The sequence below is a fragment of the Myotis yumanensis genome, unplaced genomic scaffold, assembly GCF_028538775.1.
Source record: "Myotis yumanensis isolate MYYU_CA2020_CCGP unplaced genomic scaffold, mMyoYum1.0.hap1 SCAF_11, whole genome shotgun sequence".
Taxonomy (NCBI): Eukaryota; Metazoa; Chordata; class Mammalia; order Chiroptera; family Vespertilionidae; genus Myotis; species Myotis yumanensis.
This window is the reverse complement of record NW_027223762.1, coordinates 59,297,139-59,368,676: the sequence shown is the minus strand read 5'-3', so window position 1 is coordinate 59,368,676 and position 71,538 is coordinate 59,297,139. Positions and strand designations below refer to the sequence as shown.

General features: G+C 48.5%; 1 protein-coding gene across 1 annotated transcript; it reads left to right on the top strand.

The window, feature by feature from the left end:
• The first annotated feature begins 45,227 nt into the window (after positions 1-45,227).
• Positions 45,228-69,450, top strand: LOC139020104 (tubulin--tyrosine ligase). The gene is made up of 7 exons (XM_070429704.1): positions 45,228-45,477; positions 48,033-48,111; positions 55,273-55,505; positions 57,745-57,880; positions 59,000-59,269; positions 63,461-63,604; positions 65,651-69,450. Exons 1-7 carry the CDS (start codon positions 45,321-45,323, stop codon positions 65,763-65,765), a joined length of 1,134 nt encoding a protein of 377 aa, XP_070285805.1. The 5' UTR covers positions 45,228-45,320; the 3' UTR covers positions 65,766-69,450.
• Positions 69,451-71,538: the final 2,088 nt, after the last annotated feature.

Genomic DNA, 71,538 nt, shown 5'->3' with positions numbered 1-71,538 from the left:
CATGAGGCCGCAGCGGACCAGTCAGGACTCCGCATCGCTTCCTCATGGACGAAACGAGGACTCATCCCTGATTTCAGAGCCGGTGTTTGAGTGCTCATCTGTGCCAGTGGGTGCTGAGTACTGAGATGGGAAAGACGGGCTGCTTCCCAATGACACTGCAAAGTGAGTCTGAAGTCTCCCTGCTTTGTGGTGAATGTCAAATGATGAAGCACACAGGCTACATTTTAGAAGCCATAAGGAACAAATGGTGCATAGTGTGACTTAAGCATTCCTCTCTCACCGTGTGCCTCGCCAACACCCTCACATGGAGGTGGTTCTGCCCTGGACCACCCTCTGCAATGGCACGTCCCTGCCCCAGCATCCTAACTAATAATAGACAAACATGGTAATTAACCATACCTCCGCTACGCTTCCCATTGGCTAATCAGGGCGATATGCAAATTAACTGCCAACCAAGATGGCGGCCAGCAGCCATGCAGCTGAAGCGAACAGGAGGCTTGGTTGCCCTGGCGATGGAGGAAGCCATGGTTCCCCGCCTGAGCTGCACTCTAAGCAACAATGTTGCAATTATAGAAGCAAAACAAACCCAGAAACCTGCTTTCAGCAAGCTGGCCTTGGAGCTGGAGCTGCAACAAAGTTTCAATTACAGAAGGTAAATAAATCCAAGAATAAAAAAAGAAAAAAGAAAAAAAGGAGAGGCTGGGAGCTTCAGTTGTAGGCTTGGCCCGCCTGAAAACAGCCCTCAGCCCCTCATGCAGGCTGGCCAGGCACTCCAGTGGGGACCCCCACCCTGAAGGGGGTGCGGACAGCCTGAAAACAGCCCTCAGCCCCTCACCCAGGCTGGCCAGGCACCCAAGCAGGACCCCCAACCTGATCCGAGACACCATTCAGGGCAAACCAGCCGGCCCCCACCCGTGCACCAGGCCTCTATCCTATATAGTAAAAGGGTAATATGCAAACTGACCCTAACAGCAGAAAGACTGGGAATGACTGGTCACTATGACACACACTGACCACCAGGGGACAGACGCTCAATGCAGGAGCTACCCTCTCGTGGTCAGTGCACCCCCACATGGGGGAGCTCTGCTCAGCCACAAGCCAGACTGATGGCTGCCAGTACAGCGGTGGTGGTGGGAGCCTCTCCTGCCTCCTCAGCAGCACTAAGTATGTCCAACTGCAGCTTAGGTCTGCTCCCCGCTGGCAAGTGGACATCCCCCAAGGGCTGCCGGGCTACTGGGCTGCCAGAGGAATGTCTGATTGCCAGCTTCGGCCCAATCCCCTGGGGAGCAGGCCTCAGCCAGCAGATGGTCATCCCCCGAGGGGTCCCAGACTGTGAGAGGGCACAGGCTGGGCTGAGGGACGCCCCCCCCCCCGCCCCCCCCCCCGCCAAGTGCACAAATTTTTGTGCACTGGGCTTCTAGTTTATGATAATGACAGTAATCCTCCACACTGGTCGGGTGATGGCGGTGAGCTGGGGAGCTACATGCATCACCTCACAGCCCACTAGTGAGCACGTGAGTTCATTGACCTTATAGGCGTGCAGCACGGCAGGTCTCTGAGGGCCCCTGAGTGTCCTTAATTATCCCTGGAACCACTTCTTCCAAAAGTGAGGGAAGGAAGCCGCTTGACCTCCCTGAGGCTCATCCCCTTCCTCAAAGTAGCATCAGAAAGAGGCATTAAAGGGGTGCTATTTTGAAGGTTACTAATGGACTTTCTCTTTTGTCTTTCCAAGTTTGCAAACCATTGCCTCGTTGGCTGTGACATCCATCTACCTGGGACATTACAGAGGAGAGAAAGAGACTCTTGCAGTTTGTTACAGGGACACTAAGAGAATGAAGGTAATATTCAGCTTTGACGCTCAAAGAAGAGACTTTGCAGCAGTGCCATAACCTCATTTGAAATGATGTCTGAGTCTCTCTATTCTTCCTCCAACGTATCAGTGAGCAGTGCCCAAAGGAGGGCCAAGCAGAAGACAGCCGGGGTGAGGGGTGGAGGGGGGAAGGAGGCCCTTTTCTCTCCTCCCTGGGAATCCCAAACAGAAGGCGGAGAGCAGGTGGATCAGATGTGTGTGGACTGTTTCCGTGCGCGCAGTGGACGATGAGCTCGCTGGTGCCTTGGCTGAGGTTCTGGGAGGAGACCGGTGCAGCGGTCCTGTCACTGGTGAGTGTATTTCCTGTGTCCTGATTGTCCTGGGCTCTCAGTGTCTGTGTGGCATGAATGCCCTCTGACAACATGAGGTGCCCACCCATCAGAAGCCAGAAAGGGCCCCCACGGTCTTGAGCCATAAGAACTGAGGAGGGCAAAGTCCTGAGGGAGGTTGGTTGGTGCTCCCTGGGAGCATTTCTCAACCAAAAGCCCCCGGGGCACCCAGGTACACCCAGCGGGAGAGGCCAGAGGGTTATTGTCCGTGATTGGAATGACGGATATCAGCCAGTGGTCACCCCAGGGCCAGCACAGTGCTACAGAGCTCCCTGCCCTCCCCCAGTGCATAGAGGTAAGAACTCAATCCTTTCCACGTCTGCGGTGTGGGAGCTAACCTCTGCAGCCCTGCGGATACTTGCCGAAGAGTAGCCTCCGTCCCATCTAGCAGTGGGGTTTTCGGAGCCCAGCGCTCACTGCAGCCCACTGGGCAGTTTGCTCCAAGGCCTTGGCTACTGTTTCATTTGATCACTGGCTCAGAGAGTCCCCAGATCCCCACGGGCGTGCAGCCCACACCCAGAGCCAGGGTGCATTGAGGAGATACCTCGTGAGATGTTCCAGGAGGCGGGCATGGCTATCCACTTGCAGGAGGCAGACACTGACAATGTGGTGACGCATCGCTCAAAGGTCTCCAATACTTAGAGAGGAATCTGGGCACCAGCGAGGCTGAGCAAATGTGGCTGTGAGACAGGTTAGACAGAAAATTAATTCCAGCCAGCACCCACCCAACGCACTGTCACCGCCTGTCCCCACAGGCTGGTTCCCATGGCGACCAGAGCCTCAGGGCCAGAGTCAGCACCACCAGAGCCTGGGAGACGTTTCTCAGCTTTCGTAATGCTCCGGCGCCAGGGCTGCGAGCGTCGGGGGAGCTCTCATGCTGGCTTTCCGCAGGCCCAGCTCATCGCAGTCCCGGTCGCAGGTCTCCTGAAGCCGGTGCTGCAGCAGTTTCTGTCTCCACTGCATGCAGAAGGCAGCAACTTCCAGCTCCTCCGCATCTGAGGACAGGGGTCTCAAACCCTGGCGGAGAGAGAGACAGGTGAGCCCCGGGGACACTCTGCACACTCTCCCAGTGTCTGCTGACTCGAGCTCTCGGGGATTCCTGAGAGGCTGGGCTGGCTTCCTGATGGTCTAGCTTTGCTTTCACAGAGACCAAGGAACAGTGTTCGGAGAGTTCCTCTGGGTGGGCACCCACTCATTCTGAAATGAGAAGCGCAACAGCGCAAAGGGACTTACATTCGTCAACATAAGATGTTCTGAGAATGTAATTTTTAAAACTCTCTCTTTCCCCTAAATTCTGCCTGCTTTGGATTGCGCCTTATTCATTTTACTTTATGCAGATGCTCCAAGGGTCTGGCCATCGGCCTGAGCAGAGCCAGGACACAGGTGTATGCTCGGCTTCACTGTCAGGTTCACTTACACTCAGATTGGGCCATGTGGCCTGGCTGGCCTAGGCTGGTGCAGGACCAGCAGGAGGCTGTGGGCGTGCCTGCAGGACCAGCGGGAGGCCATGGGCGTGGTTGTGCTGAAGGGAGGGACACTATTCCTTAATGGCCAGGCCTGAGCTTCTCTCTCAACCTCCTTTATATTCAAAAGACTCTGAAACTTGTAGCTAAAATATGCACATTTTTCAAATGCTTTTCACTGAATGCATCTCAAAATGAAAATTCTCCCTCTACATACTTAGCACCTCCAGGCACTAGCCCACTAGTCCCAGTCTGTGACTTCATGGAGTTTACATCCTAATAAAAGAGCCAGACAAATACATAAATACAAGGGGGGGGGGGGCAAACAAACATGTAACTACAAATTGGGATAAGTGCTACAAGGAATTATATAAGGTATTAAAACAGAGGCAACTGGGTGTGAAATAGTTTGAGTATGGGAGGGTGTTTCATCTCCCGAGGGGGTGGAATTTAAGCTTGGGCCTAAAGGATAGGAGCCAGACATGGGAAATTTGGCAGAAGTTAAGGGGTAGGGGCACATCTCCCAGAATAATTCCTGTGAAAGCATGTGTCAAGGCCCTGGACAGGTGTTCTGCTAGGCATTCAAGTATTTCCCATTTCCAGCCTCCACTTGGACACAGAAAGCTGGAGAGAGGGTTGCTTCCCCTCCCCTCCCCCCCAGCCCAACAATAAGAAAGTCAGATGATTCATAAAATCATAACCTTTCTTCAATATCATTTTTTTAATCCTCACCCAAGGGTATTGTCCATTGATTTTTAGAGAGAGGGAAAGACAGAGAGAAATATCGATGTGAGAGAAACATTGATTGGTTGCCTCCTATACTTGCCCTGGAGCCTGCAACTGAGGTACATGCCCTTGACCAGAATCGAACCCAGGACCCTTCGGTCTGCAGGCTGACGCTCTATCCACTGAGCCAGCAGCCGTGGGCAAACTACGGCCTGTTTGAAATGAATAAAACTTTAAAAAAAAGACCGTACCCTTTTATGTAATGATGTTTACTTTGAATTTATATTAGTTCACACAAACACTCCATCCATGCTTTTGTTCCGGCCCTCTGGTCCAGTTTAAGAACCCATTGTGGCCCTTGAGTCAAAAAGTTTGCCCACCCCTGGACTAGGGCCATAACCTTTCTTGAACCCATTAGGGAGCAGAGGTTGAAGGACATCAACTAGCCTGAAATCTAAGAAAAGACTGTCACTTTCACACAGTGACAGGCACATCACTGGCTTCTTTAGGACAGAGCTGGTAGTGCGTCAGGGTGACTATCACTATAGCAGCCACACTCAGCTCAAATCCTGACTCACCCCCACACGGAGGGCTAGGGGAAGCGGTGTGCCATTTTCAAGCACACATACTACTCAGTTCATCTATGTCTACACATGGAGTCAAGTTTTCAGTGGGAAATTATGAGACATGCAAAAAAGAAAAGAAAACTATTCACTTTCAAGAGATAAGGAATCAAACAACCCATACTCAGATATAAGCCACTTGTTGAAACTATCCAATAGGAAGTTAAAAATTACTATGGGTAATGTATTAATTACTTTAGTGGAAAAAAGTAGATTAAATGCATGAACAGATGGAGAATTTTTTAGCAGGGAACAAAAAATTATTAGAAATAATTGAATGAAAATGCTAAAAATAAAAAAATAAATAAAAACATGGTAAATGATGAAAGATGCTTTGACAGACTCAGCTGCAGACTGAACACAGCTGAAGAAAGAATCAGTGAAACTGAAGGTCGGTTCATAGAAATTAACCAAAGTGAAACACACAGGAACCCAAGTGGCAGGTTTGGGATACAATCAAGTTGAATTTTTTTTTTTTTAAGAGAGAGAAGCATTGATCTGTTGTTCCACTTATTTATGCATTCATTGGTTGATGTTTGCATGTGCCCTGACTGGGGATCGAACCTGCAACCTTGGGGTACTGGGATGACACTCTAACCAAATGATCTACCTGGCCAGGTTGAATTTAACAACTAAGAAGAAGGTAGCGTTTCCTCATGCATGTATGCAGTACATCATGTCCCTGTCGGGCTGTGACCCAACTCACAGCCCCGCACACTGTGCTTCACTGTGCCAGCACCTGCTCTGGGATTAGCACTTACCCTGAGACTCGCAGCCTCTGCGGCCCTCACGGTCTTGGAGACAGCCCGGAGGAGCTGCTGTGCATTTCCCAGCAGGAGCTCCTCAGAGGACTTGCTTCTGGCTAGGGAGGCCTTGACACTGGGGGTTACAGGAGGAAAGCAGCTGACGTCACACTGGGTGGGAGGCGAATCTCAGATAGCCCGATGCCAGAACGTTCGCAATGTGAGCCTTTGTGGGCATGGCTCAGAGAAAGAATGTCCTAATGATCTAATTTGTTATTTTAAAATAAAAATGTACATTTGGATACGAAGAAAGTATGACTCATATAGTATCTATAAATTAACAAGAAGTGTTTTTAATGAAAATAACTGAAGAGATGTACTTAAGTAATGAACTTTGGTAAAATCTCAGACCTGAGAGCTTGACAAATCCACCTTATGAATCAGGCCTTATCTTTGTGGTCTGAGCACTGACATCTTAGGGCCCTGCTCACCTTGGAAAGGCTGCCCCTCCCAAGGGTAGCCAATTCCTGGAGGTAGTGAATGATAACCTGCAAGTGCATCTTCCGTATGCAAACTAACCAACCCAAACCCCGCCCACCTCCTCCCCATGGAGCTCTCCACTCCAGGCCACTGTTCCCTGCACAGATCACACTAGGGCCGGGCACCAGACAAGGAGGGGCAGCCTCTGTACTGCAGAGCCCAAGGAAATTAGTCAAACCAGCCGATCCTAAACCCCTGTAACTCCCTCACCCGCTCTTGCCTATTCCTTCCCATGACAACCATAGTAAGTCTCTGGCCTGTTTCCCCCTCTCACTCCTGCTTCTGACGGACCCTGGCTGGCCCCGCGTGGCCCCATGTAGCTCTGCTCCTAGGCTCTGTGAGGGTCTTCTTCCTCTCTGACAGTCATTTCCCTGTGAGTGCGTCCTGCCATACTTGATTTAAACAAACCCCGAGCACCCTTACAATACCTGGATTTGAAGTGCTAATTCATTGCAGTTCCTGTAGTTTAAGTAGAGAAATTTGAGTAGCTAATCTTGAGATGATTATGTGTCTGAAATATTTCCTAGACTGGTGATTTTCCACCTTTTTCATGCCATAGCACACAGAAACTAAAATTCTGCTGCACACCAAGAAAAACCCAAAAAATTTGTTTTTGTTGATCTAACAAAAAAAAAATGGGTATAATTTTGATTCATTCACACTGGATGGCTAATGTTGTATTGGCTGTTGTCATTATTTTATTTGACAATCTAAGGGAAAAGAGTCAGTGCCCCTGACTCTTGTAACACAACTAGTTGAAAATCACTGTCCTAGATAAAAGTAACCAGGTTTTATTTTTATACAATTTATATACCCTGATTTTGGCAATATTTTTTTTGTAACTCACAATAATTGATACCAGTTTTAACTAGCAGCTTTCCATGACTTCAGAATATTACAAACTAGAGGCCTGGTGCACAAATTCGTGCACAGGTGGGATTCCCTCAGCCTGGCCAGCAATTGGGCCAATTGGGACCGCAGGAGGTTGGCCGGGGGGAGGAGCCCAGGGAGGTAGGCTGTGGGAGTGCACTGACCACCAGGGGGCAGCTCCTGCATTAAGCATCTGCTCCCTGGTGGTCAGTGAGCATCATAGCCAGTCATTCGGTCGTTCGGTCATTTGGTTGCTAAGGCTTTTATATGTACAGACATGTATCTGTTACTGATGAATGTGCAGTGCAGCTTTAAGGCACTTGGGTTGAAATGAAACTGGTCCATACTTATGACATTGTATATTATCAACACGAAAGCTGTGGTAAGGAACAGCATGGCTCAGTGGTTGAGTTCAACCTGTGAACCAGGAGGTCACTGTTTGATTCCCAGTCAGGGCACATGCCTGGGTTGCAGGCTCGATCCACAGTGTGAGGCATGCAGGAGACAGCCAATCAATGATTCTCTTTCATCATTGATTTTACTATCTCTCTTTCCCTCTCCCTTCCTCTCTGAAATCAATAAAAATATATTTTAAAAACAAAAATCAAAAAAATCCTGCTCACCTCCAGAGTTCAGGCACATTAAATTAATTCATCTTAACATAAGTTATGTGCTAGCATAGTCTTTCCTGTGCAGGTAACTCTAAAAATACTTCCACTTTGCAATTATTTTTAGAAATAACTGGCTTTTTTGGTTATATTATTAGTATAAAAACAAAGAGATAACTAATGGTAAAATGTTAAACATAATTATAAAGCACAGACTTGTTTTGCAGATGGAGCCAGATGTGCAAACACCAGCATGCGTGTGTGATGTTGCAAAGGGAGGTGGGAAGCGTCAATGCCTGTGTATTTGATTCCTGAAAATCCTTATGGTTACTCTATGTTCACACCTACTCAGGAACAGGTTCTTTATGTTAAGTCTTATTTTTCTTTCTTACGTATATCATCCGATATATTTGTGATAAAATGAGAAACAAGAGTGGCTTAAATGCATTTCTGGTCCTCTATATTAATTTGAAATTCCCGGAATTAATGTGGGCTCTTGGAGGATGAAACGTTAGAAGGAGTATAAAAAAAAAAAGGAGTTTCCTCCCCACCCAGCCCTCCGGAGCCTGAGACAGCAGAGCACACTGACCCCCCACCCCCACCCCCACCCCCGAGCCAGTCCCACCACACGCTTCTACCTGGAGATGATGCGGAGCTGGTTGCTCATGGTCTGGATCTGCTCCACGACACACAGGAGCTCCTGCGAACACCTGGGGTCTATGCAGTTCTTAGCAATGATGCGGATAAGCCTGGCGAAGTTTTGTCCAGAAGTCGAAACTTTCCTGGCAGAGGCAATGAGCTGCTCTTTGGTCTATATCCAAAGAAATGACAAAGAAGTGGGTGAGCAATGCTGTCGCCGTTGCCTCTAAGAAATCAGTGGCAAAGTGCCTGGCACAACCTATCAGCCCCAGAGTGAACACAGTTGAACGTGGTCTCCAGTTTGAAGGAGAGGGGCTCAACTGAGGAGGTCAAGCTGAATATCCATAACCTTCGAGTTATGGAAGGTCATAACCCAGGACTCGAAGGTGCCAGAGAAAACTGAGACCACAAGAGAGTAGTCTGGTGTAGATCTCTGCCAAGAAAAGAGGTTTTGCCCTGGCCAGGTGGCTCGGTTGGAGCGACATCCTGTACACCAAAAGGTTGCGGGTTCTATTCCTGGTCAGGGCACTTACCTAGGTTGTGGGTTTGATCCTCAGTCAAAGAGAGTGAGGGAGGCAACCAGTGTCTCTGTCTCTGTCTCTCTCTCTCTCTCTCTCTCGCTCCCTTCCCCTCCTCCCTTCTGCTCTCCCTAAAAATCAATGAACATATCCTCAGGTGAGGACTAAAATAAAAAAGGAGACCCTTCAATCTCCTGCCGTCCTCCAGCTGCACCCAGCCTCAGCGCTGGAGAAGTCTAATGCCCTTCCCCAGGGTCACAGACTCTCCCAGCTCCTGTCAGGACCCTGGGTCCCCCACCCTGTGTGGCCTGTGGCCCTCTCACCACCATTTCAAACTCTTCCTTTTTACTCCAGAGCACCAAGCACTTCGGTGCTTGAAATCGGGTTGGTAAGAAGATGGGAATTGGAGAATTGGAGGAGAATTCTTCATGTTCATCCATCTTACCAGGCATGAGCCTCACTATTAAAATTATCCTCTGAGCCCAGCCCGTGTGGACCAGTTGGTGAGCATCGTCCCATGCACCAGGAAGTCGCTGGTTCAATTCCCAGTCGGCAGGCTCGAGCCCCGCTTGGGTGGGGGGGGGGGGGGGGGCCATACAGGAGGCAGGCAGTCTATGTTTCTCTCTCATGAATGTTTCTATTTCTCTTTCCCTCTCCCTTCCTCTCTCTAAAACCAATAAAAACATTTTTTTCTTTTTTTAATATATTTTTTTTATTGATCTCAGAGAGGAAAGGAAAGGGAGAGAGAGAAACATCAATGATAAGAGAGAATCATTGATCGGCTGCCCCCTGCACGCCCCCCACTGGGTATCGAGCCCGCAACCTGGACATATGCCCTTGACCAGAGTCAAACCCGGGACCCTTCAGTCCGAAGGCCGACACTCTATCCACCGAGCCAAACCAGCTAGGGCAAAACATAGTTTTAAACAATGTATCCTTTGGTTTTTCTTTAGGTGCCATTTCCCAGGGAACCCCATGGGGCGCAGGATTTGCATATTCCTGGCTCCCTGGACCACACACCACGGCCACTACCCAAGTCTATATGAATTAGGATATCAGAGATGTTTGGAAAGGGAATGGGCGTCAGCATAAAGAGGTAACCACTGCCAGGTCTGACCTAATGACCTTGGGGCCACAGTCCAATGAGAAACTGGCTGTTTGAAGTGGGCAGGGTTGGGAGGAGGGATGGAACAATGGCAGGTCCTACTGGAAGTGGCAGGGGGCTGCTCGGTTTGGCTTGTAGTCACCTGGTCGGGGGCACCCTGACATCCAACCTTATTACCTGGACTCCCTTTCTACCCAGAATGAGGAATGGGGCCCCACGCAGCCTGGCCATGGTTTGGGGAGCCATTTGTCTCCGGCAGACCAACACGGAAGGAGTTTTCCAAACGGCTTTGGAGCCATTCTAGCTCTCCGTTCTGGCCCCCACTCAGTAAATGAACCCTTTTACTTTCTCAGTGTTGGTAAACGTTGCTCAACTAAACTGAATCCAGAGGAGGGCTGGAGAGAGTGAGGACAGGGCCAGGGTGGGAGCGAGCAGCAGCCCCCCCTCCAGGCCGTGCTGGCCCTGAACCGGGCCCTGTTACCTCCATTTGGGGCAAATTTAGAGGATGTAAATGGCCCCTTAGCCATCCTTCTGGGATACAAATGAGTCCTTGAGTTCACTAAACTGTAGCTTCTGACAATTTATCTTTCTGGTGACTAAGACGAAACTGTGGTCATTGAGCCCAAAAGAGGAGGGGAAAGAGAGGTGACGTGACATTTATGATACAGTAGACAGAGACAGAAGGGAGCGTGCAAAAATGCTAAGTGCTGAGCAGCAGAATAGGAGTGTGGCCCAACTGTGCAGGGAGCCCCAGGCCTGGAGGGCAGCACCCGGCACCCGTTTCCTTCCCTCCACGCCCCCTGCCCAGTCCTTCCACCACCGAAGTCCCCAAAGGCCACATACCAGGAGGCGTCCTCTGCTCCGTAGACTCTGAGCCATCAGGAGCACCTCCTCGGCCATGTCCTGGGTCAGCTGGGTGATTCTGTTCCCACCGTCTGTGCTGCGGTCCTGCGGGGGCTGCTCCAGCTCTGCCCTCTGCCAGGCCAGGCCGCCAGGGGCGCAGGGGGTGCCGCTGCGGGGCTGCTGCTGTAGGAGGAAGACAAAGCCGGTGAGACACCTGCCGCTCGGACCTTCCAACCGCCAGGGGAGGTTCACGGCCGTGTCATCATGTAACCGAGGGAACCGGGAGGGCTTCTGACTGTCCACGTGCCAGCTGCCCTTAGCATCTCTCCAAACCCACAGGAAAACAGCGAGAAGAGGAAACAGCGGGTCCCTGTCCCTCGGGGCCATTCTCCAGAATTTGCATAAACTGGAATCTGGCTTTGTCCAATCCCAGGATCGTTACAATATCAGTGTCTTTCCCTCAGGGACTTTTCAGGCCTCACCTGGGAGAAGGGGGAATCTACAGATTCTTGAAGAAATTCAGGAACCCCTGAATGTTCCAACTTTGGGAACCCAAATACTGGCACATAAGGAGATGGTTCACAAAATCATAACCTTTCTTGAACCCACTAGGGAGCTGAGGTTGAAGGACATCAACTAGCCTGAAATCTAAGACAGACCTTCACAGCTCTGCTGTGAGTGGCAATGCTCCCCCCGCCCACTGCCTTGTTGTTTCCTAGTGAGGAAGCAGCGGGACACTCCTAGCTGGGCCCTGAGCGGAGCCTCCCGGGCCCTGAGCCATACAAGTTGCTCTGCACTTAGCAGTGAATCCAGTGACCTCGTTCAAGAGTGGCTCTGCCTCGCCAGCCAGGCTCAAGCTCCTCAGGGCAGGGCCTGGACCCCAGTTCGAGTGGGCAGGAGGGCAGGAGGGGAGCCATCTCCAGGCCTGCCTGCCCCCACGTCTCCCCCGAAACTCCTCCTATCACACTAAGGCCTCAGAAGGGATATGACTGAGCTGTTGGAAAAGCCTGAGGCCACAGACATGATGGTAAATTCCACCTAAACTGGGAGCTTTAAGTCCATGGTCCTATTTGGTCTGCGGCTATGAATGTAGCAGATTCTCCACCAAGAGAGGAATGGGATCACAGGGGCGCACAGGGCTGTGGACAGGCTGCGTGTGGCCACCGCATGTGGCCTGTGGTCTTCCACCCCTGTCCGGCTGGCGGGCTGTGTCCAGTGTTTGTCACGCTCCACTCACATGGGAAGGCTCTGCCGCTACCATGTGACGTCAGGAGACCAGTCACCAAGGAGGGGTGGGTGGACCGTACCCTAGAGCTGTGGGTGCAGGCGGTGTTTAAGTGAGCAGCATGTGAGTGTGGGGCGAGGAGACGGCGGAGGCTGGGATCCAGGTGAGCCACGCTGCGGTGTGGGCTCATGAGTGTGCTTGGCCCTGAACTGGCCCAGGAGCAAGCAGGCATGTGGGAAGAGCCCTGACAGCTGAGTTCAATTCAGAAGCTGTCCAGATGTCAGGGCAGCAGCCAACACGTGGGGGAGGGTCAGGATGTGCATGACCTGGCCTGACTGCAGCTGTTCTTTCCTCCCACCCAGAACACCTACTCCACCCTCCACCCACCCCCCAATCATTCTGAACCTCTCCTGCACTTCTCGGCTGTCTTTTGTATCCTAGCAAGCAATCAAAGCCACTTACTGTGCACCTGCGATGCCCAGACACTGAGCTTGGCATGAAGGATCTAAAGACGAGGAAGACGGGGTCCCTGAACTTCACCGCTGACAGTGCAGTGTTTCTAAACTAGTGCACAGGGGAAGTCACGGGCTTTGCTATCGTCTTTCTGTGTTGGTGTCTTCAATTAAATCACCCCCCCGCCTCCTGGAGCCTGTTTGCTGGCCTTGCTCCCGACAGGCCAAGGGGAAGCCTTGGAGAGGGGCCCAATGACACCGAGGACCCGCGGGACCCCGATGGGCCCGAGGACTCATCTGGGACTACGACTCAACTGCAGTGACCGAAAACAGGGAGAAAATGGCAAACACATGATTTGATGGCCCTTGAGCTAAGGGTTAGGAAAGTCGGGAATATTCTTTTCAGCTTGTGTCTCACATGCAACTGTCAGGGACACTCCACTTCCAAAGCTAGAAAGGTTCCTCCTCTGAGATGAGGGGGGCCACGTTGGAGGCCCCGTAGCTGCTCTGACTGCGCATTCAAAATAGAGAATGTCCAGGCTGTGACGTACGAGTGCCCAGACGCTGACCAACGCTTTCCCAAACCATGTTGGCCTCAGCAGGCTCTGGCAGGTACTCACGGTTGGGGGTGCTGTTCTGGGCTGTGTGGAGGGGTGTCTCTGCCCTCAGGAGCCCCAGTTAGTGGGAGAGTGGGGCAGACGCAGCATGAGGCTGGTTCCCCTCTCCCTGGCCTGGTGCCCTCACACAAGGGGCCCTGGGCAAAGCCCTGGTCCCTGTGGTTGTGGAACAGGCACCATTGTGGAGGAGGAGTGCCTGGAACAGAAACCCTGAGGTGGGACCTGTCCACTCAGAGGCCTTCAGCTGCGCAGCAGAGAGGACACCCTTTGTGAGGCGCTCCTATCTGCAGGTTCTGGTGAGAAGGGGGATGTGTCAGGTGAGCTGAGAGACACGGAATGTGCCAGTCAGTGAAGTCAGTGGCATTAAGTGTCGGGAAAACAGAAAAGGGGGAACCCACAGGCTATCTGAACTGAGGGGCCAGGAGCCATGGAGGCTGGAGAGCCTGGAAGGCGGCTGGGAGAGGGACCTGCCTGCCCGCCCAGCTACTTTGGGAACAGGGCCCCTTCTCAAGGTAATTACCTTTTATTTTAATCCTCACCCGAGGAGTGAGGATATTTTTTCCATTGATTTTTAGAGAGAGTGGAAGGAAAGGGGGATGGAAGAGAGACAGGAGAGAGAAGTATGGATGTGAGACACACTGATTGGTTGCCTCCCCCATAGGCCTTGTAGGCCCTGGCAGGGATCAAACCTACAACCCAGGTATGTGCCCTTGACCAGGAATCGAACCCGTGACCCTTTGGTGCACCTGCCGACGCTCTAACCACTGAGACACGGGCCAGGGCTCAAGGTAATTACGAGAAAAGGGAAGTACAGAGATATAGAGCAATGGGGTGAAGAAACAGGTGATCTGGTCAACTTCATCTCGTGCCAGGACGCGGGGCAGGGTTTGGAGGCTCTGGGCTTCCTAGAACAAGGTCGCAAAGGGGACAAAGCAGATTTGCTAAAATGCTGGCTGCGCCCTCTGCTAGGAGCTTCCTGGGCCCCACCAACCCCCTGTGTCCCCCACCGGCTTTGGTCACAGTTAGTCTAAGAAAATCAACTCGGCAAACGTCCTGGAGGCCAGTAATTATGGCCACTCCGCACAACACCCTCACTATGTGCAAGTGTTTCATGTGGATGCTTCATGAACCCTCTGCCCAGAAGGTATCAATGCTCCCATTCTCCAGATGAGAATCTTGAGCCCAAAATAGCTCAAAGCTTCTCTGTGGACTCAGGGCTAGGAAATGGCAGAGGCAGGCGCAGCCCAGGCCAGCTGCTTCCCGACCCTGGGCTCTCAGAGGCTGCCTGTGCTGCCTTCCAGGGGGGAGTTATCCACGTGGGCACCGGGACAGCTTTTTCTGGAACTCGGCAGCAGCTTTGGTTCCTAGAAAGTGGGCTGGGGAGGGGGAGGAGGAAAGGTGCTGCTGTCCTACCGTGTCCAGGTCCGCTGCCATGGTCCCGGTGATGGCTGGGCCGGCCGTGCAGGTCCCTGCTGAGCTCCCTGGGGTCTCTCTGGGGGCAGCACCCGGAGGATCCACACCCCCTGCTGCAGCAGCCCCTGAGGCAACCTCCTGGAGGTGGAGCTGGGGCTGGGCAGGGTCCTGTTCATCACTGGGCTTCAAGCACCTCTCCAGGAGTCTGCAGGCCTTGCTGTGACCACCTTTCCAGGCCTGGAGCTGGGCCACGGCGTGGTGGGCCTTGGCCGCCCACTCCCACTGAAGCCAGTCCAGGCTGTGCACTCCACCCGCCTCTGGGTGTTCTTGGAGCACAGGGACCCTCTCGGCCACCTCCTTGGTGAGGGCGAGAATGCTCTCCAGAGCCACTAGAAGGCCTTCCTGACAGGGCCCGGCCTCCTGGCCTCCCGCCACGATCGTCTGCACAGCTTGGATGCCAGACACCATCCTTTCCAGGGAGCTGTCTGGCCTGCACGGTCTGAGGCCCGGGGTCTGGGGGTCTTCACAGACAGACAGCCTTGGGCAGAAGGCATCTTGGAGGGCCTGTGCATAGTCCGCATTGATGCTGCTGAGATGGCCAGTCAGGGCCTTGGCTCTGAGGGTGAGCTCCAGGCAGAGAAGTTCAAAGCGTGTGGACAGGCTGGGAGACGGTCTGGGGGAGGAGGCCAAGATCTGCGCCACGTCCAGCAGAGCGTCTGTGAGCACATGAACTTCCCTGCACAGAAAGGTGACCTCGCCCTTTACCTGCTCATCCCCACACAGGAGCCTGGACAGCCTGGCAGCCTCCTGTAGCCTCTGAGAAACATCGGCTGCCTGAGCCAACCCTTCCTGCAGCCCCTGCTGGTCCCTCACCGCCTGTCGCAGGGGCAGGAGGAACAGTCCTTGTCTCCCGCTGAGCCTCTCCATGCACTGGAGCAGGTCTTGGACAGCCACTGACCACAGCAGGCACCTGTCCTCAAGGCCCTCCTCCCACAATATGGCGGCTTGGCGACCATCAGAGGCTAGAACCTTGTCCAGCAGCTGTTGAGCCTGGGCCTCCGCCTCCTCCAATCGGTCCTGCATTTGTAAAAGTGCTTCTGGATGCCCCACTGCGTCAGGGTCCTTCTTACCCAAACCCATGGGCCCACCTTTGGCCGCTAGTTGAGCCATGGAAGCTAAATTCTGCTGAAGTTCCGTGAACACTGCCCTGTTCCCCGGAAGATCAGCTGCTGGGTTGTGACGAAACAGCTGTTGACACAGAGGGTACCAGTCACCGGCCATAGCTACCAAGTCCTGCCTGCTGTCCCAGGCTCTCCGAGAGAGCTGGGGAGACGCTTCCAGAAGCCGGCTGGTTCCAGCAGCTGTGCCACGTGCTCTTTTCCCAGCCGAGTCAGTAGCCGAAGGTGCCAGCGCTGGGGTCTCTTGGAGTCCCTTCATCCTCCCTGACCCCAGTGGTCCCTCCCCAGCCAGGGGCTCTTGAGCTGCAGCCACAGCTACACCCGGCTGCTGAGGGGTGGTGCCGGCTGAGGACATGGGCTGGTGGCTACAGCTCTCGGCAGCAAGAGGGAGTTTGCTGACGGTGGGGAGTGGAGGGCCCCTACTCTGTGTACAGGTGTTGGGACTCAAAGGACTAGAAAGATGGTCCCTGGGTGGGTAGGAGGTGCCTGGGTCACTTTTCCCAAACCCTGGCCCCAGCTGGTGCCTCAGAGATGGAGCTGGGGAGTCCCAGAGGCTGGGGAGAACATGAGGCTGTCTCTTTGCCACGTCAACCCTCTGGACTTGGCCCCGAAGGGGGCTGAGGATATCGGGGTGGTTCGTGCCATCCAGCCCCTCCCAGAGGCTCTGAGCGGCACAGATGAGACGTTTTGCCAAGATCAGAAACGCATCTGTGTCCTGAGCGCTGTGCCCACCTGAACAGTGCTCAGCAGCCGCACCCAGGACCAGGGAGGATTGCTCCAGCTGCCGGATCAAGACTCTCAGGCCATTCCGGAAGATGGGGTCTCGATCTTGGTCCACGTATCTGTTCATCACCTGCACGATGTGTGTGGCGCGGCCCTGTAAGTATGCCACCAGCCTGGGAAACTCGCGGGAGTCTCCACTCCTCCAAGCCCAGGTGAAGAAGTCCAAGTGCTTGCCCATTTCCTGAATGGATACACTCAGGAACTCAGGAATACTGAGAACCTCATCAAAACATGCCAGCAGGCGCCCAGAGGCCCCGGCCCAGGCCTGGAGGAGGGCCTGCAGGGCGGAGGGGCTCCAGTCTGGGCCAGGCACCTGCGGGCCTTGTGAGAAAAGCTGCTGCACTGTGACCACAAGCCCCCAGAGGCCTGCCATGGTGGCCTCCAAGTCTCCGCCGGTTTGTTGTCGGGGGCAGCAAATCAAGGCCAAGTGGCCCACCCGCAGCATCTGCTGCGCCTGCTCCTGGAACGCGGCCAGGAGAAGCTGGAGGCTTTCGGGCCTGGCCTCGGTGCCGGGCAGGGCGCGAACCGGTGCAGTCGCCAAGGCGGCGCGGACCAGCCTTTGCAGAGGACCCTGCGTGTCGGTGAACGTGCCCAGGATCTGGCGCAGCAGCCCGGCGCGCACGCCCTGGGAGAGCGCCTCGGTGGCGGCCCGCAGCGCCGCGCGCTCCTCCGGGGGCTTCAAGCGCCGCAGCTCCAGCAGCCGGCGGCAGGGGGCCACCAGGCGCAGCCTCTCGGGCGGCGCGGCGCCGTCAGCCAGGCGCATGCAGGGCCCCAGCACCGCGGCCAGCAGTGCGTCCAGCCCGCCCCGCAGGCGCTCGGGCCCGGGCGCCGCCAGCAGGGAGCGCAGCTGCCGCAGGTGCCGGGGGAGCGCGCCACGCGCACAGGCCGGGGTCGTCTGGACGCCAGGCTCTAGCTGCTCCAGCAGCTCGCCCAGCGCCTCCCGGGCCAGAGCGAACAGGCGGCGCCGGGCGGCCAGCGGCGGGCGCGGGGGTTGGGCGCGGACGGCGGCGAGCAGCGCGGGGACCCGGCTCCTCAGCAGGCGCCCCCCGGGCCAGCGCTCACCCAGGCGGCCCAGGCTCAGCAGCGCGCCGGCCAGGTCCATCCAGGGTCCCCGGGGCGAGCCCGTGCCTGCCGCCTCCAGTGCGTCCAGGCAAGCCAAGCACCGTCCAGCAGCCCGAGCCGCGGTCCGAGCCGCCGCCGCGTCTTCCAGGAGCAGCACCTGTTGGGCAGAGGGGAGGAGAAGCGAGGTTGATCGGCCTGCAGGTTTCTGGAGCGACTGCGAGCTTCCCTGGCCCCACACTGGTTTACAAATAAGCGTCCAGACGTCCCACAGTAAAGGGAACGGAATTTCAGCCCCTCCACCCCGCCCAGAACAAGTCACCTAGGAGTGACACTTAGAGAAAACTCTTGTGTAACTGAAAGTGTAAACCTCCTGAATACGAACTACATCTCATGAGAGGTTCGGTTTGGGTTTGAGTGCCTCTTTCCAGGTTAGAGGAGGCCGTCACCCGCCCACCTGAAGGCCGACATAACCAAGGAAAGGGCATATCGGAGGGACTGGCTGCTTGGATGAGGTGATGGGGCCTGGGGAGATAGATGCCTGTCCGGGAAGCACCCTGAGACTCCCGGCCTGACCGCCCCTGCCCAGCTCTCTCCCTCCCCTTCCACACAGAAGGTTTCCAAGAGCCTGCCCCTCCTCCATTCCCCTCCCCGCACCAGGTGCCCAAGCCCTCTGTCTCTTACCTTCTCATTTCCATCTCACTTTAATGAGGTTCCGTTAAATTACAAATTCACCCCACAGTAACCCACACTACTAAAGTGTTAATGATGAACATTACTAATATTTGATCAAATTTATGGCAAACACATTCCAACAGGGAGCCTGTGCCAACCAAGAAGAGTTGTGCCAGGTAGTGGCCTGTCAGGATGCAGTGTGGGGAGCATTTGGAGGCTGAGGGGCTGTCCTAGCCCCGGGGTCCTCCCAGCTGTAGGCCAATAAGCAGAACTTGCATTTTGGAGGCTCGTTTGCCAAGCAGGTTGAGAGCTGCAGAGGTTTCTGTAGCTCCTCCACGTAGCTCCTGGCCAAGGGTAGGGTGGGAATGAAGCCCTCAGTGACACCTTTCATTAGGGGTTGTGGACAAGTGTGGGGGTGCACGGGCTGCACATAGGTTTGAGATCATAGAGCCCAGCTCAGGATGTCTACTCAGCTTCCTATGGCAGCTTCCACACTTGGCATTCATTCAATTGGTAATGAACTCTGTGCCTGTGACCTTGGCAGGAACGTGGGCAGGTCTCTCTCCTGGGAGGGTGTCCACTGTGGGAGCAGCATGCCCCATCCAGGCCTCCCAGCCATGAGCTCTCTGCCCAGGCCAGCCCGCCAGCCAGCTCTGGCATCAGCCTCACCTTCGTGGTGTCCAGCAGGACCTGCTGAGCTGTGTTCACTAGCTCCTCCCGGTGGCTCTGACATTCTGGCTGAACTCGGAGCTTCTGAGCCACCAGCATGATGTTCCTCCCAGACGTGATGAGAGAGTCGGCGGCAGGGCCCATTTCCTCCCGCAGCCACTCCTCCTCGGAGTCCCCGGCCAGCCTGCAGACACGTTCTCACTCAGCATTTACCAACGTGCAACGTGACAACAAAGAAACACACCCACCAGGAAATTACGATACATAGAAGTGACAGAGCCATGAAGCCATTAAAATGGTGATGTAGAACTAACCCTTCACCCTATGATAAGTCACAGGATATAAGGTAGAGCACAGGGAACATAGTTAATATTATCATGAAAATGTATGATGTTAAATGGCACCAGACTTATCATGGTGGTCACTTCATAAGGTATATAAACACTGGATCACTATAGTGTACACCTGAAACTAATACAATATTGTATGTCAACTATGATTTAAAATAAATTTTTAAAATTTAAATATTTATTAATTAAATTGATTGGGGTGACATTGGTCAACATGAACATATAGGTTTCAGGTGTGGGTTTCTATGTTACAAGATCTGTATATTGCACAGTGTGCTCACCATCCAAAGTCAAATCTTCTCCTGTCACCTTAGGAGCCCTATCTCCTAATAAATTAATTTTTTAAAGTGACATAGGCCTATTTTTATGATAATGGAGCCTCTCTCGGATGTAGTGTTATGTAAATAAAATCAAATTATATGCTAGCATCTATGGCAAGATCTCACTGTTTTCAATCAGATCTATGCAGATGTACGTAGAGAACCACGTGTCCAGAAGAATAAACCTCCAGCTGCAGCTCTATCTTGGTGTTTTAAAATATGCTCTGTTCCTTTTGCATTGCTCCCATCTTCTGTAATGACCACGTATAATTACTACAAAACACAAGAAGCCTCTTTTTGTCGGGAAAAAAAATGTGTAGACTCTCATTTCCATCGTGTTATCAAGAGGAGAGGTTTTATGTGACAAAAATCACATAAACCATGAACACAGATGTCCACAGCAACTGTTCTGTTCATGTGATTGCAAACATTCCTCCGCCAATAATCATCCCTCATCACACAGAACAAAACAAGAGGAGTTCCCCCCCATACCCTAGCCCGCCCGCCCTGTTCTCCGTCCTGATAGTGGTTATTCCTTGTGAACAAGGCTGAGGGCTGTGCCTTTGGAGGTGAAGGCTGGGAGGACTCGCAAGTGCCAGCTCAAGGTTACTGAACAGCTCCTCTCAGCTTGTGGTCCCTTATGAGTGACAGCCAATTTCAACGCCCCACCCCCTCCTGCCCCAGACTTCCCAGCTTCCCTCATGTGAAATATCCCCTGACTCCCGTGTGCAGTGTCACTTCAACCCAAACAGCCCAGCCTGGCAAACCGTTGAAACCTTGGGAGAGAAAAGCAGAGGGAAGGATGCATGACAGCTGTCTCTTCCCTTTATTCTACTTTGACGCCTTGTGGAGAATTTGCTCACCAGCACAGCTGACATTCAGGTCGCTCAGCCTATAAATATGACAGCACCACATCCTGACAGCTGCTCATTCACAGAGTGGGGCCTCATCCATGCAGCCTCCCTTCCTGGGTTTTCTCATTTCTCGGTGTTAAAAAGAGGAGGGAGAAACACAGCTATGAAGCATCAGGGCTCTACTGTGAAGTGGGGTTGTATTGTCCAGTGCTCAGGCCATTTAAGACTATGTCCTAGTATGACCTCGAGTACAAGGTACTTCACACAGAGCGATAACCCTCTGATGGTCCGCTGAGCTTCCCCACTCTCCTCTCCCTTCCCTCACTCCGATCGTCACTTTGAGATTTGGCTGAGCTGGTTTAATGTTTTTAACTTGAAAAGACTATTCAAGTTTCCCTTAACCTTCTCTTTCAAGGACACATTATAGTATTGTCCCTTCCAAAGTTCTTTCCTTCTTCATCTTTCCTTCTCTTGAGATCTCTGGTTTCCGCTTGTGGGTTAGAGCTGTCCATCAATATTCCTCTTGAGTTCCTTGAGTTGGGGTGCGAGGAGAGCTAGTCACCAAGTCCTTGCACATCTGCATTCATGTTCTCCCAGTGGTCCGCTGAATGATAGGCTGTCTGGATGGTGCATTCTTGGTGGTAGGCCTGTCCCCTCACAGTTCACAGATTTGATTCCAGCATCTTCTGGCCTCCAGTTACGGGTGCAAACTCTGAGGCCGGTCTATCTGATACCAGGCTAATTAAACTTCCTTTGTAAGTAGTTTGCTTTCTCTTGTCTGAAAGCACTGAGAGTTCGGGAATTTACCAATGTATGCTTTATGCATATCTTTCCTCCACAATCTCACCTAGAGCCCAGGAAGCAGTTATTATGTACAGATTTTGGGTCATTAACTGGCTTAAGAGAAATTTTCTTCTATTATTTGTTTAGTTATTGCCTCTCCTCAATGTCTTCATTTTTCTACTTCTAGAAGTCCCATTATCTGCAAATTGGATCTGTCTTCCATGTCTACCATTTTTTTTTCATGTATCATTTCTATACCTTCCTGCTTTTAATCTATGGTTTGAATGAAACTATTGGCTTGATCTTTAAAATCACTGGAATTATAGTATTAAGCAGTCTCAAATTTTTACTTCAAGCCATGAGCCTTGAAGTGAAAATTTGAGACGAAACTTTCCACCAACAGCACTTATAAAAAGACAGATAAAATGCTAAAAAAAAAAAAAAAAAATTCAGATATTTTAAGGGTCTAGAGAAAAAAACAAGGCAGTGGGATTTCATCCTGAGTAACACAGGCCAAGAGGCAGAAAAGCCATGTAAAAAGGGGCAGCTATGCTGTGACCTCAGAGGTCTCACGGTGCTAAGAAAACAAGAATTAGGGTCTGGGTCTTGTGAATGTGGACAGAACCTGATGATCACCCCAGGATTTCAGCTGAGTCCCCAAAGACTACATCTTAGGAGTGAGAACAACCTGGAAACAGGCATTCCCTTAGAACAGCAGTTCTCAACCTGTGGGTCGTGAACAATGAAAATATATCCTGCATATCAGATATTTACATTACGATTCATAACAGTAGCAAAATTACAGTTATGAAGTAGCAACGAAAATAATTTTATGGTTGGGGGTCACCACAACATGAGGAACTGTATTAAAGGGTCGCGGCATTAGGAAGGTTGAGAACCACTGGCTTAAAAAGACTGAAACTGGTCTTGAATCATCTCAAGACTTTGATTGGATAAGAATGGCCTCTCCCTAGTTTAACTGCCACCAGAATAAAATTAAATTCTCTATAGGAGACAATTCTACCTAGAAGAACTATAATTTTATATACATCCATAATGTACTGTACTCAGTGTTTTAAAATTACCCCACATGAAAAGATAAAGGTGGCATCTTGAGTTACTTGGGTAAAAAAGATAGAACTTGGAACAAATAGTGTTGGGGCAACTGAGTAGAGTAGCCATCTGGAAAAATATAAAGTGAGTTCCCTATCTCAGTCCATATACAAGTTTGAACTTCAAACGGATTAACGATTCTAAATGTAAAATCAAAACCATACAAGAAAAGACGAGTGCTTTCCTCTTTAATATTGGTATAAAGAAATCTTTGTAACTACAACTCAAAGTCCTAAGGCAATAAAAGAATTAAGTAAATAAATTTAATTCCATAAAAATTTTAAAAGTTTAAATGACCCCAAAAAATATTTAAAAAATCAGAAGACAGATGGTAAACTGGGAGAAGATATCTGCAATATATATGACAGACAATGGGCTCAAACCTTAGTGCATAATACATTTCCATACTTATAAACCTGATACTATAACTATCCATGTACACTTTGTTTTATTGTTTAATATACCTGTGTATTGGGTTAATAATATAACCCAATAAATAATACAAAGGACTAATAACTCAATACATATTTAATATATATTTTAACCCAGAAATCTCCTGACTAGGACTCTACCATCCCCAACAACTTGAAAGTACACATGCACAGCATTATTTGCTGCAGTATTGTTTATAATGTCAAATCCTGGAAACAATCTAGATGCCCATTGGTGGGAGAGTTGTTGAATAAATTGTTGTGCCTTCATACACATAATGGCATATTATGAAATTGTTTAAAAATTAAGGATATTTTTGTAAAATTATATGTGCTATTTCCAGGATATGTTGTTAAGTTAAAAAAAAAAAAAAAGTAAAAGTGCACAACAATATCTATAGTCGACTACCCTAGGGAAGAAAGAATATATCAGAAAATATATCTAGGTAGGAAGGAAACCCCAGAATGAATTATGAAAAGTAAGAAATTACTTTAGTTATGATAGATGGTAGAATTCTAAGATGGCTCCCAAGATTCCATCCCCTGGGTGCACGCCCTGTTCAATGGCCTCTCCCGGTCTGTGGGTGAGACCTGTGAATCAGATGGGATGTCACTCTTTGATTATGTTTTGTTATATGAAAAAAGGAATTTTTTCCCAAATGTAATTAAGGTCCCTAATCAGTTGTCTTGAGTTAATCAAAAGATTATCCTGGTGGGCCTGGCCAAATCAGATGAGCCCTTAACAGAGGGAGTGGATCCTTATTGAAGAGACGCTCAATTGTTGGCCTTGAAAGAGTAAATTGTCACATTGTAGAGGGGGCCACATGTCGGGGCCTCGGTTCTACAACCCCAAGGAGTTGAATTCTGCCAACAGCCAGGGAGCCTGATGGATTCCTGAGCCTCAGGTGAGATTGCAGCCCAGTTAACACTTGGGTCACCAGGTCACCCAGCCTGGTGAGCCAGCAAACCAGCTGCCCCAGACCCAGACTCCTGAACACAGACACTGTGAGATAATAAATGGGTATTGTTTTAAGTTGCTAAATTCGTGGTAATTTATGATGCAACAATACAAAATGAACACAATTACAAATGAATAACATTAAGATACTTTGGGCAAGAAAAGAACTAACCTAAGTAACTTTGGAGAACAGCATTTTTTCCAGGATAGAGTCAGGCTAAAAACAACAAGAACTGCATACAAACTGCCCTCTAGCTAGTCCATCTCTGGCTCAGGGGGTTAAGGGTGAACTCTGCGACTTCAAGTGTGTGTGAGGGTTGAACAGGTAAGTGGATCTGTTGTGGATCATGAGAGTGAGGATTTCCACTGCTGGAGAAAGAAGCTGCAAATAAGGAGAGAGTTTGAAGCTGGATTGAAATGGGATGATTATATATGGATGAATATTACATATGAATATGTGTTCAGACACAGAGAAGTAAGTATGGAGGAGTGTGCATCCATGGACTGACATACACGCATATAATCTTAGCTCTGTCTGCTGAGGCCCGAGGAGCAACGACACCTGTGGGCATGAGCACATTTAGAGCCCACATCTTGGTTTCCAAACACTATTCTTCAGTAAAGAACCCAGGGCTCTTGGGGAAGATTCCAGGGCTGGGGCTGAAAAAGTACAAGATGAGCCTGGAAAATAAGGAAGTGCTTTAAAACAATGGCGATGTCTCTGAAGAACACCGGAGCCCACCGGAGGAGCCCCCAGTGACCAAAGCAGGAATGAACTGAACGATAAAATAAATGATGAGAGTATTGGGTTAAAACCCACAAAATCAAATCAATATCCCTGAGTCTATCATGTATAATTAAATAAATAAATGTAATTGAATAAAGAATGGGAGAGAAAGGATAACCTTTCTATACAGAAGAATTTCAATTAGTACATGTGAGACATGAAGAAATTATCTCTAGACAAACATCACAGTATCAGTTTTTGCAGGCAAGATACAACGATGGGCGTGGCTCAGTGGTTGAGGGTTGACCTATGAACCAGGAGGTCAGGGTTCAATTCCCAGTCCGGAACACATGCCTGGGTTGCTGGCTTGATCCCCAGTAGGGGGCGTGCAGGAAGCAGCCAATCAAGGATTTTCTCTCATTGATGTTTCTATCTCTCTCTCCCTTCCTCTCTGAAATCAATAAAAATATGTATATATTCTTAAAAGATACAACGATGAACGCTAGAGTCAATGCATGAAGGTCTGAAGAGAAACTGCAAGATACCAGTCACAACGGGAAAACAGTGGAGTGTCTATCAGACAGCAGCTTAACCTAATGATAAAGTGTAAGACAGATTAACATCTGATGGAATGGTGACAAGAGACACAGCACCCCTTCTGTGGTGTCCTTACCACAAATGGACAATCTCAATCTAAACAACAAAAAGAAATGGCAAACCCAAATTGATAGATATTCTACAAAATAACTGACCAGTACTTATCACAGTGCCAGGGTCATGAAAGACAAAGAAAGAATAAGGAACCGTCACAGACTAGAAAAGCTTAAGGAGAGAAATTAAATGCAATCACAGTGAGAGGTGCTTTTTAAAAAATATATCTTATTGATTTTTTACAGAGAGGAAGGGAGAGGGATAGAGAGTCAGAAACATTGATCAGCTGCCTCCTGCACACCCCACACTGGGGATATGCCCGCAACCAAGGTACATGCCTTTGACTGGAATTGAACCTGGGACCCTTTGGTCTGCAGGCCAATGCTCTATCCATTGAGCCAAACCAGTCAGGGCACAGTGAAAGGTTTTTATCACACTTTTCTCAGTGAAAGAAAGAAAGTGAGAGAGAGAGAGAGAGAGAGAGAGAGAGAGAGAGAGAGAAAGGGAGGGAGGGAGGGAGGGAGGGAGGGAGGAAGGAAGGAAGGAAGGAAGGAAGGAAGGAAGAAAGAAAGAAAGAAAGAAAGAAAGAAAGAAAGAAAGAAAGAAAGAAAGAAAGAAAGAAAGAAAGAAAGAAAGGAAGAAAGAGAGAGGAAGAAAGAGGACAGAAGATCTGAACATATAAATTTGACCTAGATGACATATACACCCAGTTATAGGATACATGTCTAGTTGAGAGCACAGGTCACATTTACAAATATAGAGTAAATGTTGGGCTACACAACATGCCTCAAAAATCATACAGAGGCCTGGCCAGTGGTTTCAGTGGGTGAGCGTCAACCCACGAATCAGGAGGTCAGGGTTTGATTCCCTGGTCAGAGCACATGCCTGGGTTTCGGGCTCAATCCCCAGTAGAGGCATGTAGGAGGCAGCCAATCCATGATTATCTCTCATCATTGATGTTTCTCTCTCTCCCTCTCCCTTCCTCTCTCTGAAATCATTAAAAACATATATATATTTTTAAATCATACAAAGGATTTGCTAAACTACAGTGCAATTATTCTAGAAATAAGAACAAAAAATAACTAGAAACCCCCAACCTCAAGGTCCAGGAGAGACTGATGTTGAAGTGGGGGCAGGAGATGTGTTTAGCACCGGCTCTCCCAGAGCTTCTGCCAGGATGCTCACGCTGACTGCGCAGGGCACACCTCAAAGGCCCTGCTCAGTCCCCAGACTCTGGAGCAAATGGTACCTCTGGAAAAGGCAACCCAGGGGCCGGCCCTGTTTACCAATCAGTGTGACTGATTTTACATATCTATATCCATGCTTGCGCATATACGAGGCCCATTTACATATGCATATCCATGGATACATATGTGGATATGTGGATATGAATACACATAGGTACACAGTTCTTTATATACATTTTTTTAAAGGAAAAAGGAGGGACGGGAAGAAAAGAGGATGGGAATAGGAAGTGGGAAAGAGGGAGAGAAAGAGGAAATGTCTGGAATAAAATACACCTCAGTGTTCCTTGTGGTTATCTCTGGGATGTAGGCTTATGGGTAATTCCTTTCTTCCTCGTTCCATTCGCATTTTCTAAATATTCATCGTAGGATATATTTTGAAGCAAAAGGAAGCATACACTTGTGCTGGCCTCCCCTTGTGGGGTCTTCCCGGCGCCCTGCCTGCTGCCAGCTCTGCTCTGCTGATGTGGTGGCTTCTATCTGGCTCCTGAGAGCTGACCCGGCAGAAGCACTGGAACTCACCAGCCAATGCGTGGCCTGCTCTGAGGCCTCCACTGCCTCTCCCGCTCGGCGCCAGCAGCTGCCTGACAGCCGAGGTAGCCCAGCCCACGCCAGAATACGCATTTTTGCAGTATTGCCCCGATGGATGGGCTGGACCGTCTCCCACGGTCATGAGCACGGATAATTCTCTTTATAAATAATTCACCTGCCCATAGCAGACACTATGGAAACAGACCAAAAGGACATTTAACGTACCTTTCTTTGTGTGATTACAAAATGCATTGCATTAGAAAACTGAGAATGTACAAAAGAGTATGAAACTGGTGTACAATCACTATGTTCTCAAACTCCTAAGTAAATTAATATCTTGGCAATTATTTTCATGATTTTTTTTCATTTTACATAAACACAGAACAATCTTCAAAATCAGGAAATTTGCCCTAGCTGGTTTGGCTCAATGGATAGAGCGTCGGTCTGTGGACTGAAGGGTCCCAGGTTCGATTCTGGCCAAGGGCACATGCTGGGTTGCAGGTTCAATCCCCAGTAGGGGGCGTGCAGGAGGCAGCCAATCAATGATTCTCTCTCATCATTGATATTTCTATCTCTCTCTCCCTCTCCCTTCCTCTCTAAAATCAATAAAATATATATTTTTTTTAAAAATCAGGAAATTAAATATTCACAAAATGCATTTGGCTGTCGTGAATCATGCTGCTATAAACATGGGTGTGCAGATACCTGTTCGAGTCTCTGTTTTCACTTCTTTTAAGTATAAGCCCAAAAGTGGTGTTGTTGAACCATGTAGTGATCCTATTCTCAATTTTTTGATGACTCATACACAGTTTTGAATCCTCTTTATTTCCAAGTCACTTAACTTTTAAGCATAATTATCTTCAACAATATTTCACTTTTTATTTTTATATAATTTCAAACTTTCTAAAAAGTTGAAAAAATAATATAACAAACTCTGATATATCCTTCAGCCAGATTCACCAATCATTCTCATTTTGCCATATTTATTATTCTCTCTTTCTCTTTATGCATGTGTATGGATGTGTGTGTGCGCATGTATGGATGTATGTGCATGTGTCAGTGTGTGTGTCCACATATACATGTGTGTGTAGAAAGTCCCAGATATGATGCTTCTTTACCCCCAAATAATTCAACATGGGCTGCCTGTGGAAAGGACGTTCATTTCATAAACACAGAACAATCATCAAAATCAGGAAATTAAATACTGACACAATGCTATTATCTAACCCAAAGTCAATATTCAAATTTTGTTAATTGGCCAACCTGGTTAGAGCACCAGTCCCAAGCTCCAAAGGGTCCCAGGTTCTATTCCCAGTCAAAGGCACATACCTGAGTTGCTGGTTCAATCCCTGGCCCCAGTCAGGGCCCATGCAAGAGGCAACGAATTGATGTGTCTCTCACATTAATTGTTTCTCTCTCTCTCTCTCTCTCTCTCTCTCTCTCTCTCTTTCTCTCCCTCTCTCCTCCTCCCTTCCACTCTCTATAAAAATCAATGGGAAAACTATCCTTGGGTGAGGATTAACAATAAAAAAATTATTAATTGTCCCCAATTAACAATCTGAGAACATGCATTAAATTTGTGGGTTTTTTAATTTGTTAATCCTCACCACGGGATATTTTTTCCATTGATTTTTAGAGAGAATGGAAGGAGGGAGGGAGAAAGAGGAACATCGATGTGAGAGACACATTGATTGGGTGCCTCACGCACTCACTCTGACTGCGGCCAGGGACTGAATCTGCAACCTAGGTCTGTGCCCTTGACTGGGAATCAAACCCTTGACTCCTTGGAGCATGGGACCAATGCTCTACCCACTGAGCCTCCCAATAGGAGAAATTTAATGGTTAAGTCCTGTGGTGGACAGTTCTGAAGATGCCCCACCTCAAAATCCCCACCTCCTGGTTAGTCAACCAAATCTTAATCTGGTCCTGCTGGGAAGGGACTTTGCCAATGGAATTGGGGTGATAATTAGCTGACCTTAAAATAGAGAGATGACCCTGGACTATCCAGGTGGGTCCAATGTAATCACACGAGCCCTTGAAAGCAGAGGAGGAAGGCAGAAGCAGACGTCAGAGAGAGAGGTTTAAAGCATGAGAGAGCTTGACCTGACATCACTGGGGGGGCCGCCTGGAATGCAGGCAGCCTTGGCGAGCAAAGACCAGCCTGTAGCTCACAGCCTTAAGAAAGGAATTCCTCAGACCCATGACCACAAGGAACTGCGTTTGGCCAACCCGAAAGAACCTAGAAGAAAATTCTTCCTAGAGCCTCTGTGTAGGAGTCAGGTCTGCCAACACCTTGATTCTGGTTTGTGAGACCCAAAACAGAGATACCAGTTGGGCCCACCGACTTCTAACCTACACACCTGTGAGAGAATGAATTTATGTTGTTTCAAGTTCCTAATTTTGTGATAACGTGTTACAGCAGCGATAGGTATTTGGCTTTTCCCTGTTGATATAGTTATACTAGTGGCCCGGTGCACGAAATTCATGCACATTAAAAGGGAATTAATTAGAGGAAATATTTTAATATTGCTATTTGCCCTTTCTCTATAATAGAAGTGTCAGAGATGAAAGAAAATTAGTAGAATGTATATGAAAATCTTCCTTCTGTCAGAGTTGGGACACACCACGGGACCCAGAGTCAAGTCCCCGCCCACCCGCGTGCACCTCAAAATTGTGTGAGACCTAGACCTGGCTGGCCCCACCCCCATCAAGCCCCGCCGGGCAGGGGGGCACACAGCCTCAGGTCCCTGCTGATCACTCGTTATGGCTCGTTACAGGATCCCCACCTCCACTGTGGGCACAGCCATCTTGTGTTATGAGAACCCTGCCTCTGCTATGGGCGCAGCCATCTTGTGAGGCATGAGGGTGAATTTGCATATTACCTCTTTATTATATAACTATATGCTTTCTCCTCTGTTTGTTCCTCTGCTCCTGAGGGCAGAGACCGTGAAGGTCTTACTCTGCATTTTAGCGTCATGCATTGTGCCTGACATCTTAGCAGGTGGTCAGTGCAGGCTGCTGGATGAAAGGGGAATACTTAGGGACTCTTTCTATTTGACAGATAGATCTGAAGCAGTTGTTCATTGCTGCCACGCTCCGGGCACCATGACTTTCTCATCCCGGCTGACAGTCCTGTGAGGGAGGTTTGGTTATCACGTCTACCTTGACAGATGAGGCACAGACAGGTTTCAGAACTTAGCCAATTAGTAAGTGTTCAGGTGGGACTCAAACACAGGAAATCTAGCTGCAGCATCTACAGTACGTTTGGGGCAGTAAAAGTGTAACACTTTTGTTACAACATGTAAGTTGTAATCAACTTTCATTTATAGAGTTCAGTTTTGTTGCTATAACTGGGTCCTTTTCTATTAAACCTGGGATTGGAATTTAATATGGAAATAATTTGCATGTAGGTTTACTAAAAGAACCAGGCCCCATGCACTGAATGGTAGACATGAAAATGCTGTTTAGACAACTCTGAGAATTCTTCTCTCTATAATAAAAACAATCTGTGAAATAGGAATGAATCTAGAAACCTTATGATGGGATGTACCACTGCTTCTTAATGCAAAACCCGGCCAACTAATTCTGAAATGTTTTCATATTGAAAGTACACCCCAACTAATAACATATTAAGCAAGTTTACTTTATATTTTTTAAAATAGGTTTTTATTGATATTTTTGGAGAGAAAGAGGAAGGGAGTGGGATAGAGAGATAGAAATATCGATGTGAGAGAAACATGAATCAGCTGCCTTCTGCATGCCTCCCTGCTAGGGACTGAGCCCAAATTCAGGGCATGTGCCCCGACGGAGAATCAAACCAGTGATCTCTTGGTTCATGGGGTGGATGCTCAACCACTGAGCCACACAGGCAGGACTTCTTTATGTATTATCAATTCATTTTTCACCTGACTTGACTCAAATAAGGCTCTATTACTCTCCTTCTGCAGACATGTCAGTCTAAAGAGCTCACATTCTCTGAAATCATTACCTTTTAGCAATTTGCACGAACTCCTCACTCGCCTGAGCCAATTCCTCTGCGGTCTTCTCCAGAGAGGTGAATGCCTCGCTCTCGGCGCCGTTCCTTTCCGTGCACATGATCAGATGGCAAAGCTGAACCGTCATCGGCAAGATGAGTCTCTTGATGGCCTCGTTCGGAATCATGGAGCCGATGTCATCGAAGACAAGATACTCCATCTCTTCCTGTCTGTGAACGGAAGTGGCAGGGTCACAGCCCAGGCTGACGGGCACACAAGGGTGTTTCTCTGATGTGATGCTCATCTAATTTTTCCTCTATAATGGGAAAGAAATCTATGAAATATTTAAAGGACGAATGGGGTAATTGTCAGGACCTCACAAGTGTAGAGTAGGTAGTGGCTTAGCAGCAGGTGAAAAGCGTGATTCAGACAATGAGTTCAGCTCAGAGAAATAAAATGGAAAGCGGACCTACAAGCTGCATCAGCTTAAGAAATGGTTAATGACAGAACACGACCGAGGCCCTCGTTATTTGCACTTGTAGAACGAACATATTTTGCCCAACTTTCACTGTGTGACGCTCCTCAGAACAAGGGTGAAAGTTGCATGGCAGGAGAAGAACCTCCGGGAGCCTGAACGGGCATCTGAAGACGAAATTCTCACAGATCCTAGGAGCACTGTTGCCTGGGGGTTAGTCAACGGCCTTCCCCAGGCGGTTTGCAAAGAGGGATGACGACTCAAAGGGTGTGATACAGAAAGGTCAAGCCCTGTGTTAGTGGCAGACAGATTTCCAATGCTGAAATGCTGGGACTTGTTCAGTTTTAGGCTCTCGTTCAAAATTCCCCTCAAGTGGAGATGAAAAGAGGGACCTCAGACTTGCCCTTCTCATTAGGATAAAATAGATCACCCCAGGTCAAAGGTCCCCGTGTCAGATGTATTATACACATTCTATTCTAAAACGCAGATCACTGTGGAAGCAAGGATAGTGAGCTGGCCTGGAATTCCAGAGGGGAGGCCCTTGGAGACCTTAGTTAGTATCATGACTGTTTATCTTCTCAGGGCATTTGACAGTCTGGGCACAGGCGGAGGAATAGGGCCTGGACTAATCAGCAGTCCTGTGCTGGGGGGAACATTTCAAACACATTTTCTAATAAAACAACCCCATGCCTAGAAACACCACATAGTCCCACTGCTAAAAACTGAACACAAAGAAAAATCATAAAGCATCCAGAGAAAAAAAGGTGTGCTGTCTTTAAAGGAGCAGAATTGAGTTATCTACATATTTCTGTGTTCGTACAACCTTATGTCAAAACCTCAGGGAAATCAAAGGGCCAGAGGCTTATTCAGTCACACAAAGGTCCCTTTAAACAGTGAAGGGGTCCCTCTCGGCTCCTCTCAGTGAACCAGCAAGGCCTTGGGGAGCAGCAGAGTTCCTCTCCGCAGGAGCTCGGGGTAGTGAAGGCTTATCTCTGAAGGACCACGGCTCTAGCATCTGGCCCTGCACTGGTCATGTCTGTGGACGCAGCTGCGAGAGAAGATCTCCCTGTTATGCAGGAGGCCCGGACCCTTACCCTTGGCTGTAATTGGGATTTGATTGCTCTGAGACAGTCATGTTCTCTCTTCAAATAATCAAAGATACTCAATAGCATCAAACAAGTCTACTGCCCCTTAGTTACTACTAGAGGCCTGGTGCATGAAATTCATGCACGGGGCGGGGGGCGGAGGGGAGTCCCTCAGCCCAGCCTACACCTTCTCCAATCCTGGACCCCTCAGGGGATGTCCAACTGCCTCTCACAATCCAGGATTGCTGGATCCTAACTGCTTGCCTGCCTGCCTGATCGCCCCTAACCCCTTTGCCTCGCCCCACACCTGGTACCCAGGATTCCCTCCTCTGGCTGGCTACAGGCACTCAGCGTCTGCTTCCCAAGACCTTTCCCAGGATGACTTTCTCAGGCTAGACTCCCTGAAACAGGTGTGTCATAATACAGGGGTCTGGGTGGCACGAGTCACTGAAGGAGTGAAGCAGGATAGTGCTGTAGTCTGCACGGTGCATCCCCCAAAATTCACATGCTGAAACCTAACCCCCATGTAATAATAAAGGTGGGACATTTGGGGAGTGATTAGGTCATGGGGGTTAGAGCCCTAGTGTGTGGGATTTGTGTCCTTATTTCAGACCCAGAGAGCTCTCTTGCCCCTTCCACCCTGTGAGGACACCAGGACAAAACAGCCTCCTACGATGCAACCTACGATCCAGGAATCAGGCCCTCACCAGATACTAGATCTGCCAGTGCTTGATCTTGGACGTCCAACTTCCACAACAGTGAGAAATAAAGTTCTGTTGTTCATAAGCCACCCAGTCTGTTGTATTCTGATAGAGCAGCCAGAAGAGACTAAGTCAATAGGGAATGGGACAGAGACAAGCAGTGTCTTGGCCTGATATGTGGGGGGAGCTCTAGAGCATAAACCATACTGCAGAGTTGCTCCCTTTAAGGCAGTGGTTCTCAACCTTTTGGCCCTTTGAATACAGTTCCTCATGTTGTGACCCCCAATCATAAAATTATTTTCATTGCTACTTCATAACTGTAATTTTGCTACTGTTATGAATCGTAATATAAATATCTGTTATGCAGGATGTATTTTCATTGTTACAAATTGAACATAATTAAAGCATAGTGACTAATCACAAAAACAATATGTAATTATATATGTGTTTTCTGATGGTCTTAGGCAACCCCTGTGAAAGGGTCATTTGACCCCCAAAGGGGTCACACCCACAGGTTGAGAACCGCTGCTTTAAGGCAAGGGGCCAGCATTTGGTACCCCATGTCTTAGTTCAGCTGCTATAGTAAAATACCATCTCCTGGGAACTTAAATAAGAAACACTTAATTCTTACAGTTCTAGAGGCTGGAAGTCTGAGATCAAGGTGCCAGCAGATTCAGTGTCTGGTGAGGACTCTCTTCCTGGTTTGCAGATGGCAGCCTTCTTGTTGTATCCTCACATGGTAGAGACAGATATCATGTCTGCTCCTGTTTTTAGCAGGTACTAACTAACCCCATCATGAGGGTCCCACTTTCATGACCTAATCTAACCCAAATTGCCTCCCAAAGTCCCTACCTCCAAATACCATCACACTGGGGCTTCAACATACAAATTTGGTGGGGGACACAAACGTTATCCACATCATTCACTTGTTAGTGTGGACGGCCTCCCAGATCCCCTTCCCATGGCCAGGCACAGTGTAGAGGGAACATCTACACTGTGAATCAGGTGAGGTGGTTCCTGAGCTGAGGGAAATTCTTTAGAGAAGGGATGGACCGTGGATCAGCAGCCGGAGGTGACCTGGTGAAGGAAGCCCAGGTATAATTCATGTGCCCACCCCTACAGCCAGTGCTAGGATTGGCCTCACAGACCTCATGGACTAAAGGTGGGGGAGGAGGAGTCTATATGCAAAACCAGTCCCTGTGGTCAGAAGAAGGATACCAAGCAGAAAAACAACGGGGAGCACTACCTTAGAATTTTAGAGACCAAAGAACAGCGGTTCTCAACCTGTGGGTCGAGACCCCTTTGGCGATCGAATGACCCTTTCACAGGGGTCGCCTAAGACCATCCTGAATATCAGATATTTACATTATGATTCATAACGATAGCAACATTACAGTTATGAAGTAGCAATGAAAATAATTTTATGGTTGGGGGTCACCACAACATGAGGAACTGTATTTAAAGGGCCAGAAGGTTGAGAACCACTGCCAAAGAATGTAATCTAATTTAATAAAAGAAAAACATGCAAATTGACTGTACCTTTGCTACACCTTAAGCCACACCCACCAGCCAATCAAAGCGACTATATGCAAATTAACCCAACCCAGATGGCGGCCGGCAGCCACGGAGCTGAAGCAAGCAGGAGGCTTGGTTGCTCCAGTGATGGAGGAAACCAAGCTTTCTGGACGGCTCTGAGCTCCACTCAAAGCAACAAAGTTTCAATTATAGAAGATAAATAAACCCCAGATACCTGCTTTCAGCCGGCCGTGGCCACGGAGCTGGAGCGAGCAGGAGCTGGCTCTGAGCTCCACTAAAGGCAATAAAGTTTCAATTATAGAAGGTAAATAAATCCCAGAATAAAAAGAAAAAAGGAAAAAAGAAGAGGCTGGGAGCTTCTGTTGCGAGGGGGCTTGGCCAGCCTGAAAACGGCCCTCAGCCCCTCACCCAGACTGGCCAGCCACCCCAGTGGGGACCCCCCACCCTAAAGGAGGTGTGGCCAGCATGAAAACAGCCATCAGCCCCTCACCCAGGCTGGCCAAACCTCCATGGTGTGAGGGTCCTCACTGGTGGGGGGGGCTTGACCAGCCTACAAACAGCCATCAGCCCCTCACCCAGGCTGGCCAGGCACCCCAGTGGGGATCCCCACCCTGAAGGGGGTGTGACCAGCTGCAAACAGCCATCAGCCCCTCACCCAGACTGGCCAGGCACCCCAGCGGAACCCCCACCCTGATCCGAGACATCCTTCAGGGCAAATCAGCCAGCCCCCACCTGTGCACCAGGCCTCTATCCTACATAATAAAAGGGTAATATGCAAATTGACCCTAACAGCAGAAAGACTGGGAATGACTGGTCACTATGACACACACTGACCACCAGGGGACAGACGCTCAATGCAGGAGCTGCCCCCTCGTGGTCAGTGCACTCCCACAGGGGGAGCTCTGCTCAGCCACAAGCCAGGCTGATGGCTGCCAGTACAGCGGTGGTGGTAGGAGCCTCTCCCACCTCCTCAGCAGGGCTAAGGATATCCGACTGCAGCTTAGGCCTGCTCCCTGCTGGCAAGTGGACATCCCCTGAGGGCTGCCAGAGTGATGTCTGACTGCCAGCTTAGGCCCAATTCCCCAGGGAGCGGGCCTAAACCAGCAGGTGGTCATCCCCAAGGGGTCCCAGACTGTGAGAGGGCACAGGCCAGGCTGAGGGACGCCCCCCCCCCCCCCCCCAGTGCACAAATTTTTGTGCACCTGGCCTCTAGTATAGTATATTTGTGATGATACACAAAAACACAAAGTGATTTATAACTCTCTAATTGTATTACCCAGAACACATTGATTAAAAAATTCTTTAATTAAGCAACATCGTCAGTGACTTCATGTCTCAGAAGCATTGCAAACAAGGGAACTGCTCTCCAAAAAGTAGGGGATAATCAGTCTCCTACGTCACTAGCTGAAGTGAGCACAGACTCGGGCCACATCATTAAGTCTGTGCCAAACTCCCAAGGCAAAGAGTGGCTCTCAGAAGGTCAGCTTCCAACCCTACAGCTCCAGCCACACCCTCAGCCCAGGCAATCCCCCTTCTCCTGGACCATCAATGCCCACACATAAGCCCTTTCTCAGGCCATTGATGAGCTCCTGTGACAGGATGGTTTTCCATCCTTTGAAATGTGCTGCTCCCAAAAGGTAGCTTCCACTCACAGCAGGACCTAGTGGTGGAGATAGGAGTGGCCTTTCTTGCTGTCCTACTGGGGGGATTTGTGCTCTAAGTCTGGAAACCTTGGTCCCCAAAACAGGATGTACCCACAGGAAAAGTCCCACTAAATGTAAGTAGTGGGTGCTGCGGGGCCCATGCAGACTCCACCAGCCAGCGCACCGGTACTCTGACTTGGCTGCTGATGGCTCACAGCTGCCCCCTCCCATGCGATTGCTCTGAGCTGGCAGACCTATTTTCCCTGGGGAGTAATTCCTTCCCCAGGGTGACCCTAACCAATGACTAAATGATATGGAGTGTAAATGGTCAGGCCTCCTTGCCTCCAGGGTAATATCCTGTGGGTCAGCACAGGTCAGACTTGACCTGAAACCACATTCTTGCCTCCCTCCCTCTCCTACTGGCTTTTCCTGAAGGGAGTGTCTTCCATCATGTGCCTCCAAACCAGTTTGTCCAGTTAGCGCTGAGCCCCAAGCCTGTGGAGAGCCAGGCTCTGTGCTGGGAGCCAGAAATGGGCGTCTGTCTGTGTATACAGCCATCCAAGGGATGGAGACGGTGCGACCAAGTCCTGAAGATGTTGCCTAAACCCTTAGCTTCAGGCAAAACGTTGTCCTCCAACAACTCTTCTTTGTTTTTGCTAAAACCACTTTGATTGGGTTAAAGAGGCCTAGCATATACACCTGGGAACCCCTGGAGGGATGGGGACCTTCCAGTCTGTACAGCTACAGGTGGCCCCAGCTGTGCTTACAGGGGTGGAGAGAGGAGCTGCAGAAAACTGGCCAACTATCTGAATTATAAAAAATACATAAAAAAGAAGTTGCTGTATCTAGTATTTTTTTTTTTTTGCTTTAGTGAATCTTGTCTTCTCATTTTTAAATGGATAACTCACATGATGTATTTAGTATGAACTCAGTTAATGGAACATTTGAACACAAAAATGTATTATAAAATGAACCATTCCAGATAACAAAGAGTTTAACACATAAGGAAAGGGGGATGTGATTACCCCTGCTTCTGAGTATGCCAAAAATCAGCCAACCCCATCTACACTGAGTTGACTGTCAGTCCTGAGAGTTCAGCGCCCTGAGAATCAACAAGGGAGAGCACGGCCTTTTGCTTACCTTGATGGGAAGACACATTCCACCCAGAAGTGCAGGAGCAGATGACAGGATTTACTCTGAATGTCAGAAATCCACTCTGCTATTTCTAACCAGCAACAGGAATCTATTTACATCCACACTGCAGGTCAAGAAGCAGCCTCTCCAACACCTGTCAGCCGACGCTGCTGCTGACGTCACAGGTGGCATTGGTAACAAGCAAACTTCATAACTTATGCATGGCCTGTGGAGGGCCTGCCGTCTGCACCCCTGGAAGTCCTGCCTGTGTACAGGAATCAGAACTAGATCCGCGCATGAGAAAGAAGCTCAGTGTTTTCACCCCTCCAGTCATAAAAATGAGATTCAACTACGGGTTTTCAAAAAGTTCTGTTGTGGGGAATTGAGAGGAAATTAGGCACTGGGGCTAATGAAGACCAGATGATGCATAACTAGGCAGTTTTGTTCACCTGGCTTCTTTCTAGGTCCCTTGTATGATTTTCACAAGAATTGGGTTTGTGAGTGACTATTCAGGCCGCTGTGTCTTGGGAACAATAAAAGGAATGGGGGCTTACACTGGATGGGAAATAGACGCAAAGATGGATTCGATATGGGCTGTGTCCCAGGTTTTTTCCTCACATCATCTCACTTATTCCAGAGAGCAATTAGGTATTTATAGCTTCCTTTGACAGTTGAGGAAACCAGAGATGGGGGTGTATAAGTGGCACCAAACCTCTGAGAATTATTTCCTCTTCTAAGTATCATCCATTCCTTGACTCGCAATAAGTTCCCAAAGACTACAGTGTTGGTGCTGTGTCTGGTCAGGAAGACAGAAGCCACAAGGTGCTGAAAGCAAAGGGGACTTGATTCAAGGAATTAATGACAAAAGTGTTGGGAGGGGTGGTAATTCAGGCAGGACTGGGTTGATCTGAAGGAGACCCAGCCCCTGTCGCAAAGAACTGCTTGGCGGGGAACACTGCCCGGTGCCTGGTGTCGAGGTTTCTGCGTGGGCAGTGGAGACAGGCTCAGAAGAGAATGAAACACAGGAGGGAAAATCGGTTTTTCAACTCAGACCCAAATCCACTTGGTGGAATAACGAGCAGCTCTGGGCTGTGCAAACCGGATGGGAAGAGCTCCTGGAGACACCTCGTCTGAAAAAGACCTATATGGTCCATAAACGTCTGTACAGCATGACACGCAGGAGGAGCCGCTGAAACCCTGGTCAGGGACAGGCAGCCGGAACATTTCACTTAAACTCTTCCTTTCCACGGAGCTTTTCATTTTATTGCTTAACTTCCTGTAAAAACAAAACAAACACATTTCTTATCACTGTTCACAGAACCTTAAAAACTTTCTTTAAAAAAAAAAGTTTTTATTAAGTTTTCTTTCTTCAAAATGTTCTACCTAAAGAACAGGCCTTGGTGAGCGGCTGAAATGTAGAGCTGACAGGCAAAGGGTGCCCACCCGGGCCTGGTGGCAGCCTGTGGCTTGAGCTTGAGCTTGAGCTTGAGCTGCAGGCTGCATGCCCCCAGGCCACACGCAGGGCCCTCACACTGCGGGATGGAGTCAGGGGGAGGACAGGAGGGGTGAGCATGAGCAGAGGCCAGGGCCCTGCCTGCCAGCATTCCCAGGTTCTGGCGTGGACTTCCACACGTATAAACGTGTGTTTGTAAGGTAGGAAGGTAGACATTTATTTAGCAGCCTATCGGCTCCTTATACCTTTTAAAACCTAGACACGTGGTAGACAGACATTGCCCTACAGCTATTCGATGTGGGCCCGCTCTGTCGCCAAAAGCGGCCCTTACTTAGTTTCTCAGCCTGATTCTTCTCCACATCTTCTCTGCTGAGGATTTACCTCGTGGGTTGTCCCTTAAAGTATCCAACTCGGGGTTTCTTTTGTGTGTTTTTTTTTTTTTTGCCCCCACCCCCTCAGCCCCCAGACGCCCGCCCGCCTGCCACAGGCACACAAGCCCACGCACCCAGCTGCGGATCCAGTGCGCCTGCGTCTCAAGTGCCTCGGACCTGCCATGCCCGCCCTCTGCCTGCTGTTCTTCTAAACTCCCCCCAGGGGTGTGGCCCGGCCTCTGCCAGGAGGGAACCCCCCAGCTACTCTGCGGAAGGGCCCTGATGGGGCGCTCCCCCAAACCCGCTTCCAATGGGGCAAGGAATCTCCCGCCTGACCGCCTTCCAGAGGGCACCCCTGATTGAAGGGGGTTGTCTCTTAACCCCCCTCCCCCGCACGCCAGGGTGGAGGCCCCAAGCGCCCCTCTGGGAACCCAGCTCCCCTGGCTCCCCTGAAACAGGAGGAAATCGAACAAACCCCGCTGCTGCGCAGCGGGGTACCCACCCTCAACCTGCAAAGGGAATCCCATGCCCCAGAGGGAAGCCACAGTGGGAGGGAGAGCAACAGCTCAGGTGCTGCCAAGGGCTGAGGGTCCTCGAGGCCAGGCCCGGCTCTTAGAGCTCCTGGAGGCTGCTCTCAGCGTCCAGGGCCACACCATCCTGAACTCGCCTGATCTTAGAAGCTAAGCAGCATTGGGCCTGGTTAGCACTTGTGTAGGAGGCCACCTGGGAATACCTGGTGCTGTAGGTATTTGTTGCCCCCCAGTCCCCACCACAGGCACACAAGCCCACAGGCCTAGCCCAGCTCAGTTCTTTTGTCAACTGTCTTGCCAGTCTCTTTATGATTAATTTGTAATTCCCTGTACACAACACACACCTCAAACATCACATTCTGCTCTATGAGTTTCCTTTTTATTCTCTTGACTAGAGTCCCAGTGCACGAAATTCGTGCAGAGGGAGGGGACCTGGGGCGGGGGGCCCTCAGCCTGGCCTGCATCCTCTCGTAATCCGGGACCCCATGGGGAATATTGGTCCTAAACCGGCAGTCGGACATCCCTCTCACAATCCAGGACACTGCATGCACCAGTAACCATACTTTTCACACAGGTGAAAGGCATCTTGCTGTTGTATGGGCAGCTACATTTTTTTGCCCTGATTATGAAAAGCAGTACATACATGATCCTTCTGAGGCAGTGGTACCATTTCCCCCATCTTATGGGTGGAAAAACTGAAGCAGAGAGATGTTAAGTAATGGACTTTGTCACAGTTATAAGTGTCAGAATCAGGGCTGACCACAAAATGTGCAAGCCAGAGTCCATGCATGTCATTGCTGCATCATCCTGTTTTTTCAGTGTTAGAGTAGCTTTGCCAGGTTTTAATTTTTAAATCTATGAGACTGTTCCCAATATATAGGGTAGGGTCCCTAGGCCTGGCTGGCAATCAGGGCCATCTGTGGGGCAACCGGCAGGCGGGGCAATTGAGGGCCCCCTGCTGGCAGCTGTTTTGGTTGGCGGCCTGGCGCTGCCTTCTGGCTGCCGCACCCCCTCCTCCCCCCCGCCCCCCCCCCATCGCCAATGCCAGTCGCCTCCCTCTGGTGGGGGGTCTGCCCCCTGGTGGTCAGTGCATGTCATAGCAACCAGTCATCCTGCCATTCAGTTGATTTGTATATTAGGGTTTTATTATATAGGCTGGTGTCTTTTGATGAGTGAAAGTTTTTAATTTCAAAGTTGCCTATTTATCAGTTTTTCTTATTCCTAGAGACTTCTCTGGTATTTTTTAACAAATATTTTTCTAGTGTAAGATCACAAAAGTTTTTCTGCTGTTTTTTTGGTTTTGTTTTTTCATCTTAAAAGCATTATTGCTTTACCTTTCAAATTTAGAGGCATTAGATTGCAGGAATCTGCCACTGATTTTGTGTGGTAGAGCTTGAGATTAATTTTGTCTTCCAATGGATATGCAGTGACCTAATTCCATTTATCAAAAAGACCATCCTTTCTCCCACTGATGTCACCTCTATCATGAACCAAGTGACTATATATATATGTGGGTTGCTTTCCATTGGTCTGCCTCTCCCTGTGCCAAAACCATACTTTCTCAACTACTACAGCTTTGTAATTAAATATTATGTTTCACAGTCCTTTTTTTTTTTTTTTTTTTTTCATGCCCTGACCAGGAATCGAACCGTGACCATGTGGTTCATAGGTTGACGCTCAGCTACTGAGCCATGCTGGCCGGGCTCACAGGTCTTGATATCTGATAGTGTGAGTCCTCCAACTTTCTTCTTCAAGATTGCCTTTGCTATTCTTGGTCTTCTGCGTTTCTGGATAAATTTTGAATTGCCTTGTCCGCTTCCACACTGAGTTCTGTAGCCATTTTGTTTGGGACCGCACTGGATCTACAGGTCACTTTTTGGCAACAATCAACAGCTTAACAATTCTGAGTCTCCCCATTTTGAACATGGTATATTCTTCCACTTATTTTGTGCTTTTAAATTTACATTTTATCATTTTCAGTGTAGGGACTACAGTTTTCATTAGTCAATCATTACGTTGTACACCTAAAACAAATAGAATGAAATGTCAAGTATGTCCCAATTTTTAAAGTGTATTACTTAATTTCCAAGCAGTTTAGCTCCACTGAAGTCATGGAAAATGTTCAAAATTCTTTGGATCCTTTGAAATGTGTTAAGGTTTGCTTTGTGAACCAGCAAACAATGAGTCTTGGTAAATTTCTTACACCTTTAGTTCCTCTATTGTTATTGATTGTACGTCCTGCCTCCAGGCGAGGGAGAAGGCCTGCTCAAATTCCAAGGTCCAGACTAGGAAGAGGGGTACATCACTGTTTACATTCCCTGGGCAAGAAGGTAATGTCCACGTGGCGGGGCCTAATGCAAAGGGATGGTAAGCTAAATTGTCACAAGGGCCTCCCTCTGTAAGATATCAGGAGAGCTGCAGGGTGTCCCCACAATCTTCCCGCTACGCAGCTCCAGTTGAGAGGTGGGGAGTCTCTCTCCGTAGCTCTGGTAGAAAAATTCCAAAGAAAATCAGATTGGCCAGATTTGAATCACTTTTCTATGTTAAACCAATCACCATGGCAAAGAGAGGCAGTGGTCCTGTTGGGTGAGCCTGGTTCCCACAGACCCATGGAGGGGTGAGGAAGCTGAGGCCGTATCCCTGCAGGATAGAGGGCCCAGGCTGGGAGCCTGTGAGCACTCCTGCATTTTGGAGCCGGCCCCATAGCAAGCTTCTCACAGCCGGTGAACGCCGTCAGGTGGTGGCAGAGGTGGGGGTCCCTACGCCAAACAGACGTGTTCCCACCCCAGGGAACACAGGCAGAAATGGGAGAGAGAAGGGTGCCTGTACAATACTCGAGGTAGATACCTGCACACGGGAGCTCACAATGATGCAGAGATGACGCAGAGTGTTTTGGTTTTTTTAAATATATTTTTATTATGGAAAGGGAACCCACCGTATGGGAAATCATATTCACCAATGATACATCTGACAGAGGTTAATTTCCAAAATATATGAAGAACTCATAAACTCAACAGAAGGAAGACAAACAACCCAATTAAAACGTGGGCAAAATACCTGAATAGACACTTCTTCAAAGTGTCTACTCAGATGGCCAAGAGACATATGAAAACATGCTCAAAATCACTGATCATCAGAGAGATGCAAATTAAAATATATTTTAAATATATTTTTATTGAGAGGAAGGGAGAGGGAGAGAGAGATAGAAACATCAATATGAGAGAGAATCATTGATCGGCTGCCTCCTGCACGCCCCCTACTGTGGATCAAGCCCGAAACCCAGGCATGTGTCCTTGACCAGAATCAAACCCGGGACCTTTCAGTCCGCAGGCCTACACTCTATCCACTGAGCCAAACCAGCTAGTGCGAATGTTCTTTATTTAAAGAAGAGTAAAAATGTGAGGCACATGGCTGATGTAGATAATTTATGAGAGAGGCTGAAAGTTTCTTTGTCCCTCAAATGCACCAAAAGTTGAAGGGACTTTAAAGACTTACCCACTCAGAAGAGGAAATCTAGGTCCGGAGAAGGGAAAGCAAGGACCCAGTGCCTGTATGTGTGGGGGCGGGCAGCTGTCCGGGCTCCTGGGGCCTGTGCAGGATCCAGTCCCCAGAGAGACTTAAAGTCCCCCCGCTGAGCGACACCCAGGGGGTCTCAGGAGGTGAACGAAGCCTCAATCCCAAAGAACCACAGCCACCAAACACTCTGGGTTCTCCGTGGTCCTAAAGCAGGAAAAGAAGGACACACATCTTGGACACAGCTTAAAGAGACATTTTAAGGATAAAAACAAAACTTCTGAGGCCCCAACCATCCTCAAAATGGAAAGGGAACCCACTGTATGGGAAATCATATTCACCAATGATACATCTGACAGAGGTTAATTTCCAAAATATATGAAGAACTCATAAACTCAACAGAAGGAAGACAAACAACCCAATTAAAACGTGGGCAAAATACCTGAATAGACACTTCTCCAAAGTGTCTACTCAGATGGCCAAGAGACATATGAAAACATGCTCAAAATCACTGATCATCAGAGAGATGCAAATTAAAACAATAATGAGGTATCACTTCACACCTGCCAAAATGGCTATCATCAATAAATCAACAAACAACAAGTGCTGGCAAGGTGGGGAAAAAGGAACCCTCGTGCACTGCTGGTGGGAATGCAGACTGGTGCAGCCACTGTGGAGAACAGTATGGAGTTTCCTCAAAAAATAAAAAATGGAACTGTCTTTAACCCAGAGATCTCACTTCTGGGAATATATCCTAAGAATCCGAAACACCAATTCGAAAGAATGCACTCCTATGTTCATAGCAGTGTTATTTACAATAGCTAAGGTCTAGATCTAGAAACAGTCCAAGTGCCCATCAGCAGATGATTGGATAAGAAAGCTGTGGTACATCTACACAATGAAATACTACGCAGTTGTAAAAAGAAGGATCTCTTACCCTTTGAGACAACATGGAGGGACCTGGAGAGTATTATGCTAAGTGAAATAAGCCAGCCAGAGAAAGACAAATATCACATGATCTCACTATATGTGGAATGTAATGAACAAAATAAATTGAGGAACAAAAATAGGTCCAAAGACTTGGATGCATGGAACAGACCGACAGATTTTAGGGGGGTGGGGGGTGGGCGGAGGGAGGACGGGAAGAGAGTAACCAAAGCATCTAGATGCATACAGGGTGTCCGCCCCAGATCACACACACTTTAAAAACTGATAGCTCAATTTTGAAAATGAAATGCATTTTAATAAACACTGCCTTTATAACTATTCAAAGGTGTATACATGGTTTTGGGACACCCTTTACATGCATAACCCATGGACACAGCCAATAGTACTGTGAAGACCTGGGGTGGAGGAGGGAGGGCAAAAGAGGGGAGATGGGGAACATCTGTAATACTGCCAATAAAAACAAATTTAAAAAATAAAATAAAATAGTGGAGAATCCCTCTTCTGCAAGCACCGCCCCCAGCTGTGACCCTGGGCTGCGGAGGACGCGACCCTGTCCCGGTTCCTCTCCAGCGCACCTCCCCACGCCCCTTGCAGGCCCCGCGCGGGCACTCAACACCCTGCCCCTCCAGCCTCCCAGCCGGATCCCGGGGCGAGGGCGGGACCGCGCGGGGCGGGGACCCCAGATACGCAAGGGGCGGGACCGGTCGCGGGGCGGGGACTCTGGTGCTGGGGACCCACCGGGGCGGAGCGCGGCGGAGTGTGGGGGCCTGTGCGCCGGGCCGGGGCCTATTCGCTGGGCGGGAACGGGGGAGCTGGGGCCTGTGCGCCCGGCCCGGGGAAGCGGAGACGCGCGGGGCCGGGGCGTGGCCGGGGCTGTGAGTCTCGGCGCCCGGGAGGGGCGGGGCGGGCGAGGCTGCGGCGCCCGGGCCTGCGCGCGGGGCGGGGACCCTGGTGCCGGGCGTGGACTCGGGGACCGGGGCCTGGGCTCGGTGCGGCGGGTTCCACGCGGAGCCGCTGGTCCCCGCGCCCTGCGCCGGCGGCCTCGCCATGTTCACCTTCGTGGTTCGCGACGAGAACAGCAGCGTCTACGCCGAGGTCTCCCGGCTGCTGGTCGCCTCCGGCCACTGGAAGAGGCTGCGGCGGGACAACCCCAGGTTCAATCTGATGCTGGGCGAGCGGAACCGGCTGCCCTTCGGGAGACTGGGTGAGCGTCCCCGCGCCCCCGGCGCCCCCGCCCCGCCCCGGCCGGCCCGCTGGAGCCGGCGCTTTTGTGTTGAGGCCACAGATCTCCCCCGTCGCTCACCCGGCAGAGGAGACGCGGACCCTACGGGTCTGCACCATCCTTCCTAAGAGTCCCCGCGCGGCCTCCTGACAATGGCCCGTCCCGCATATCCCTCGTCAGGTGGGACCCCCACCCATCTCCCTCCAGACGCCCCCCTATCCCGGGCCGCGCGCCCCCTCTTCTCATCCCCACGTCTGATGCCCCACCGGGCAGGTCCACGGGCTGAGCGCGGGGCGGGAGCTCCTCGGAGCCGGGTGACATCTGCTGGGAATTGCTCCGGCCTGTGGGCGCGGGAGGGGCACTGTGCGCGGTGACCACCCCAAGGATTCCGCTCCCCGGGGCTCAGATGACCCGCCAGGGGGCTGGGGAAAGACCTGAACTCCCAAAGCAGGAGCTTCGGAAGGGAGCCAGGGAGGGGCGAGACGTGTGATTTCAGCCCGTCCTTTAGCTTCACCAAAGAACGCGTGCTCACAAGTGTGGGTCACAGCGGGCGCTGCACGCCGGCTTTACATGGCTGGGTTCTCCCTCTGCCCTGCTTCATGCACATGGTGGAAGCTGGCTTGGCACCATCAGGTGCACTTTGCCGGCTGCGGGGGGGGGGGGGGGGGGGGGGGCGGGGCGTGGACCACCCCCCTCCTCTTTAGATGACGTCATCCAGAAGTTGTGCAGGGACTTCAGCTCCCATCCCACTGACCTGCGTGTAGCCTCATGGCCTCTCCTCCATGCGCAGTCACCAGGAATTGCAGCCGCTGCCCTGGCAGCCATGCTCCCTGCCAAAATCCCCTGGGGGGTGGGGGGTGGGGCGGATCATAGGCCAGAGACCCACGCAGAGACTGGAAAATGAAGACAAACCATCTCTGCTTTGGAGGGAACCAGTCAGAGCATATTTTGTGTCCAAGAGAGGAAACAGTTTCTAGAAATAGGTGTGGTCAGGATGGGGAGGTTGCAGGGACAGAGACTGAATCAGGCCTTCAGGGACCAGCTGGCTGCCTGAGGCATGGGACCCTGTGCAGTCTGTGGTTCCGGGGATGAAGGGTGTGGCAGCACAGCCTTTACTGAAGTTTCTTTCTTTGGAATGGACCATGAGCCACTTTTTTGTTTATTTCCCCCACCCTCACCCCCACTCCCACTTTTTAATGACTATACAAGTTTTTGATGTAGGGAAGGGTTGGTTCTAACCCCCAGAAATCTTGGAATATGGGGAATTTGCCTGGAGATGAACTGTCTCCCCGAGAAGCCCCTGCACAGGGTAAACCTCCCCTCGAAGGAGAAGAAACTGCTTACAGTCGGGAATGCTCATTTCCTCCTTGCGCCGTCCACTTCCCTGCCTGCCCCACTTCCTTCCTGTCCACAGTGCCTGCTGTCAAAGCTTAGCTGGGATCCTAGCGTTAAAAACACACCTGGCTCTGCCCGGGCTGAAGCAGGCAGATGGCCCTGCCGTGGTGCTCAGGTCTAGGGAGAAGGAGCAGAAACCACCCAGCAGGCCCACCAGGTCGGCTGGTGAGCAGGAAACGTCTGGCGTTGGTGGAAAAGGAAGCAGCATCCCACAACCAAAATGCTTTATGCCTTCACTGTAGGCATATTTTCCTTTTGCTTAAAGTGCACCACACAAACCCTAAGGAAAAATCAGGTAAAGGCTCAAGATGCCTGGGCCATGGGGTGAGAGGGGAGGCAGCCCAGGTGTGATCAGGGAGCTGGTGACAGCCAGGCCGTGCCAGAAACTGTATTCAGTTGTCTACAGTTCTCAGATCAATTATTCATACTTCTGGCAGCGTCAGCTCAGACTCCCTTTCTTCGGTTTTACTTTTGTTTTTGTTGCTGGAAATTCAGTGCATTTGGTTCGGATTTTAAACTAAACCAAGGCTTTTGTTTTTATTTGTATCCTTTCTGCTCTAATTGATGGAGGAGGGGACTTGCCATAAGATCTATTGAAAATGTGTTTCCCTGCGGGGTGATGTACAGAGGAGAGTCCTCAGGCTTTAGAGTTGTGGATGTGGCCTTCCCACTGTCCCCCCGCCCCCGCCCCCGCCCCCGCCTTCTGGTGGTTTTCTTAGGAGCCCGAAGAAGCAGGTGCTCTGGAGGCAGGAGCGTCCATTCTGCTGCCGCCCCTGATGGCTATGGGGAGAAGGCTGGGAGGTCAGGAGTGTGACTCCGCTGCCGTCCTTCTGTACAGAGATAACTTACCAGTCAGTGTGTTAAGCCAGGGAGGGGATCGGGAGAGGGAAATAGAAGGACGAACAGGCGGCAGTGGTCTCGGGCAGCTCTGGGATGTTGATATTTAATCTCCCCCACGGGGAGGCTGAGTGGGCCAGTGGGATGCTGAGGCAGGGGCAGTGCCGGTGCCGGGCAGCAGAATCGTTCCTGTCCGACACCCAGTCCTGGAAGGGAGAACAGGTTGGGTGTGACACAGCTGTTCCCTCTCCTGAGCCGGGTGCCTCCCAGGCCTGGCCTCCTCTGAGCCTCCCTTTCCTTCACAGGTCACGAGCCTGGGCTGGTGCAGTTGGTGAACTACTACCGGGGAGCGGACAAACTGTGTCGTAAAGCTTCTTTAGTGAAGTAAGTGTTCCTTAAAACCTTGATTTTTTTTACATAAATGGTGTTCGCTTTCATCACAAAGCACTTAAGGAAGAAATGTGGGGTTATTTTTAAAGGGCAAAATACTTTTATTTAAAAAGCCAACACATACCCGTTCTGGAGCTGCCTCTAAGCTACTTGGATTGCAACCCAGAATTCTGCCATCTAGCACTTGACAGAGCCTGTCTATCTGTCTGTCTGTTTGTCTCTGAGGTGAGGCTCCCAAAAGCAGAGCCCGGGGTCGGTTTATGGTGTAAGTGAGGGATTGGGATGTATTTTGTACTCCAGCATCGGTCAGCCATTGGCTGTGGGGAGAAGTGGGGCATTTCTGGGCACAGCTGGTCCTTGGAGAAGGGGCACGCACACGACCTTGGCAGCTGCTCTCACGGGAGCCAGGGTCCCCTTAGGAAGGACACTTGGAGGGCGTAACTGCATCTGCTGCACCGCCCCTCTCGGCGAAGTTGGGTTTGGCAGGTGTCATAAGAACAGTATCTTAAGGTAGAGGAAGCGATATTATCTGCTGATCTTGTGATCCCAGCTTTCCCTCTGATTAGTTGAGGCAAATGTCCTCATCCCTCTAAGTCCCACTAGGTCCCTCCTAGGCGGTTGTGAGGATGGATAAAGGTGATGTGTGTGAAGTGTGGGGCACAGGGGTTTATAGGGAGCATTTGACTCTGTGCCTCAGTTTCCTTCTCTGTAAATTAGGGACAATAATAGGAACTGCCTGGGGTTGTTGTCTGGATTGAGTTAATGTATGTAAAAGCTTTGAATAATGCCTGCCTCAGAGTTCACTCTGTATGAATGAAAGGTCGTCTTATTGTTATTGCTGTTGTTGTCATCACTGCGATGGTTACCATTTCAGTAGGGAAGGTGGGGATGGCCCCTAAAATCAGGGCTGCTGTGGCAGGTCTCCATTGTCCTTTCCATGACGGCTGCTGAACATGTGTGCGCAGCCAAACAAGTCACTCAGGTGAATGACACTGCACCTGCCCTTTCCCCACTCACATTTCTTTCTGGACTCTAGACATTTAAAGGTACAGTCTTGCCCTAGCCAGCTTGGCTCAGGGGATTGAGCGACGGCCTGTGGACTGAAGGGTCGTGGGTTCGATTCCGGTCAAGGGCATATGCCTGGGTTGCAGGCTCAGTTCCCAGTGGGGGGCATGCAGGAGGCAGCCAATGATTCTCTCTCATCATTGATGTTTCTATCTCTCTCTCCCTCTCCCTTCCTCTCTGAAATAAATAAAAATATATTTAAAAAAAATAAAGGTGCAGTCTTCATAGGAATATGCCCCCTTTTTGTTCAGACTCACTGGCCCCAGTGACTTAGTATCCACTTCTCTCAGTGAGGAGTCTTCCTGATTTGTTGGCTACTCCTAAGGGAGACACGCTTTCTGAAGTCTTGTTTTTAAAAAAAATATATATTTTTTTTTATTGATTTCAGAGAGGAAGAGAGAGGGAGAGGGAGAGAGAGAGAGAAACATCAATGATGAGAGAGAATCATTGATTGGCTGCCTCCTGCATGCCCTCTACTGGGAATCCAGCCTGCAACCCAGGCATGAGCCCTTGATCGGAATCAAACCCAAAACCCTCAGCCCACAGGCCGACACTCTATCCACTGCGCCAAACTGGCTAGAGCTGAAGTCTTCTGATTACACATTTATTGCATATTAGATGCAAAAGATTCTTTAACTAGAACTAGAAGTGAGACATGATTGTCCAGATTATTCCTTTAGAAATTAATATAAAATGTTTACTTAGTATTTTTTCTACTATAATTTTTTCCTATAAAGGTAAAGGTAGAATTTTGCTTTTATGAGTGAGAACAGAGGATGCTGTAGGAAACTATTCTGGGTATTTGCATATTCAGCAACTATCCTGAGGTGGAGTGAGAAGTACAGGACCACATGACCAGGTGTGAGTAGGTGTCTGTTCTCTGGGACCTTGGACAGCGCCAGGCTGACGCCCAGCGCCCCATCTGTAAAATGGGGCTGATGGTGATCACACCTGCTCTTTGCCCCTGGTGGCATGCGACGCAGTCTGTGACATCTTGACTTATGCAGACGGGTTGCTCTCATCTTCACAAGTGTCCTTTATTCTCTCGGGACTGTAGTCATTGCCGGAGGTGATGGTTCCCTTTATCATTTTGTCTCCTTCCCATGATTTTGATGGCTTGAAAGGGCTCAGAGAGTTAAAATTAAAAAAAAAAAAAAGGGGGCATCTTGGATGGCAGCTCAGAGAGGACAGCTGGATTGTGCAGGGCCGTTGCAGCTGAGCCAGGATGATGCCAGCCTGTACCCAGAGGACCAGGGGCAGTGCGGCGGGGCAGCCCCCAGAGGGTTTCTACTAGGATCCTACCCTGGGCCCTGGACTGCAGGCACCTTCCTGCATCACAGGGAGTGTCAGAAATTCATCGGGGCCCCAGGCCATAGACTCAGAGCCCTAAAGGGCTTTTCTTCTGGCTCAGATTGCGGACTCTCTTTCCCTCTTGTGAGCATTTCTCCCCTGGAGATGTAAATAAGCCTCCAGGCATGATTTCTTTCCAAATGGGTTTATGAGGAAATGGGACAAATGCAAAGAACTTCCTGCAGAAACTGGTCTACGGGCAATGAAAGTGATCCGGTGGGCCAGCGCTGTCCAACCCCAATAGAACGCTAGCCACGTGTGACTTTAAATTTCCCAGTAGCCACATTAAAACTAGTACAAAGAAACAGGTGCAGGTTATCTTAATCATATATTTTATTTAATCAAATAATCCAAAATTTCATTCTGACATGTAATTAATATAAAAAAAAACGAGTGATGAATTTCAGATTTTGTTTTTATACCGAGTTTTCAAAATCTGGTATGTATTTTACATTCCCAGCACATCTTAATTCAGGCACTAAATTTTTATTGCAAACCTCTTGTTCTGTATTTAGATTTCATAAAAATTTATGCTTAAAAAGAGATTTATATACCCAATTTTCTCCCACCTATGTAAAAACTTTTCAATAACTGAATCCGATACCAAGTAAACATTTTTCTTCAATATGCATGCACAATGACAAAACAGGGTCATTTTATTAGAAGAACTAACTTGGGCTTAGAGCAAAGGTGTAACATTTTCAAAATTATGTCCAAGTTAAATAAATTCACCAACTCTTGTGTTAACTCAGTATCAAATTCAAAAGAGTATTGAATAAATTGAAAAGAACTCTAAATGTATTAACTTCAACTAAATGTTTTTCAAATTTTCCCTTAGTTTTGCAGCTACTTTGCTGTTACAATTAAAAATCTTCTGCATATGAAGTCATGTTATAAAAATATGTAAAACCATTATTTTTGACTTGTATTCTAAAGTCCCAACATAAATTCTCATACCTATTTGGCTGGGACATAAATAAAGTTTTCTTTTCCCTTCTTCTGAACTTTAAAATTAGCTTGTTTGTAGCAGTGTGATAATCACACTGCAATTTTTAATCTTTTGGTTATTGGGTAAAATAATATTAATAAAATAAAATTAATAAAATAAAATATTGAAAATAATGATTTAGCTCTAGTTGGTTTGGCTCAGTGGATAGAGCATCGGCCTGCAGACTGAAGGGTCCTGGGTTTGATTCCAGTCAAGGGCACATGCCTAGGTTGCAGGCTTGATCCCCAGTAGGGGGCGTGCAGGAGGCAACCAATCAATGATTCTCTCTCACTATTGATGTTTCTCTCTCTCTCCCCCCCCTTCCTCTCTTAAATCAATAAAAATATATTTTTTAAAAAGTGATTTAGCAAGCATTCCTTTTATTTCAAGAAATTCCTTTTATTTAGTGTTTTAACTGTACACTAAATCTTTACAAAACTCTTTCCTCTGACTATCCTTGGCAAAGAACACAGCATCATTAAACACTGCCTTCTGTTTCGTGCGACAGGTCTCTACTGGTGAGTCATGGTAGCGTTGGCAAATACATACTGAAACAGTGTAAAAATTGTATCCATGATACCTTCCAGGGAGTGGGCTTCGGAAAACTGAGTGCAGATGTTTCCAACATGTATCAGACAGTAGAATGCAGTAATATGGGAAATGTCAGTCTTAAAATCCCAGAAAACCCAAATTTTAACTCAACCCAGCTGGAGCACTGTCTGTCGCGACAGACATGGATTTTTTGCTTGTAGATGGAACTCGCCTTTGACAGATGTAAATGATGAAAAATGAGCCACACCACGGGCTTGATATTTTTAGGCTTCAATTTGACAATGTTTTTTCATATATTTGTAAATCCTTTGAGGATACAGACCCAAAGTGTTAATTAGGCAGTCTTTTATGTCACACCACTTACTTAAAAAAATTTTTTTTAATTTCCAAGTTTTGAATCAATCTTTATTGTTAAAAATGTTTTATACTCTGTAGGCAGTTACTTAACTGGCTTGACTAAAAATTGTTCACTTTCTGTAAAATATGTTTTTTAGTCTTATTTCCTCAAAATAATTTCTATTACCACATTTTTATCTAAAGTGCTTTTCTTTTTTGTGTAGAATCCAAGTCATTTTATAGCTAACTGACGCTACAAGCACAGATCCTATTAAACATTTGTTTCCATTGTTTTGTTGAATATTTAATTTGAATTTCAGCCACTAATTTCATTGATTCTTTTTGACTGTTGAGAAGATCAACTTCATTATGTATTTGCTAAAAATGTCTCATGTACACTCTGCCACAACAAATTGCAATTGTTCGTCATTCGTTGTAAAATTTGTGTCATACCTTCTGCTACTGCTTTCTTCCCCGCCCCCCCCGCCCCCCTCGCCCGCACTGCCCTTACTGTTCTGGTTGTAGTTGTAGCTTCTGTGTCTCTGTTCAGTTCTATTGCATCTGTAGTTTACCTTTATTTTAAATTTTAAAATTGTCCGTATTTATTTTTTTAACTAGACAAATTTTACTTTAGTTGCCAATTATGATTTATCCAGCTGTCACTGTAACTCATGCTGTCTGCATAACAAACACGTCACAATGTCTCATTATCGCCTGGAAAGAGCCCACATGGACTGAGGCAGCCCATTGTCCCTGAGTGGAACAGTGGGGTGTTTATGGTGATGCAGCAGCGCGCCTGGCAGTGCGCGCCGCCATACAGCACGTCAGGTCCTGCAGTGGCTAAAGGGAAATGTCCTCCTGCCAAAACAGTGAAGTTGTGCTTAATGGACAAATGTTTTACAAGGCTTGAGGCTTTAAGTTAAGAACTAAGCTAAATGTAAAATCCAGTTCCTCTGAGCACTTGAAATGTGTCACACTGGCCACATGTCTAGGGTTCAGAAGGCACATGTGGCTAGTGGCCACCCTATTGGACAGTGCAGAGAGAGTTGAACGTTCAGTGAGTTAGAAATGCATTTGTTCCTTTAAGTTCAAGTAACTCAAATCCTGTTGTCTTCAACTTTAAAATAACTATTTTAAATCTCAGTTTTAAATTCTTTCATTATTTCTGCCATTTGCGCACAGACTGGGTTTTGCGGGTGAATTTAAGAGACGCTTAATAGTCGCAGTTCTGCAGAAGATGAGCCCAGCTTAGCAAAGGCCCGTGATTGGCTCTTGGCTGGCTCTGACCCTGGGGAGGGAGGGCCAGGCAGAGTTAGGACTTGGGAGTTAGGGACTTGCATCGTGCCTGTGTCTTACGACCTGAGTGATGCTGGGAAGTATACTCACTTTTGTGTGGCCCAGTGTCTGAACTGGGATGCTGGTGCCTCCCCCTCAAGGGACCAGCTAGAGCAGGGGTCCTCAAACTACGGCCCGCGGGCCACATGCAAATACAAATATTGTATTTGTTCCTGTTTTGTTTTTTTACTTCAAAATAAGATATGTCCAGTGTGCATAGGAATTTGTTCATAATTTTTTTTTTAATGTATAGTCCAGCCCTCCAACGGTCTGAGGGACAGTGAACTGGCCCCCTGTTTAAAAAGTTTGAGGACCCCTGAGCTAGAGAGTAAATGTGGTGGGAAGTCCTTTGCAAGCCCTGCTTTTTATTAAGTGCCTCTCCCAGAGCCTGACTTTATCTTCTGTTGTGTCATGTTATTTGGGGGCAGGAGGTACATTTAGTTATAACCACTGGCGTCCAGTGTCCCATTAGAAAGATTCCTCCTTTAGTCTGTCTTGAAGCCAGGAAAGTGTTGGCTCAGGATTATTTCAAGTTAAGTTTCCTTGGAGATGCAATATACACACACACACACACACACACACACTCTCTCTCTCTCTCTCTCTCTCTCTCTCGGCCCAGTGCATGAAATTTGTGCACTGGAGGGGGGGGGGGGTCCCTCAGCCGGGTCTGTGCCCTCTTGCATTCTGGGACCCCTTGGGGGATGTCCGCCTGCCGACTTAGGCCCGATCCCAGGGGAAATCGGGCCTAAGCCAGCAGTCAGATATCCCTCTTTTAGTCCAGGGCTCTCACATTCCGGGACCCCTCGCTCCTTACTGCCTACCTGTAGCAGAGGCAGGAGAGGCTCCCGCCACAGCTGCTGCGCTCACCAGCCATGAGCCCAGCTTCTGGCTGAGTGGCGCTCCCCTATGGGAGCGCACTGACCACCAAGGGGCAGCTCCTGCATTCAGCGTCTGCCCCCTGGTGGTCAGTTCATGTCATAGCACTGGTCATTCCACTGGTTGGTCTGCCGTTTGGTCTATTTGCATATTAGAGTTTTACTATATTGGAGATATATATATATATATATATATATTTCAGAGAGGGAAGGAGAGGGGAGAGAGATAGAAACATCAATGATGAGAGAGAATCATTGATTAGTTGTCTCCTGCACGCCCCACACTGGGGATCGAGCCCACAACCCCAGCATGTGCCCTTGACCGGAATGGAATCCAGGACCCTTCAGTCCGCAGGCCAATGCTCTATTCATTGAGCCAAATGAGCTAGGGCTGGAGATACATTTTAAAAAGAGCCGAGGTTCTGGACATCGGGTCCCTTTTGACCCAGCTGACACACGCCTTTAAGGTTGCATGGATAGCTGTGTGCGATCTGTAGTGCATTACAGATCGGTCCAGGGAGGGAAGAGCAAAGTCTGGGACAAGGAGACCAGCTCCCAGGCCCTGGTTACACGCTTCCTCCTTGACGAGCTCTGGAGGCAGCACTGGCTTTTCTGAAGAGAGTGACCAATGACTGACCCTCTGTCACCTGCCAGGCTCATCAAGACGAGCCCAGAGCTGGCCGAGTCCTGCACATGGTTCCCCGAGTCCTATGTGATCTACCCCACTAACCTCAAGACCCCGGCTGCTCCCGCACAGAATGGAATCCACCCGCCGATCCCTAGCTCGAGGACGGACGAAAGGGAATTCTTCCTGGCTTCTTATAACAAAAAGAAGGAAGACGGAGAGGGCAATGTTTGGATTGCAAAGTCATCCTCTGGTGCCAAAGGTGAGTTGGCATTGCCGTCCCTTAGGTTCCCAGTGCTCTGTGCAGTCGTACGCTAGACGTTCACGATGTATTTGGATGAGTGACTCTTCTCATCTGAACCCTGAAGGTACATAGCACAGTTAGTTACATAGCCTTAAATGTTAATCTACATGCTGGAGGCTTCTGCATGTCCATCTCCATACAGGTGCTCCGCAGCTAGGTCCTTTCCTGTGAGCTCTGGACCCACTTGCACACTCTTGGGCATTTGTCCCAGAGAAAAGAAAACATGGCCACGTAAACCCTGTATGTGATGGTTCACAGAAGCTTTATTCATAACAGCCCCAACTGGAAGCAACTCAGATTCCTTCAACAGATGAAGGATTAAGCAAACTCTGGTGAATCGACCCCACAGGATACTACTCGGCAATAGAAGGGAATGATCTATTGCTGAAATCAGCAACTTGGTTGGATCTGCAGGAAATTATGCTGTGTGAAAAAAGCAACACCAATTCCCAAAGGTCGCGTAGTGTATAATTCTATTTATATAACATTTCTGGAATGGCAAAGCTATAGAAATGGAGACCAGATTAGTGGTTGTCTGGAGGGTGCTATGGGGAGGGAAGCAGTTGTGGTTCTAGAAGAGAAAATTGAGGGGTCCATGCAATAATGAAACTGTTTAGAATGGACAAAGATACTTGCAAATCATGTCTCTTATGAGGCGTCTGCATACAGAATGTATAAAGAACTCATATAACTCAATAATAAAAAGACAAATAACCCAATTAAGAAGTGAGCAAAGAGTCTAAATAGAAATTTCTCCAAAGAAGACATACAGATAAGACAATCTATCAGTACATGAAAACATGCTCGACATTATTAAGCATTAGGAAAATGCAAATCAAACCACAGTGAGATACCATTTCACACCCACTAAAATGGCTATAATTATGAAGACAGATGACAGCAAGTGTTGGTAAGAATGTGAAAAAATTGGAACTCTCATATATTGGGGGAATGTAAAATGGTGCAATTTTGGAGAGCAGTTTGGTAGTTTCTAAAAAGTTAAACATAAAATTACTATATTATTCCACTCCTAGGTATATTCCCCAGAGAACTGAAAATATATGTCCACACAAAACTTCTATGCAGATTTTCCTAGCAGCATTATTCGTAACAGCCAAACAACAGTAGAAACAATTCAGATGTCCATTGATTGGTGAATGAATGAGGAAAATGTGATATATCCATACAATGGAATGTTATTCTGTCATCGAGAGGAATGAAGCACTGCCACATGCTACAACATGGATGAACCTTAAAAACATGATGCTCTGCCTGGGTTGTGGGCTCAATCCCCAATGTAGGGGCGGGGGGGCATGCAAGGAGGCAGCCGATCAATGATTCTCTCTCATCGTTGATGTTTCTGTCTCTCTTTCCCTCTCCCTTCCTCTCTGCAATCAATAAAAATACATTTAAAAAATAAAACATGATGCTCAATTTAAAAAAGCCAGACACAAAAAGGCTACATACTGGATGATTCCATGTATATGAAGCAGCTAGAACAGGCAAATCTATAGTAGGTTAGTGTTTGTCAGGGGCTGGGGCGAGGAAGGAATGGAGAACTGCTGATGGATGTAGAGTTCTCAGGAGGTGATGAAAATGTTCTAAAATAAGGTTGTAATGATAATTACTGGAATATACTAAAAACCATTGAATTGTACTCTGTAAAAGGGTGGGTTTTATGGCAGGTAAATTATATCAGTGAAGCTGTTAAAAAGGATATTGTATCATTTATGTAATGTTGGTGGACACTTTGAATGTAGCCAGTTTTTTTCTGTTACCAAACTGCAGGGGATCCACTTGTACTTTTGTATCTATGCCCTAAGCTTCCTGGTGTTTCCATAAGATAGGGTGTTAGACGTGGTCACAGGCAGTACAGCGTCTTCATCACAGCAGGCCGTGATCCACAGGAGAGCCGCACTTATTTAGGGCGCCCAGACCTTTACAGTTACAGTGTCTTTAAAAATGAAACTTCATGGTCGCAGCTGGCCAAGACAGTGTTTACAACCCTATACGGAGGAAAAGTTGAATGACCCTGGAGCTTTGGTGGGCCCAGGGGAGGGTGTGAGAGATTGGACCAGGGAAGGGTGGAGAAAGAAGAGTGAGTAGGCCGACTGTCAGTGTTTCCTCCCAGGCTTTGCAGGGAGCGGTACCTCTTGGGACGGACTGCACTAATTTTCGTTTTAATTTTACTGGTCAGGTGAAGGCATCCTCATCTCCTCGGACGCTGCCGAACTTCTGGATTTCATAGACAACCAGGGCCAGGTGCACGTGATCCAGAAATACCTCGAGCGCCCTCTGCTGCTGGAGCCGGGGCACCGCAAGTTCGACATTAGGTAATGCGTCCATGCAGTGGTGTGTGGGGAGGAGGGTGAGGTACAATGTGAGGAAGTGTTTGACTGTGTTTAATACGTTACCAACACTGAGCGCAGCTGAATGGAACTGAGCTTCTGTATCTAATTCTCTATTTTTTCTTCAATATTTTTCTTTCTAAAATATGTTACTAAGATTATGGGGGGGTTTTTGTTTGTTCATTTACTTTTTTTTTTTTTTTTTTTTTTAATGAAAATGACTTGTGGATCCAAAGGGAAGGGCATAAACATATGGGCCTTGCACCTGGTGTGGCTCAGTTGGTTGGAGCGTCCTCCCTTACACTGAAAGGTTGAGGGTTCAATTCCCGATCAGGGCACATGCCTAGGATGCAGGTTCTGTCCCTGGTTGGGGTACATACAAGAGGCAACCAATTGATGTTTCCCTCTCACATTGATGTTTCTCTTTTTCTCTCTCTCCCTTCCTCTCTCTAAAATCAATAAACATGTCCCCAGGTGAGGATTAAAAAATAATACATACATACATGCATGCATACATACATACATAAATGGGCCTTACAATGGGAGAGAGGTACACGGAACATGTAATTCAGACACAACAGATCATGTGACCCAGACAAGTAATATGTCCTGACCTTATTTATGTCCTACTTTTTGAGGATTTCATGAACACATCTCAGGTTTGTGGACTTTATTTTCTGAGCAAAGAGCCTGGCAAGAAGAGGTGAGGGGCTTTCTACAGCTGCATGACCCTCAGCCCAGCCTGCTTGTGGCCTGGCTGTTGGCTCTTCAGAAAGGACTGGGTCTCAGCTGCCTTTATGTCAGGTCAGCTTTAGGATGAACAGTCTTCCTCTTAAAATTATTTAAAATGACCAAACATGGCAGATGGAGGTTTCATAGATTAACCTTTGAAGCAAGCCCATCAAATCTCTTCAAAACGCTGGCTCTTAAATGGATCTGAGTCCCCTTGTCAAGACTGTCTCAGGTATTTGTTGTGGCCTGCCTTGCATAATTTACAACCTACCTTCTTCCCCTACTTCCCGCCAAGAAATCCAGGGGATGGTAGAGATACCTGATGTGAAGGAACTTTGGAGGTCGTGAGTAACTGTTTTTGTTGACTTGCAGAAGCTGGGTTTTGGTGGATCACCAGTACAATATCTACCTCTATCGAGAGGGCGTGCTGCGGACTGCGTCAGAACCGTATCATGTTGATAATTTTCAAGACAAAACCTGCCACTTGACCAATCACTGCATTCAAAAGGAATATTCAAAGAACTACGGGAAGTATGAAGAAGGGAATGAAATGTTCTTTGAGGAGTTCAATCAGTACCTGACCAGTGCTTTGAACATTACCCTGGAGAATGCTATCTTAGTACAAATCAAACATATCATAAGGTAACCTAATTGTATCTTTTTAGCTATATGTGTCTTGGAGAAGCTTCGGGAGTTTGTGCCTTTCAAGGAATTATTCCATTTAAGTTGTCTAATTTAAAGACAAAACTTTTTTGGTAATATTTCTTTATTATTCTTTTGATATTTGTGGGATCTCTAATGATGTCACTGCTTTCATTCCTTATATTGGTAGTTTATATCTTCTCTATTTCTTGGATTGATTGGATTGGCTAAAGGCTTATGAGTTTTATTAGTCTTCTCAAAAAGTCAGTTTTTTGCTTGACTGAGTATCTCTATTGTTTTTTGTTTTGTTTTCTTTGACTTAATGCTGTTTATTATTTCCTTCTGCTTTTGGGAGGTGTTTAATTTTTTTTTTCTAGTTTCTTTGTGAAAGGTTAGATCATTGATTTGAGATACTTCATTTTTTAAAAATATAAGCATTTGCCCTAGCTGCTTTGGCTCAGTGGATAGAGCGTTGGCCTGCGGACAGAAGGGTCCCAGGTTTGATTCTGGTCAAGAGCACATGCCCAGGTGGCGTGCTTAATCCCCAGTAGTGGGCATGCAGGAGGCAGCCAATCAATGATTCTCTCTCATCATTGATCTTTCTGTCTCTCTCCTTTCCTCTCTGAAATCAATAAAGATATGCTTTATTAAAAATTAAAATATAAGCTTTTAATGCTATCAGTTTCCCTCAAAGTACTCATTAGCCATACCTCCAGACTTTGCTATATTGGTTTTTTTTTTCATTTTATTAAAATAATTTCTAGTTTCTCTTGTGACTTCATATTTGACTCATGTGTTATTAGAAACTTTGGCTTAATTTCCAAATATTAGGGGATTTTTCCAGATATCTTTCTGTTACTGATTTCTACTATAATCCCATTGTCTTCGGAGAATATAGTTTTGTATGGTTTTGTGTCTTTAAAATGTGTTAGTTTCGTGTCCTAGAATATGGTCCATCTTTGTGAATGTTCCGTGTGCACTAAGAATAACATTTACTCGCTCTACTTAAGCTGTGTTCTATAAATGCGACATCGGTGAAGGTTGTTGCTAGTGCTGTTCACGTCTTTTATATCCTTGCTGTTTTCCTGTTCTGCTATTTATTATTGAGAGAGAAAAAAAATCAAAGTCTCCAAGTGTTTGGATTTTTCTATGTCTCTTTTCAGTTTTACCAGTTTTTGTTTTATATAGTTATGAGTTGAAGATCCATTATGAGGTGCATATACATTGAGAATTGTTCTCTCTTTTGGGAAATTGACTACTTTGTTATTGTGTAGTATCTGTCATTATTTCTGTAATATTCCTTATTTTAAAGTTGGTTTTTTTATTAATACAGTCACTCCAGCTTTCTTTTGATTAGTGGTATTTTCTTTCCATTCTTTTACTTCTATTCAACTGGACTCTGGTAGACAACGTAGAGTTGGGTTTTTTGTGTGTTTTGTTTTGTTTTGAATCCAATATAATAATCTCTGTCTTTTAATTGGTGTGTTTACACCGTTTAAATTTTTTTAAAAATATTTTATTGATTTTTTACAGAGCGGAAGGGAAAGGGATAGAGAGTTAGAAACATCGATGAGAGAGAAACATCGACCAGCTGCCTCCTGCACACCCCCTACTGGGGATGTGCCCGCAACCAAGGTACATGTCCTTGGCTGGAATCGAACCTGGGAACTTTCAGTCCGCAGGCCGATGCTCTAACCACTGAGCCAAACCGGTTAGGGCTACACCGTTTAAATTTAATGTAATGATTGGCTTGGTTGGATTTACGTCTACCATTTTATTATTTGGTCGATTCGTTCCCTCTTTCTTTGTTTTTATTTGCTTTCATGTCTCCATTTCCTGATCTCTTTAGAATTATTTGAATATTTTCAAAGTTCTAGTTTAATTTTCTTGTTGAATATTTGGCTCTGTCTGTCTATATTTTCGTGGTGATTCTAGGGATTAAAAAATATATGTATCTCATATTTCAATCTTCTTAGAATTAATAATTCACCACTTCACATGAAATCCAGACATAACATTATACTTCACTTGACTCTCCCTCTCTGTGTTACAGTTGCCATGTGTATTACATCCACATAAAATGAAATCTCTACCACATAATGTTATAATTTTTGGTATCAACCATTATATACATTTTGTTATGTAGATAGTCAAGTTTGGTTTTTAAAAACTATAAGGCCAAACTGGATGCTGTCTATAAGAAACACATTTAAATATAAAGTAAGGAAAAACATTTTTATTTACCCATATATTTGCCTTTATTTTCTCTCTTCCTTTAGTCCCGAGGTTCCAGATTTCTCTCTGGTATCTTTTTCCTTCAGACTTTGTCATTTCTTTTAGAGCCATTCTGCTGGTGATAAGTCCTCTTAATTTTCCATCATCTGAAAAAGTCTTTATTTCTCTTATTCCTGAAGGACATTTTCACTGGGATTACACAAACATAATGTCAATCACAAAAAAATTAAAAGCTGTATACAAGACACATACGGATTGATTCTATTCATATAAACTGAAAAACAAGCAAAGTTTAGTAAATACATTATTTAGAGGAAGGTACATACATAGGTGGTAAAAATAAAGAGAGAAGCAAAAAATTCAAAATAGTGATTTTCTCTGGAGAAAAAGCAGGAGGAACCCAAAGAGGAGGCCTGAAAGTACGGATGTGGGTAAATGGATGGTCATTAATGCTCCATGTATTTTAGACTCATTTTTATTAGTATACTTATTTTGTCTTCATTTTTAAAGGACATTTGCTCTGGAAGAAGATTTCTAGGTCAGCAGTTAACATTTTTTTAGCACTCTGAAGGTGGCACCATTATCTTCTGGCTTCTATTTTTTCTGCTGAGATGTCAGTTGAAACCTTAGTATTGCTTTTAATGATATTTTTCTCTGTTTTTAAGATTAATTTTTGTTTATTTTATAAATTTTACTTTGAGATGTGTTTAATATATAGTTTCCTTTGTACAAATTTCTTTGTACACATTCATAATGCTTCTTGAATCTTGGAATATTCATGGTCATTGTCTTATCAATTATGGCTTTTGTCCCAGAGAAGCCTGCATAGTTTCCCTTCTAACTGTACAGTGGCGTATAAGGACAGTTTCTGTGGTCATCTTAGAGTTATCATAACATGTTTTATTACTAAGACTGGAGGCCCAATGCACGAAATTCTGCAAAGGGCTCGGCCCTCGCAGCCACAGTGGCTGCCTTGGCCCTTGCAGCCCCGGCTTCGTCCGGAAGGTGGTCCGGAAGGACGTCTGGCTGTCCAGTCTAATTAGCATATTACACTTTTATTATTATAGATAGGGATTTGCCCTAACTTTCAGCTAGGGAAAAGTCAGGGAAGATCTTCATAAAACCGAAAAGGCCTATGTATTCTGGGATGGCTGTATTAGAAGACAGTGGCTTATTATTCGTTAGCTCCTTATGTAATTACCTTGTTGGTCCATCTCAGCCCCAGGAGTACGTATTATTTTACCTCCTATTTTATAGAAATCAAACCTTAGCTCCAAGACGTTAAAACATTGACCAAAATTCTGGCCATAATTCTAGCAGCCTGACCTCTGACCTCACTTACTTATTCACTATGTTTCTGAGATTCACTTTCAACTTTTATATATTTTTTCAAACGTTTATGTTTTATAGTATATATTCCATTTTTGTGTTTTTCCAATTTTGGGAAACAGTAGTTGATGCTAATAATCATTCTGTTTCAACATTTAGTTTCAATATATGTAGCTCTTCAATCTTTTAATGAGTAACAATTTGGCAACAGGACTGGAACAAGCAAAAGAAATGAATGAGGCCAAATAGTCTTTGTGCCAATTCTTCCCCTCACTGGCTGACCATTGGTCCACTTCTTTTCTATGGAAAACGTACATGAAAGTGTTTTATTTATTGTAAACAACATGTGGCAGCAGCCGTCCTGTGGGAGGGACCCACCTTTCCGGGGCCCGGGTGACAGCTCGGAGCTGGGAAAGCAGCCTGTATTTGTAAAGACATGCGTGGTTACAGGTCTTCTCACAGTTGCTGGGTAAATAGCATTGTCTTGAATAATCTGTCGGCGACAACTTTAAAGGAGAGAGGGCGCCAAAGCCGATTTATGGCAGCACCTTTCATGGGCAGTCCTCTGGCCCATCTCCGGTCCCTTCGCCCTGGCCCGCTCTCAGCCAGCTCTCCCTCTGCCCGCAGGAGCTGCCTCCTGAGCGTGGAGCCGGCCATCAGCACCCGGCACCTGCCTTACCAGAGCTTCCAGCTGTTCGGCTTCGACTTCATGGTGGACGAGGAGCTGAAGGTCTGGCTCATCGAGGTCAACGGCGCCCCTGCTTGTGCTCAGTAAGCCTCACGCCCCGGGGCTGTGGCCGGTGGAGGCTGGGAGGACCCGTCTCAGCAAGGCCGTGCGCCCCGTGGCCCTGGGCCGCTGTCAGGGAGGAAGAGGCAGGACAGGAGGCCCCGGGGACCCTGCTGGCAGGGGCTTTGCGGAGGCGTTTCCTCTCCGTTTCCCCATGTGTGTGGAGCGGTTCGACTGCTCAGGCGGGTGGTGGCTGCTGGGAGAGTTTCAAACGCGGCTGGAGACTGCGGGAGGAGACGCGTGTAGGAGATGAGTGGGCAGGGTCCTGGAGCGGAGACGGTGACGACCAAGAAGGTCGGGCTCCTCGGGCAGCAAGTGGTCGGAGAAGCATCGGAGATGCAGTGGAGCTGGGACTGAGAGGCGTGGCGTGTGCCCAGGAGGAGGGAGAGCTTTCGGGAAGGGCACATACCAGGCACCAGCGGAGCCTTGCTCATTGCCAGGCTGTGGGCGGAGCGCAGGTGGGCGGAACCTGCGGGGGTGGGGGGAGCTCCCATTCCTTTGGGGGAAGCGGCTGAGGTGGCATCATGTCGTGCCCTGAGGAATGGCGGAGGGGACGCCGCACATGTGAGGGAGAGTCGTTGGGACTCGATCCTAAAGGCTCTGTCCTCTCGAGATCCACGGTCATCTCCTCCATGTCCACATCCTGGAGAAACAGATCTCCCGAAGGGTCAGCGGGAAGTCCCGCAGCGGTGAGTGTGCTCAGGGCGGTCCGCTGCCGGAGAGACGGGCAGACGCCGCCCCAGTGATTACTGTGGGAATCATACTGTTACACGTCCGCAATAGACAATAAGTTCTGTGGTTTGGGTGCATGACTTTGAGAGGGGAGGACTTCTGGACTGGGGGTGGGGCTTACAGGAAGGCGGCCTGGAAGCCACGAGGGACCCGGGGACCCTGAGAGGCCAGGGGCAGGGGATGGGCCAAGCCCCCATTTTAGTAACAACCATCAGGACTCACGCTCCTCCTGTCACTGTTCCTTAGAGGCGGGCGGCTGCGTGGTTTGCGACATAGAACCTCAGGGCAGTGAGAAGGAATGGGGTGCGGGGAGAAGGTCCTGCGATGGGGAGGGTGACTGCAGGGACACCATTGCCTTGGGAGGGGGGAACCGGACGGTGAGGGTTTCTCCAGGTGGAAATCGGGAAGCAGGACAATCAAGACCCCTGTTTTCCTAGGCTGGGTGGCCCGGAGCGTAATCAGAAGTGAGTTTCTCTCGGGACCACACATTTCTGGTTTTACCCCGCGTTAGAGCCAGTCCTGAGGGATAGTCTCAGCCTCGTGAGCTGCCCCATGAAGCAGGCGGACGTCCTATAGGGAATAGGCAGGGGTGGAGGGCCTCATCGCTATTCTGAAGTTTTCCTCCTCAGCTTTTCTGCTTTGGTGCTTCCATTGTCTGGATTAAGTCCAGAGCCCGGACATGGCCTCTGGGCCGATGTGGCCAGGCCAGTGCCTTGTCTGCAGCACCAACCTGCACTGATCCACCTCCCCGAACCCCTGGCTCTCTCTCCTCCCTGCTTCTCCTTTCATTGCGCCGCCCTCTCCTCCCCACCCAGCTCACTCTCTCTCTCCCCTCCCTCCCTCCTCCGTTGTCTTTGTCCCTGTCTTTGCCCTCTTCCATCCTCTTTTCTACCCCATCCTCTGACCTCACTCATTCCTCTGGCCTCAGCTCAGCTGACACTCATGGGGAGTCTTTCCTAAAGTCCCCTCAACCACAAGGAGTGGGTGCTCTGCGTGGGGAGGCCTGCCCTCCGCGTCCCCCGCACAGGCAGCGGAGGGCCCGTCCACTCTACTGGAATTGCCGTCTTCCCTGCGGCTCACGTCAGAGTGGAATTCTCTGTCCGTGCACCTGCGAGGCCTTCTAGACGCGTCGTCTTCCCACGGCACCTCACGCCGTGTTTGTGTGGACAGTGGAGGCCACTTGTATCAATGTGGTCAGGAGATGGAATTTCCAGGGCAGATCCTGGTGAGAAAAACTTTGGATTCTTGCTTGCACGTTGGCGAACTTCCTCAGTAACATACTTTTGAACACGTTTCAGGAAGCTCTATGCAGAACTGTGCCAGGGCATCGTGGACATAGCCATATCCAGCGTCTTCCCGCCCCCCGACGCCGAGCAGCAGCAGAGCCAGCCGGCCGCGTTCATCAGGCTGTGACCGGAGACGTGCGGGTCCTGCTCCAGGAGAGACGCCCCATGGCTCCACGAGAAGCCACAGTGAGAAAGAGGCAGCTCGCAAGGTTGTGATGGAGGAGGGAGTGCGAGAGCGAAGGTGCCCCCAAGGGGCTCCGGGTGGAGCTCTCTGCACTGCTACCCAGACTTGAAAACTGCAACGAATTTCCCCGAGGGGAGAGCAAGACGTTCTTCTAAGGGGAAAACACAGGGATTAGGTTGTCGTCCTTGAAAGCAGCAGATTGCTATGCTAAGGCCGTCCTTGAAAGCAGCGCCTCTCCTCTCGGGGCCACTGGACCTGTGCGTGCGCTCCCTCTGCTGCAGCCCTCGTGCCTTAGCTCGGTGCCCAGCTGCAACCTCTGTCCTGCGGGGACTGATGCTAGAGCGTTTGGGAGGTCGCCCTGTGTCCCTGCTCGTCCCCCCTGACACTCTGCCTGTGAGACTCTGGACCGGCATGCGCCTTGGCCCTCGGTTCCGTGCTGTGCTCTGCCTCGCAGGGCAGGGCGTTGTCCTCATCCCGTTCCTGAAGGCACTGGGTCAGTCTCCGGTCAGGGTGGGTGTGGGCTGGGCACCAATATAGTAAATGCTGCTGTCAGTCTGCTCTCTGCATGTTTTAGAAACCGAGCAGCAAGTTTGCTACAAGCCTGCAAGCATCAAAAAGCATGAAAGAAAAAAGACAATGCCTTGCTTTGCTTCATAGTTGGGTGTCCTTGAAATATGATGGATCTGTTATCTTTGTTTGAACCAGAATTCATGCACTTTTGCAAAGTTCCTGGGGGTCAGGAGAAGGTATAGTTCCCCTCTCCCAAGTGGCCCTGCCCCTGACACAGGGAGCTCCCACCATCTCCTTCTTCTCTCCCAGCACCTGCTGTGGGAGCTGGAGGGGGTGTTGTTCCAGCGAGGAGGCTCTGCCTCAGGGAGAGGCTCTCAGTGAGTGTCTGTCTGCCTGAATGGGAGCGTCTCCCAAAATGAGAAAGATGTGGTTTTAGAGCTTCACACAGCGTCTTGTAGGTCAACAGTTGTGTCCTGTTAGGGGTGGTGTGGTTTTCCCTGACTGGATCGGGGAGCATTCTGCAGGCTTTTCAGGAGGCCACGTCACTAGCAGTGGGAAGAACAAGATGCCATGTATGTTTGCTGAGCCGAGTGAAGGGGCCCTTCTTAGAGCACCAGGATCCCAGCGGATCCATGGGCAAGGCCCCTGCTCCTCGGAACGTGGTGTGTCCTTCCTTTGTGTGTATGTGTACTCCGGTACTCGTCCTCCTTGCACACAAAAAAAGCAGTTCTGCAGCCAGGAAGACTTTGTAAAAATATTTCTTATTTCAGAGAGGAAGGGAGAGGGAGTGAGAAAAACATCAATGATGAGAGAGAATCGTTGATTGGCTGCTTCCTGCACATCCCTCACTGGGGATCGAGCCCACAACCCAGGCATGTGCCCTTGAACAGAATCAAACCTGGGTCCCTTCAGTTCGCAGGCTGATGCTCTATCTACTGCGCCAAACCGGCTAGGTTGGGAAGACATTGTTAAAAAGAGAAGAAAAAGCAACTGTTCCTAAAATATGATGAGATGTGGGAGCTTACATGTGGGCAGAGGATGTGAAGGTGTGATGTTGGGGGAGACGAGAAAGACCCGCTGGGTGGGCTTGCATGGGGAATTGGAATTATGTCGTGGTTGCTCGCTCAGAGGACAGATCGTGAAGTTTGCATGCAGAGCACAATGAAACTGTCAGTGGTTGAGGTCGCTCCTGGAGGCCCGGCGTGGCTGCTGGGTTGGGGTTGGGGACTTAGAGCCTGGCCAGGTGCACACCCACTTAGAACGTGTGGGGTACTGGCTTCTGCGAGCTGGTAATGGGGAAAGCGTGGAAGGCTTGTGGGGCTGTCCCATGGGAACACGGATGTGTAATGACCTTTTGGACCTAAGTTACAGGAATATTTGAGAGCTTTCCAGCGGCTACAGTGACGGAGCTAAGAATGCAGATGTTAGGAAGTCTGTGGCTCTCGATGGATTTTCTAAGAAACCTGATTCAGTAGCACATGTATGAGGGAAGTGAGGCTCTAAAAAGAAAATGATACCTCATTCCTCACGTGTTTTCAAATACATGTCTACTTATCTTTACTTCTGATCAGGGGGTGGTTGGCTCGGAACCGTCGCATCCCCTCCACGCTGTCCTGGCGCAGGTGGTCCTGCCTCGCTGCCCAGTCAGTCTTCCTGTGCGTGTCCGTGTCCATGTCACCAGTTGCTGGGGAGCGGGCGCTACTCATTGGCAATGTCGACTCCAGTCTTGGCCCTGCCATTGGCTGCTCAGTGTTGGATGAGCTGTGACCTCTCTGTGCCTTAGTTTCTTGTCTCACAGAAGAGACTGTTGCCAGACCCAGGACTACCTCACAGGCTTTAGTGAGGACAAGTGAGATTAGGAAGACTCAGGAGCCTTCCGTACCAAGACTCCTAGTGCTGGCTGTGCGCTGGAACCACACTGTGCCCCTCTCCCCACCCCGGCGACGGAATCAGAACCTCGGGCAGCAGTGCGCACCACGCTGCTTGAGAAGGAAGGGAAAACACATTCTTATTACCTGAGAGGAATCCCGTAGGGCCCAGGGCTTTTAAAAGTTCCTTTTGGAAGAACAGGCCTCTCTTTCAGAATGACCAGGTATTGACATGTGTGTTCATGCGACAAGTGCTGTCTAAGCCGTTCTCTCTTTGCTTCTTGTCAAACATGCCTTCATCTACTGAAACAGTCCGTGAAGTCTTGGCAGCGAATATAAACAGACAGGAATCTATAAATCTGCTGAATAGACATTAATTATTGAGAGAAAAGCCCCTTTCCTCACAAGTAAACCCTGTGGTGTTTAGAGCTCAGTTTTACCCAGAACATTCAAGTGCCTCAGTGTCTGTGTGGTACAGTGGAGCAGGTGCGGGCACACTTGCCACGGACACGATATTCCCCAGCGCCTTGGATGTTTCTCACGGGCTTGGAGTGAGCAGTAGTGCTGGGAAGGTACGGGATCCGCAGCACCCACAGGGGAGTGAAGCTACACAGTGTGTTTAACTGTTGAGGTTGTCAGGCTGCGGTGCATGTGGGGGGGGGGGGGGGCGGGGGCGGGGGCTCTACTGGAGAAGACAAGGCCCCTGAGTGGCCCCACAGCATGTGGGAGCCGTGAAGAAAATTCAGTGATACACGGACTCTGTACCTAAGAGGAAATGACTTCTGAAATAAGGTGATGTTATGAATGTTTAAAATGCCTGGAGCATTAAAGTGAAGTAATAACATTTCAAGTGTCCTTGTTCCCTGTGGTTCTGTCATCTCCTTGTTGGAGTTGACTGTTTCGGGTACCATCGGTTGTTTGAGTCTATGACTCTGTCAGGCAGACTTTCTGTAAAGTACCAGATAGTAAGTATTCAGGCTCTGCAAGCCATGCAGGGTCTCTGATGCATTTTCTTCTTTGCCTTTCCCCCAACTCTTAGGAAATATATAAAGCATTCTTAGCTCAAAGGCCATACAAATTAAACCAGGTGTGACCATCGTTGGCTCAACCCAGCATGTCGTCGAATACATAACCCAAAAGATTGTCCCTTGTAATTGAGGTGCACATAGGTTTTGAAAACCTTCAACACAGTTCTAAGAGTATAGAAGGCCACAATAGACACAGACATTGTGGTAAAGGCCTGGGCAATGTGGAGGGGGAGGGATTATAGGGTGGAGAGGGCCATTGGTGGGGGGAAAGAGGGGACATTGTAATACTTTCAACAATAAAGATAAAAATTTTTTAAATGAACATAGGGATGTGAGGGCGATCTGGCTGCAACATCTGTCACCCCATTGATCGCCAGGGTTGATTCGGCTGATCTGGCTGGCTAGGCGGGTGTCCCCCTCCTCCCTCACCGATCCCTGTGCGTCCCTCCCGAAGCTGCGCGCTCGGTCAAAGAGGACGACCTTCCCCCGCCCTGAGGAGAGGACCGGTCTTCGGTCAAGGGTATACGAGTAGCTGCGCTCCCCTGCTAGAACCTCCAAACAAGCTCTCAAGGTCCATAAAATGAACATAGAAGGCCACACGTGTGTAGGGCTGTGTGTGTACCCAGGGGAGACCTGAATTCCCTCAGCTTTCACCTCTCTCTCACTTGGAGGGTCTTCACAAGCAAGAAGTGATGACTAAGGCAGAGCTGTAACCTCCTTCCTGAGCATGAAGGCATCTCACTCACACACACACACACACACACACACACACACACACACACACACACACAGAGTCCCTGGGCAAAGACTAGGAGACTTACTTGTTCCAGACATTCAGGAACTCTCTATGCGATCAATTGACCACTAAGGTAACTGAGCAGAGACTTTGGTGGCCACGCATAACAAAGAATACAGGTTTTACAGAATTAGCTCAGGAGAGTCATTAAGTAAAGAGCTACAACAGTAAACTCTGGAGTGGGGGAGTATCTGGTTTCCAAAGTTGGCCCATTATATCCTTAAAATCTTCCAATTTTCAACACAAATTATGGGATATGCAAAGAAAAAAGAAAGTCTGGCCCATAGAGGTAAAAGGCAGTCAATAGAAATGTTCCTGAGGAAGCCCAGGTATTGGACTTACAGAACTAAATGAGACAAGAATGGCATTGGAAAGTACAACCATACAAATAAAAAATTCATTGCAGATGTTCAAAAGCAGGTTTGAGCTGGAAAAAGAAGGAATCAGTGAATATGAGGTCAGGAGATTATTCAGGCTGCAGAACAAAAAAAAAGAAGAAGGAAAATGAACAGCGCTCCAGAGATCTGTCCAGAGATATGTATGTATACCAACATATACATATCATGGGTCCTAGAAAAGAAAGGGGAAGAAAACAGTGGAAAAATAGTGGCCGAAAACTTTCCACTTTGGTGAAAAACATTAAAATGCATGTGAGAAATTCAACAAGCTTCAAGTAGGATAGACTCAAAGAGATCCACATCAATACACATTAATCACTAAGAAAATAACTTTAATTATAGTAAAAAAAAGAGAGGAACTAAAATGTTACACTAGAAAATAACTAACAAAAGTGAAGGCAGAAATGGAGGAATGAGGGGAGGTACAAGGCAAACAGAAAACAAATAGCAAAATGGCAGACATAATCCTACCTTATCAGAAGTTTCATTAAATGTAAATGGATTAAACACTTCAAACAAAAGGCACAGATGGCAAAATGGATTAAAAAAGAAACCAAAACTACCATGATCCACCTCTGCAATCTACTAAAGACACAAATAGGTGAGAGTAAAAGGATAAAAAAAGATATACTGTGTAAATAGTAATTCAAAGAGAGTTTGAGTGGCCATACAATATTAGACAAAATAGGCCTTAAGAAACAAAGTTGTCACTATAGGCAAAGGACATTTTTTAATGATAAAGGGAGTGATTCATCAGGAAGATACAATCTATATCTATAAAAGGCTAATATGTTAAGTGTCTCTCCAGCCATCCGACCAGTTGCTATGACATGCACTGACCACCAGGGGGCAGATGCTCAATGCACACTATCCATTTACAAAAAATGGCACCATGGACCTGGCACCAACAAACCAACACTCAGCTTCCCCCACCCCAGACACAAGCCCCACCACCACCCCAGAGCGACACCCCACCAAATTACAGTCAATGCTGCCAAAACCCCATGGCACAAAATGCAGCCCACAACCCAGCTCAGCCCAGAAACAGTCACTGTGGGCACAGGGTGATGATGTCATGTAGCAATGCCTGTCTTCCTCTCCCTAGTGACTAGCCTC

Excerpts from the sequence above, each read along its gene's own strand:
- LOC139020104 (XM_070429704.1), top strand. The coding sequence starts at position 45,321 with ATGTTCACCTTCGTGGTTCGCGACGAGAACAGCAGCGTCTACGCCGAG. Across the intron at positions 48,112-55,272 it reads CGTAAAGCTTCTTTAGTGAA|GCTCATCAAGACGAGCCCAG; the intron begins GTAAGTGTTCCT and ends GTCACCTGCCAG. Across the intron at positions 59,270-63,460 it reads CAAATCAAACATATCATAAG|GAGCTGCCTCCTGAGCGTGG; the intron begins GTAACCTAATTG and ends CTCTGCCCGCAG.